This window comes from Ammospiza caudacuta, chromosome 10, assembly GCF_027887145.1.
Source record: "Ammospiza caudacuta isolate bAmmCau1 chromosome 10, bAmmCau1.pri, whole genome shotgun sequence".
NCBI classification, from domain to species: domain Eukaryota; kingdom Metazoa; phylum Chordata; class Aves; order Passeriformes; family Passerellidae; genus Ammospiza; species Ammospiza caudacuta.
The window spans coordinates 6,729,263-6,799,502 of NC_080602.1; the positions used below are offsets into that span (position 1 = coordinate 6,729,263).

Here is a 70,240-nt window from a genome sequence, read left to right on the forward strand (position 1 = left end):
ATTAATTTTAGACAAACATGGTTCTGTGATAGATACAAACAGAATTAAGTTCTTGTATCAGGATGTCCATCCTGGAGTGGGGGCAAAACAGCTCAAACAATTCCTGATTTGCAAAGCTGTCAGTGGTGGATAGAGAGGGGAGGTCAGGCTGCTCTTGGTGTTAAAGAAATGCTGAAACCAACCTGACTCATTTCATCTCCTCATGCCCTGCCTGATCTCCCCTCTTTCCCCTCCCACTCATTGGCTTTTGTCTCCCACCAGGCTCCCCGGTGAAGAGCCTGGCTCTGTGTTCTCCATCCCCTCCTCGCTGGCACTGCCAGGCTGGCATGAGGAGCCCCTCAGCCTTCCCTGCTCCAGGCTGGACAAGCCCAACTCCCTCAGCCTCTGCTCACAGCCCAAGGGCTCCAGCCCCACCTTGGAGGCCCTTCCCAGACCCTGCTCCAACTGCCAGACATCTTTTCTGCCCTGGGGAACCCAAACCTGGCCACAGTGACCTGGATAATCCCCGTCCTTGATGTCCTGGTCACACAGCCCTGGCCCCTTTTCCCCTGTCAGGCTCTGGGGTGGATCCTGTGGAACATCCTTTGGTGGAGGCTGTGGCTCCAGGTGGGCCGGGGGGATCCTGGGGGACAGGGACCACGCTGGGCATGGACAGCATTGGACTTGTTGGGAGAAACTGTGAGGGGGAGCTGGGGCAGAGTGACCAACCCAGTGACCTGACACAGCCCTGCTGGGTTGTCACACAGCCCCTCTGTGATGTCACAGCCCATTCTCTAATGTCACACAGCTGGTCTCTGATGTCACAGCCAACTCTGTGATGTCAGAATCTGCTCTGTGATTTCAGACCCCTGCCCTGTGATGTCACAGCTGGCTCTGTGATGTCACATAGGATGCCTGTGATGTCATCGCTTCTCAATGACCTCACATAACCCACTCTGTGATGTCACAGCCCACTCTGTGACCTCATATTAGCAGATGATAAATTGTCTCCACCAGCTGAGCTGACACCTGGAGTTTGTTCTCCAAAGCCCCAGGCCTGTGGAAACCACACAATGCCCATTGTGTGAGAAGGGGAACTAGAAGTTCAGCAGCCTCAGTGTCCTGCCAGCTCAGCCAGGCCCATGGGAACATTGGGGTCCACAAGCACCAGGGACTACCAGAGAGACCCCCAGGACAGAAGAACACATGGGTTAAGGGGAGGGAAAATATGTTAATGATTTTGGGTAAATAATTACCACATGTGTTAAAAAAAATAGAAAATTACCATATTTGCAGATGACACCAAGCTGGGTGTGAATGTTGATCTGCTGCAGGGTACGAGAGCTCTGCAGAGGGCCCTGGACAGGCTGGATCCAGGGCCCAAATCCAACAAGGTGAGGTTTAACAAGTCCAAGTGCCGGTCCTGCACTTTGGCCACAACAACCCCTGCAGCGCTACAGGCTGGGGACAGAGTGTCTGGAGAGCAGCCAGGCAGAAAGGGACCTGCAGGGACTGATGGACAGCAGGCTGGACATGAGCCAGCAGAGTGCCAAGGTGGCCAAGATGGCCAGTGGCTCCTGGCCTGGATCAGGAATGGTGTGGCCAGCAGGAGCAGGGCAGGGATTCTTCCCCTGTGCTCAGCACTGCTTGGGCAGCGCCTCGAGTGCTGTGTCCAAGTCTGGGCCCCTCAATTTAGGAAGGACATGGAGGGGCTGGAGTGTGTCCAGAGAAGGGCAGCAAGGCTGGTGATGGAGCTGGAACACAAGAGCTGTAAATAGCAGCTGAGGGAGCTGGGGTTGTTTATCCTGGAGAAGAGGAGGCCCACGGGAGACAAGGTAGTGTCAGGGCACAGGTTGGACTTTATGATCTCCATGGTCTCTTCCACCCTTGCTGATTCTGGGATTCTCTGAAGCCACCCTTGGAGCAGTTGCAGGAGGAGCCCTGGGCCTCCTCTTCAGAAGCTCCAGCAGCCCAGGTCCCTCAGCTTCTCCTGCCAGCCCCAAAGCCCGTCCTGTCAGTCCTGCAGAGCCTCTGCAGCTCCTCCTCACTGCCCAGAACAGGGAGCCCCAGAGCCAGACACAGCAGCCCAGATGTGCCCCCCTGGCCTGGGGTGCCTCTGGCAAGGGAACAGCACCAGGCGCTGCAGGAGCCTGCAGACAATTCCTGCAGCACTTGCAGGATGATCCTGCTGCCCAAGGGACGTTCCCATGGGGCCAAGTCAGGAACTGCAATGGGGAGTGGGGCCAGAGAGGAAAGGGCAAGCAGGGATGGGCTGTTTGCAGGGGAGGGAACAGGGGTGGGCAATGGGAAGACATTTGTATCAGGAAGAGGAAAGAAAGCAAAGGTGAAGCCAAGGAAATGCTCAGGGCAGTTTGGGGGTGGCTGCCAGGCAGCCCTGGCTCTGAGCAACAGCGTCTGCAGTGGGACAGGAAACTCCCAGCTGATGGGAACAAACTTTCTGGCTAAATGCAGAGGCCAGGACAAAGCTGAGTGGTTTCCCTGCTGTCCCCCAGCCCTTGCTGGCCCCAGGGGCTGATGGCATTTGTGCTCCCTCAGGTTCATGTCCCCACAGCAACAGCATGGGGGTGCTCCCCCTGCTGTGTGCAATGCAAACAGGGGCTGCTGAGCCAGTGCTGCCGTGTCTGTGCGTGCAAGGATGGGGCACCTGTGTGAGCTGGGGGAGAGGCCAGGGCTGCAGAGGGGGGATGTTGTTGGCAGCTACATCAGGACGCTCTGGGACGCTGCCCTGGGCTGTCCAGCACCTTGGGGATGGATCAGCCCCTGCTCTGCTGCTCCTTCCCGTCTGCCCCAGGGCCCTTGCAGAGCCCCAGCTGTTGCTGCCCTCAGCTGCCATGGCAACCCTGGGACAAAGCGGTGCCAGGGCTGTTCCAGGTACAATTGCAGTGACACTCGTTGGTGCCACCAGGTGCCATGGCAATGGCCACAGGGACCCGTTCCATGGTTTGGTGCAATGGCAACCAATGCCCGGACCCGTTGTGATGGTTGGTGGCCATGGAAAGCTGCCCTGGTCCCTTGCTCAGGGCTGGTGTCAGTGCCCAGAGCCAGAGGGGATCCCTTGCTGGGGGCTGTGCCATGGCCACCTGCCCTGTGCCGCGCTGGCCGCTCTGGCACCAGGAACCAGCAGCCACCGGCACTGCCAGGGCCAAAGGCCAGGTCAGCCAGACAGAAAGGGGCAGGGCTGGGCACTGTTTCCATGGCAACCGGCACTGGGGGGACACCTGGGTCACCTGGCCTGGCAGTTGCCATGGAAACCCCCGGCAGGGACTGAGGGCACAGCCCCTGGCACTGAGACACTGCTGGGCCGGGTGCTGAGCACAGCGCTGAGCACGCAGAGATGGTTTTGTTCTTGCTGAGCTGCAGCACAGCCAAGGCCTGTCCTGCCCCTCGTCCAGCCACGCTGGGGAGGGGCTGGGGCTGCGGGGGAGCTGGGCAGGGACACAGCCAGGACAGGGGACCCAAACTGAGCCCGGGCATACCCCAGACCAGAGCACATCATGCTCAGGGTATGAAGGGGGGAACAGGGAGGAAGGGGGGAATTTTGGAGGGAGGGCTTTTGCCTTCTCAGGGAACACTTAGGCAAGAGAGGGCCCTGTTTCACCAGTGGGCAGGGTCACTACCAAAGACACAGACAACAACTTAAGGAATTGTGTCATTTATATCATACACAGCTGCAAAGATTTACAAAACGATAAGCTCAGCAAAGCACATCATCATTAGGAAAGAATTACAAAAGAAGCTCAGCAATCCATCATAACTCATTATTACATTTTGATGACCAATCCCTTGGTGAAACACTAGAGGTGTTTTTGGCAGGCAAAGATTCTGGCTGACTATCAAGGTACACCTTACAGACATCAGTAGTACTTTAGTGACACCATTCTTCATTCTTTTTTCTCAATCTCATTCCAATTAGGAACAAGAATTCTGTTGTGCCTGGAGCTGGCACCTTTTTAATTCCAGAATAATGCCCCCAGGCCCTTTGCTGTTCAGCTTTCCCATGCTGTCTGTGGCTAACAAGGCTTGGGGGGCCCTTTCCCCTCTGGCTGGAAGGGGCCGGGTCCCAGTCCCTGAGGGGCACCCAGGCTCCTGGATGGAATTGCTGTGCAAGTCCCTCAGTGTCACAGCAGCTTTCCCGTGGAGCCGGGTGGATCAGAGCATTTTCCAAAGGGGCCCTTGGGGCAAACAGGGAGATCTGGTCTGGCAGGATGTGTAAAACCATATCCTGGCAGATCTACTTGTTCTCACACAGAATCCTTGGCTGCAGGGACACATTCCCATTGTTCCTGCCCAGGGTTCAGGACGCAGAGTTGTCTTTCCCAGGAGCTGCTCCTTCAGCTGCCTCGGGAGGGCCTTTTGGCCTCGGGACCCACACTCTGGCTCCATTATTAGGGCTGCTGCCTCCAAACCCTTTATCTGCACAAATGGTGGTGACTGGAGGTGGATCTCCTGTTTTCACAATCGTTCTTAAAATTGCAAAATCAGTAATTGTGCTACCCTGTCATGGGGTTGAACAATCCAATCTTGTTTGTTATTGTTTACAGAATTACTGTAATTTCTCCTTGATATTCTGCATCATTTCCTCCTGCCATGACAGGAACACTTTGCAAGGCCAAGCTCCAAGGGAGCAGTTACCAAATCAAAGTGTCCTGAAGGAATCTGAATTCCTGTTTCAGGATTGATAGCTCTCATTGGCTTTGAATTTTTCCTAATGAATTCCAATGCATGAAGGCCCAGCTCTGCAGCCTCTGGGCTGGCCCTGCCAGGGGCCATCACAGCCAGAACAATTTCCCAGGCACCCCAAGTCTCACTGCCCATGGCTGGATTTGCAAACTGGGGGCAGCCGTGCACAGCCAGGGGGTTTCCATTTCCCCAGTGGGCCATTGTGAAGGACATGGAGCACATCTGGGAGATGGGTTCTCCATGGGCAAAGGTTCCCATCTCCTCATTTTTCCAACTGCTCTTTTAACAACCCCTTCACCCATGCAACCAATCCTGCAGCTTGTGCATAATCTGGTACATGAAAAACCCTGCAGGCAAAATCACTGTATTTTTCACAGGAACAGACAAAGCACTCTGCATCACAGTATCAGCAAACCCTGCAAAAATAGCCAATTTCCTCCCTTCCTCCTTTTTTCATTGTATACAATCTCCCAAAGTTGACCACTGACATTAGGGTCCTGGCCAATCCTGTTCTGTAGAGTATTTAGTGTTACATCCCTGAGCAGCCAAAGATACCAAATTAGTATTGTCAGCACTATTTCACATTATTATATAATTTTATACATAGATAGTGATATAGAAATATAGATAGATACAGACATAAATAAATATATATAAATAGATATATTGAAGTCTTATTATACTATAAATACATATATAATTATTATGTATATAGATATTTCACTTGCACAAATGCATCTGAGCTCAAGACTAAAACCTTCTTCTCTTGCTCCATGTGGGAGCATTCCAACCATAATTGTTCCTTCTGAAGGTGCTGTTTCCTATGTACTCTTTCCTTTTCCATATGCAATTATTGGATGCATTTGAAGCCATCCAGGGGTGCAGCTTCTTTTACCCGACTGCCCCACTACTCCCACAGGGCTCCAACCTCAGCCCACTCCAGAGCCAGGGAACTCCAGGGAAGGGCTTCCCAGCTGGGTATTTCTGATGGGACTGATTCCTCACATTGACACTGAACAAGTGACATTTTGTTGGCATCTGGCCAGACTGTGCCAGTTTTGTTTTACCAGTGGCCAAAGTCAGCACCAAAGACACAGACTCCAGCTGAAGGAATCAGTGTCATTTCCTGCAGCTCAGAGCAGCAAAGAATCACAAAAGGAGCAGCTCAGCAATGCACCCAACCATCCCCACCAAAGATTGCCTGCAGTGATTAACAAAGATCCAGCAGCATTTACCCTCAGCCTTTACCATCCCCCAGACCCACACAGCAGCTGGGGAAGCTGTCACAGCCAAGGGCTGCAGAGCCACTCCTGGGCACTGGGAATTCCTGCAGGTGCCTCCAGCCCCAGGTGAGGCTCCAACCCCGCTGGGAGAGGGCCCAGCTCTGACAGTGCTGAATGAACAAACTGACAGCACTGCTAGTGTGGCAACATCTGCTTTCATCCTCCTCTTGGGTCCCTCCCAAAGCCTGGCCAGGGCTCAAGGAGGAACCAAGGGAGCTGACTTTGACCATACAGCCCCAAACAAGGCCAGATGTCAGATTTCATGGCCTTGTCTGGCTTCTAAATACACAAAGGTCAATACATGTTTCACTAGTGAGTGGCTACATCTATCACAGGGCTAATGACCATGCATATTTCATCAGGGAGCAGATACAAAGAGAACCTTTGCTTGGAAGGTTCATCCAGAGGCCACCTTTGGCTCAGGGCCTGCTGTCCAGGCCTCACTCAGGGCTGGTGTCCAGGCCTTGGCACTTCAGGGACGTGGTTTAGTGCTGGGCTTGGCACTGCTGGGTGACCGGCTGCACTGGGTGAGCTCAGAGGGCTTTTCCAACAGAAAGGATTCTGTGATTCCATGATTCTATCCACTGCATTCAGCTGGGGCTATTTTAGCAGCATTCCTTTGCTCCAAAAGTTCCCTCTTGCCCAGCTCCTGTGGCCTGAGGCTTCAGCTCCTTCAGCTCCTGGTGCTGAGCTGCTCATGCTGAACGAGACGGCTCAGAGAGAAGAACACAGTCCATGCAATTCCTTCTGGGACACGGAGAGGGGAGGCTGTGCAAACAGGAGCATTGTTTGCTGTGGCCTCCTCTCTGCCCTTCACACCTTTCAGTGCTTTGAACCAGCCAAGAGCTTTCTCCAAGAGTGCAATGGAGCAGCTGTTCCTGCTCCCAGGCCTGGCTCTCTCCAGTCTCTGCCCTTGCCTGCTTCTGTCCCTCTTGCTGTGCCCTCTGTTCCCCCAGGGCTCGCTGGCTGCTGCCCAGGACTGTGGCACTGGCACAGATCCAGTGCTCCAGAGCCTCCTTTCTGTGCCCTTGCAGCTGCCTGGGCACAGCAGCCTTTTCCATCTGGAAGCTCCCCATGCACAGGGAGTGCCCAGCTCCGTTCCTTGCACAGCCTCCAGGAGCCCAGGGCTGCCATCTCCAGTCCCTGCTGGCACTGGGGGCTCCCAGGTGCCTCAGGCTGCTGTGACACCGCTGCACACGGGAGGGAAGAGGGGCAGGGGCTGTGCTCAAAGTCAGCTCCATGTGCTGCTGCTGCTGCTGCTGTGGGGTCATTTGTGCAGCCCTGTCTGCCCAGAGTCAGGGATCAGATGCTGCCAGTCTCTTCCAGCCCTGGCTGCTCAGAGTTTGGGCCTTGGAGCCCCAGGTGGCCAAAGGCAGCTGCTGCTGGTCCCTCTGTGTGCTCGAGTTCAGCAGTGCTGCTCCATCAGTCTGTGCCCAGCAACGGGGAAAAGCCTCAGCCCTGCAGGGCCAGGAGCTGCTGGGCTCTGCCTGAGCAGCTCAGCCAGCAGGAAGGGAGCTGCTCCACATGGGAACCAGGAGCAAAGGACATTCCTTTTGTAGGACATGTTTTCGATTTAGAGGGAAAAAAAAGGAAAAAGGAAAAAAATAGGTAAATTGTAAAAGATAAGAATAAAATCCAAGTGTTAGTGAAAAAACATAACACAATGTTAGTGAAAAAACCAAAACATAAATGCAAAGATACATTCTTTGCATTAAGAGGTAAATGATCTTTTTCAGAAGAGAACTCAGTTCTTTACATTGTAAATGTGCTGATGGCATGGATCCATCTTACTGACCTCAGCAGCCTCTTAAAAGATTTTGGGCTTTTTTCCCAACACTGGTATTTGAAATTGTGCTCGAAGCAAGAGGAAATTGCTTTGTGCCCTTCCAGCTCCAAGCAGGACTGGGAATGGAAACTCTGTCAAAGCCCAAATCCTTTAGAAGATGACCTTCCTTCTCACCCTGCGAATGAGCTGCACATTCCCTTTGAAACTGCCAGGAGTTTCTTAGAGTCACAAAGTCCCACTTACGGCTTTTTGCTCTGGTTTGGAAGTGCAGAAGGGCAATTCTCCATCCACCAGCTCCAGACTGCACTGCCTCAGGAGCACGGCCCACTCGCCAGCTTTGGCCCACTCGTGACACTGCTAGAGGAGGAAGAAAGTGCAATTGCACAATTCCAGCCAATAAAGAAGGAAGAATGGGACAGACAAAACACCCTGTGCAGATCCAGGCGTTCAGCTGGGACTGTGGAGAGTTTGGGTCCTTGCCAATTGGATGTGTGTCCCCAGCTGCAATCTCTGGGCCTGCAGCAGAGTCTCACTCACCTGCCAAAGCAGAAAGCTCAGGCGCTGTGCTCACAACGGGCTCGTCTGAAGCAGAGCTGTCAGAGCAATGTGAGGGCAGAGCCAGCCCAGCTGGGCCCAGGGCTGAGCCCAGCTGAGCCCTGGCAGAGCCCAGAGCAGCCTCAGCACCCGCAGAGCCCAGCTGCAAGGAGAGAAAGCAGAAACCGCCCGTCAGCTGAGGGCTCCTGTGCCCTTGTGCCAAGGCCTGCGGTGCCCAGGCCATGCTGGCTGTGCCCAGAGCTGTGCCCAGAGCTGCCCATCCCTGCTGCCTTTGGCACAGAGCAGGAGGGCAGCACATGTGCCCAGCCTGCAGCCAGCCAGGGCACATCCAGCCCTCAGCAGCTGCCCAGAGCAGGATGCTCCTGTGCTCGCTGCCAGCTCCCAAAAGCTCTGATACCACCCTGCCAAGCACACAGGGACCCACCTCACGCCAGCCACGGCTGCAAGAAAAGCTGCTCCCAAACGATGTCCTCAGCCTTCTTCAAGGGCACGGCCCATCCACGCCACAGCTGCTCCCAAGCACTTCCCCATCCACACTGGACCACCTCGAATGCTTCCTCTGGAATAACAAAAAACACATTATTGAAAAGAGTTTAGAGACAAAAAGGGAAAAAAAGAAAAACGGTAAAAACTCTTATCTCTGTCAGGCCCTTGAGGAAGGCCCAACCCCTACATGGTAGGGAAAAACCCAGCCATGGCTGTGAGAAACCCACACTTTCTCTCTTCCCCCCTGCACTGCCCCCCCAAAATCACGGTGACCCCAAAGCAAACAAGGGCAGTGGAGCAGCCCAGCCCTTCCTTGCCTGCACAGCAAAGCAGCTGTGCACAGGTTCTGGAGTCCCACCTCTGCTCCCACCATGGGCTTTGTTTGTGTCGGGCTCGCTGCCCCAGCCCCAGCCCGGGGCACGGTGGGTGCTGGGGCTGTTGGCAGGGCCAGGAGCCCACTCCCATTTCGTACCCACCCCAGCCCATCCTCCCAGCCCTGCCAAAAGCAGCTGGGCAGCCACTGAAGAATGAGTTGCATCTGCCCCAGCAAAGGGGGAGCCTTTGGTTCCCCGCCATGCTGGGCAATGCCCAAATCTGGCAGAATTTCCCTGGGTGGGGACTCACCTGCAAATTCCCTGTGGAGTTTGGCTTTGAAGAAGGTGCCAGAATCAAAGTCCATCACCTTCAGCCTCCCGTGGCCAGGCTGAGAAGAGCTTGTCATTACTGATGTCACCCTCGCTGTCTCCAGCAGCAGCAGCAGCAGCATCATCCCCACCCGGTACAGCTTCTCCAGGGGCTCCTTCTCCTTCCCTGGGGGCAGACCAGGCTCTCAGGGCTCTGCCCAGGGCCCCAGCTGTCAGGGAACCAGGACAAGCAAAACCAGCTGGGATGGCGGCCACCAGTGCTGGGCAGAGCAGCTCAGCTCCAGCACAAGGGCTGCGTGTTCCCATCCCATGACCCCGGTGCTGTGACACTGGCAGCACAAAAAACTCTGGGTTCCTTTGCTTCTGACTGCCAAGGCACATGTGGAGTAGGAACTTACCAGGGCTCTGGATCAAAGTGTGCCTGTGGCTCTCTCCCTTCTTCTATGGCAGAGGAATATCCCACATCCAAGGATCACAGAACAGGTCTTCCAGTGTGGGTCTGTCCAAGGAGTTCACGGATAAACACCACCTGATCAGGTCTTTGCACTCTGGGGAGAAAAAGCAGAAACTGAAGGTCAGCCAGAGAAGGCTCCTGTCTGCTTTGCCCCACTATTCCCATGCCCAGGCCATGCTGGATGTGCTCAGAGCTGGGCCTAAACTTTCCCATCAATTCCCTGTTTTGGAGGAGAGCAGGACATGTGCCACCTCCTCAGCAGCTGCCAGAGCGGGATGCCCACGAGCCTGCTGCTGGCTCCCAGCACTGGCATTCCCCCCGTGCCCAGACAAGAGGATCCACCTTGAGAGAGCCGTTGTGGCAGCGGGAGCTGGCCCCAGCTGAGGTTCTGGCCCCTCCTGAAAGGGTGCTCCCCGCAGACCATCTGGTGCAGCAGGATGCCCAGGGACCAGACCGTTGCTGCCTCGCCATGGTACCAGCCAAAGTCGTTCCATTCCGGGGGGCTGTACGACAGTGTTCCTATGGAATACAGATGGAGTTCATCAGGGGGATGCTGCTTCTCCCAGAGCCTGGCCCCAGCATCCCTGCACCTGCGGGGGCTGCATCAGGGGCACACAGGGTGACCACTGCCCTCTCGCCAGCACCTGGGACTTGTGCACAAAGTTAGGGTTGGAAAAGAAGCCTCTGGTGCTGGAAGAGGGCAGCCCTGGCTAGGCTCAACCATGACATGCAAAGGAAAAACCCACTCCATGCTGGGGAAAAAACCTGCCCATATCCTCCCTGCCTGCATTGCCCCAAAAATATTATGAAGCCAAGGCAAACAGGGCGAGTGGAGCAGTCCAAGCCCTTCCTCTCATCTGCACACCAAAGTGGCTGGGGCACAGGTTCCGCCCTCCCTCTCTGCTACCCCCACCCACGGGGGGTTTGGTCGGGCTGGCTGCCCCAGCCAAGCCCCAGTCCTGGGCAGAGTGGCTGGCAAAGGCTGCCTGCAGGGCTGGAAGATGGCTGCCCACCCAGCCCTGCTCTAAAGTAACTCAGCTGAAGATTCAGTGCCCTGACTGGCAGCAAAAGGGAGAATCCCCGCTGCCACAGCCAGCTTGGGCTGGGAGATGTTGGGCCATGAGATGTCAGCAGCGGGAGCACAGCCCTGTGTAGGCTCACCTGCAAAGTGAGTGTAGACTGTGTCCTGCAGGTAGGTGCCACAGCCAAAGTCAATCAGTTTGGCCTGCCCGGTGTCCAGGTCAACCAGGATGTTCTCTGGCTTGATGTCCCTGTGCAGGACCCCGCAGCTGGTGCAGTGCCGCACGGCCTCCAGCACCTGGCGGAACAGCTCCCGCGCCTCCTCCTCGGGCAGGAACCGCCGTGCCCGAATGAAACGCTGCAGGTCCTGACACTGCTCTGGCCGCTCCAGCACCATCACGATGCAGTTGGGGAGCTCGAGCCACTCCAGCAGCTGGACCACACCGGGGAAGCCAGTAGACACCTTGGTCAGCAGCACAACCTCCAGGGGTGCGCTGGTGCCGTCGGGCTGCGGAAGGAGCACGACGCCGTCAGTGGGGCCGATGCCGTGCCGGGTCTGGGGAAGCCCTCAGCCAGCCCGGGATGCTCTGCGCCCTGCGCTGGCCCCACGCCCGCTCTCCCTCGGGGCGTCCTGGCGGCTCCCACCGTGCCGGGCCCCGGCTCATCCCCGGCCGGCAGCCCCGGCTGCTGGCCCCGCTCACTCACCAGCTCGCCCCAGTGCCGGACGCGGTTCCGTGGCACCCTTTTGATGGCCACCTGCAAGCCAAGGGCAGCAGCGGGGTGAGCTCGCTGCCCGTACTGCGAGCCCCATCCTCCGCCCTCCGCCCTCCTCCTCCTGCATCCCCTCCTCCTCCTGCGCCCGCCGCCGGCCCCGCCGCTCACCGGGGCGCCGTCCGAGAGCCGCGTGGCCGCGAAGACTCTGCCGAAGCCGCCGCGCCCCAGCAGCGATCCCAGCCGGTACCGCTCCTGCAGGGCCTCCTGCGCCGTCCCTGCGGGCGGGACGCGGCTGTCAGCGCTCGGCCCGGGTCCAGCAACGGCCCCCGAGCGCCCCTCACCCGCCCCGGGCCGGCCATGCCCGGGCGTTCGCTCCCGGGAACGCGGCACGGGAGGCTCGGGGCCGGCGGCCGCGCTGCCGAGCGGCGGAGCTCGGGCCGGGGAAGCCGCAGTGGAGGCGGCGGGAGCGGCCGCGCCGCGTGTGTGCTCCGCGGGCCCCGGGAGAAGCCGGGGCCGGGGCCGGCGCCGGGGCTGTGGCCGGGGGCGGGGCCGAGGCCGGGTCCGGGGCCGGGCTCGGGCCAGGCGGAGCCGAAGGGCGGCGATGCCGCCCCAGCCCCAGGCACTGATGCCCGCCCAGCAGCGCCACCGCCAGTACACCCAGAGCCGGGCGGAGGCGAGACCGCGGCGGGACGGCCGGGGCCGGGCACGGGGCAGCCCCGCCCGGGGCCGGGGGCGGGCCGGGGGCATGGCCCTGCCCTGCAGGGGGGAGGGAGGAGGGGAGAGGAGAGGGACGCCGGACAAGGGACCCCGAGAGAAGGGTGCCCGACAGCGGGAAAGGGAGAGAAAGAGAAAGAAGAAGAGAAAGAAAAAGAGAAATAGAAAGAGTGCTTAAAACTATCTGTTTGCTGCTGCTGCTGTCGCCGCTGCTGCTGCCGCCGCTGCCGCCGCTGCAACTGAAGCACCGGGGCCGTTCGTCCCCGTGTCCGTTCCCCGCTCGCCCCACGAGCCCCACGTTCGAGCCCCGCGCGCCCCGGGGACAGCCCCTCCGTCTGCCCAAACACGGGAACTTTGCAGCCTTGAGCCCAAATGCAGAGCCCTGACTCCTGCACACTGGCACAGTGATCCCCTCGCTCGCTGCTGTGCATTGTCCTTGCTGAGGGGCAAACACTGTCGGGCCACCTTCCCTTGGGGTAGGATTCCCACCTGAGCCCAGCACTGCATTTACATCTCCAGTGTTGCTTTGCAGTAAAAACAGGGGAAGGAAAACTGTGTGTGGCTCATGGTATTTTAGTGTCTAAAAATCACTACGTCATCGATCTTAGAGATGAGATGCATCTGGAATTACTGGGATGCAACATGAAAAAGGGGAGCATAGAAATAGATAAGGGAAAACATCTTAGATTGTTTCTTTCATTTTCATTTTACTTCTGGAAAGCTGTTTCAGTTTTCCAGGAATCCCCTCCTGTCTGCTCTCCCCAAGAACCTCTCATGGAGAACGAGGTCAAGTTTCTGTTGCAAGATTTTCCATCAGGGAATTATGCCACATGTGAAGTTTTCATTGTGACTGTTCTGGTTTAGGGCAAATTTTGGGAGGAAATCTCCAAAAGGGGTCCATCTAGAAAGCAAGTTCAAGCGTCCCCTCCCCGACTAGTTCAGGAAAAGACTTCCCTTGAGAAAAGTTAAAAACCCCAGTTTGTTTAACAAGTAAAGTATTCACAAGCATGAAAAATGAATAATATTAAATAAAACCTCGGACAGTGCTGAAGAGATGGCAAATTCAGAAGGTCCTTTTTGTGGGTTGTAGTTGGCTCCCTCGGTCTCTTCTAAGTCCCTCTGGTGCTGGAATGCAGCGTCCCAGAGCTCGGGGGGCCACAGGTGTGAGCTGCTGCTGTCGGTGTTTGTCTGGGTTTTCAGTCCAGAGCAGGTGTAAACAGTTCCAAGAAAAAAGAAAGTCACAGTCCAAGGAACTTCCCTGCCCCAGCTAGCTAAAAAACAATTGCTAGACATGGGCTGTGAAGGCATCAGGAAGTTTCCAAGTCTGAGCATTGGTGGTCTCAGCTAACACCAGAGCTGGATGGTGCTGGAGCCAGAACCTGCAGATTTCCAAATTTTGGCTTTCTGTGCCAGCAAATCGCTGGACTTGGGCTGTGCCAGCACTAGGAAGTTTTCAGATCTGGGCACTGGCGTTGCCAGCAAACACCAGATCTAGGTGATGTCGTTGCCAGTGATAGAAATCTGCTGGATTTGTGCTCTGCTGGCACTGAGAAATTTCCAAATCTGGGTTCTGGTTACATGAAACACAAGATGTGGGTGGTGCCAGAGCCAGTAAGAGGAAGCTGCCACAGGTTTTGGATTTCTGTGCCAGCAAATTGCTGCACTTGGGCTGTGCCAGAATAGGGAAATTTCCAGATCTGGGCACTGGCAGTGGCAGCAAACAGCCCATTTCAGGCTCCAGGCTCCAGGCAGGACTGTATCTGGATGCCTTCCTCTTTGTCTTCCTTCTTTCCTTCCTTCTTTCTTGGGATCCTGCGGCCAGCAAACTCCAGATTGTGCAGTGCTGGCAAGGGGAAATTGACAGGTTTTAGCTTACTTTGCCAACAAATTCTGGACATGGGTGGTGCCAGAAGAGGGAAATTGCCAGATGTGGGCACTGGCAGTGCCAGTGCACACCAGATCTGGGTAGGGAATGTGCCAGCACCAGGAAATTGCCAAATGCTAACTTTCAGTGCCAGCATATTGCTGGAATTATGCTGTGCAGGAACCTGAAAAATTCTGGATCTGGGCACTTGTGGTGTCAGCAAACACAAGACTGGGTTGCTGTAGGTACCAGGTATTTGCAAGGTTTTGGCTTTCTTTGCCAGAAATCACTAGACTTGGGCTGTGCTGGCACCGGGCAATTCCCGCATCTGGGCACTGGTGGTGCCAGCAAACACCGGATCTTGGCATTGCCAATGACAGTAGCAGGGAATTGCCACATTTTGGCTTTCTTGACCAGAAAATTGCTGGACTTGGCTCTGCCAGAACAGGGAAATATCCAGATGTGAGCACTGGCAGTGGCAGCAAACACCAGGTCTGGGCACCTGTATTGGCATCAGGAAATTGCCGGATTTTGGCTTTCTGTGCCAGCAAATTGCTGGACTTGGGCTGTGCCAGGACAGGGAAATTTCAAGATCGGGGCGCTTGTGCAGCAAACACCAGATCTGGGTGGTGCTGGTGGCAGCACCGGGAAGCTGCTGGGTTCTGGCTTTCTTTGCCAGAAAATTGCTGCATTTAGGTTTTGCTGGCACTGAGAAATTTCCAGATGCTAATTTTCTATGCCAGCAAACTGCTGGAATTAGGCTGTGCAAGCATCTGAAACATTCCTGATCTGGGTACTGGTGGTGTCAGCAAACCCGACATCGGGTTGCTGTAGGTACCAGGTCTTTGCTTGGTTTTGGATTTCTTTGCCAGCAAGTTGCTGGACTTGGGCTGTACCAGAATAGGGAAATATCAAGATCTGGGAACTGGCAGTGCCAGCAAACACCACATTTCAGGAAGGACTGGATCTGGACCCGTTCCCTCCCTGCCTCCCTCCTTTAGCAAGGTGCCAGAGGGGCTGGACAGCAGCCAGGCAGAAAGGGACCTGCAGGGACTGATGGACAGCAGGCTGGACAGGAGCCAGCAGTGTGCCCAGGTGGCCAAGGAGGCCAATGGCTCCTGGCCTGGATCAGGAATGGTGTGGCCAGCAGGAGCAGGGCAGGGATTCTTCCCCTGTGCTCAGCACTGCTTGGGCAGCACCTTGAGTGCTGTGTCCACTTCTGGGCCCCCAATTTAGGACATGGAGGGGCTGGAGCGTGTCCAGAGAAGGGTAGCAAGGCTGGGGAGGGGTGTGGAGCACAAGTCCTGTGAGGAGCAGCTGAGGGAGCTGGGGTTGTTTATCCTGGAGAAGAGGAGGCTCAGGGGAGACAAGGCGGTTTCAGGGCACAGGCTGGACTTGATGATCTCCAAGATCTTTTCCAACCTTGCTAATTCTGGGATTCTCTGGAACTACCCTTGGACCAGTTGCAGGAGGAGCCCTGGGCCTCCTCTTCAGAAGCTCCAGCAGCCCAGGACCCTCAGCTTCTCCTGCCAGCCCCAAAGCCCATCCTGTCAGTCCTGCAGAGCCTCTGCAGCTCCTCCTCACTGCCCAGAACAGGGAGCCCCAGAGCCAGACACAGCAGCCCAGATGTGCCCCCCTGGCCTGGGGTGCCGCTGGCAAGGGAGCAGCACCAGGCACTGCAGGAGCCTGCAGACAATTGATCTGAAGGCCAAAGCTCCTTAGCTCCTTCTGAAAGAGCAGGAACAGTTCCTCATTCCAGAGTGGTGGAATGCTGGGCACCGCAGCTCCGGGTGAGGACTGGACACAAGTTTGCTCCCACTGAGTGCTGGGATGGGTTCTGCAGGAGCTCTGGGCTCCTGTGCTTGCCAGGCACAATGAGGAGAGAAGGAGCCAAGTGCACTGATGTGGGAAATGGATTTGTAGAAAGTTTTTAGAGCCTAATAGAAGGCCCACAAAGTATGAATCTGTATATAAATCTTGAGACAAGAAATGCTAACTTAAAAATTTCCATGGAATAGGACAGATATTGTTGAGAGAGAAATGCAGCTGGAAAAAAGTTTCAAAAGATGGCCTTGCAAATAAGATTTTGGAAAAACAGAGCTATGAAAGATGCATTGTAGTGGGACCCACAAAGAGTAGTTTTAAATAATTGGCTTTAAGGCATCTACAACATGGCATGGCAAAAGGCTGATAGACCAAGAAACGCTTATAATGTATTATAATTAGGAAGTAATTGGCTTCTGATTGTGATGGCGCGTATTATAACATCTGTATTGTCTCACCCTTCTCATGAGACTGAAAATGGAATAGAAGTTTTTAAAACACCTCTCAGTTGCCCCATCTCTAGGTCAAGAAAAGAGTATTATCCAACACACTGACACACCTTTTCCTCAAGCATAGCCCAGCCTGGACCAAACACACTGAAAGGTTTCCCCTGTGGCCCATGTCTCGAAACATCAGGTCTGCTGTTTGACAACTCAGGTTGGTTTGGTGTCAAGGAGTTCCCTCAGAAATACTGGGTTTGTCTTCCTCTGTGCCTTCCCCTCAGCAGCCTTGGGGATGCTCCTGTGTGAAGCCATCTGTCTCACACAGTTTGAGACAACTTCAAACAGGATACTGTGCAATAAGTCGTCTCCTCTAAAGTGTTCCTGCAATCCCTTTCCAGCAATGGGAAATTATTACTGATAGATGAAAGTGGAAAACCCCCAACAGTTTATTATCAAACAGAATCCCCCATGACACGCGTTCCAAGAAGGCGCCGGGGTCTCTCTCGGAAGAACAGGAGCTGTCACGGAGCAGTTCCAGCAGCTGATGGAAGCTCGGGGACTCATCCGGTGTCGGCTTTCTCCCACGGCAGAGCTCCATGGAGCGGGCAGGGCAGTGAAGCAGCTGGGCTGGAGCCCCTCGCTGCCTTGTCTCCCCGGCGTGGCTCAGCCCACAGACTCTCGGGCTGGGAGCGGGGCCGCTCCGCTCCTGCCGGCACCGTGTCCCTGGGCTTGGACAAACAGTTTCCTGCCAGGAGAGCCCTGCACACTGCTCCACAGATCTTTCATAAAGGCCCAAACCAACTCCAAACACTCTGTCTGCAGCAGCTTTGCACAAAGGGCTGCAGCAATCCGGGACAGCTGCAAGTGAGTGTCGGAAGGCTCTTGTCTTGTTCCTGACAGCAGAATTCTTGATGATCTGATGCAGTTTTATTCAGATGTAACATGAGAGCGGAGGTTTTTTGTTAAAATATTTCATGATGAGTAACAAGCCTTGGGTGCATGAGGTACAGGACTGACATGCCAAAGCATGAGCGTATCCTCCAAAGCGGCCAGTCTAATTGTCCATTTTATTACTCTTGTAATTACTTCACACTAATGAGGAAAACCAAGCTCTGCTTGGAGGCAAAACAGGCATGGGATACACTATGGTCCCTCGCAGGCTCAGCAGGGCTGGCAGTGACAAAGCAGGCCGTCTGCTTCATTGTGAACCACTACAGAGCTACATCCCAATCTGGTTTATGTAGCGTGGTATTATTAAGAGCTCCTTTTCTGCATGAGACACAAAAAGGAGATTCCAAATGATCTTCATGCAAGCATGCAGTAAAGAACTGCTTCTGCTATCCTAACAAAGCGTTTGCTTTGGCAATTACACTCTTCCCATTCATCTTTTGATGCAGACACGTCAGGTTTTCTCTCACACCCCTGCAAGGCTGGCAGTCTCTGTTTCCCATTTCCTGTTCTTCTCTAGAGATGGTGCAGTGGCTGCTTTGAAACAAAAAGCCCTGAGATCTGGACAGCTTGAAGGAGCATGAAATGCTAATTAAGTGCTCATATTGGTAACACCCAGGTCTGCACTGCCCAGTGCTCTGGAGCAGCAGCAGCAGGACCATGCATCATTCCTGTTGGTTGATGTTCATGTTTCTGGTGTGCAAGAGCAATGACTTTGAGGAGGGACAAAAATGCCCCTCTTCAAACAGTGGGTGTGCAAGGAGATGTGAAGTTTCACAGCCTTTTCTAGGATATTTCAGAAAGATCTAAGAGAATATTGTGGCATGGGGTAGGTCCCTAATTTTGTCTCCAGAGAAGTCCCCAAAGGGCACATTGACTCTGCTGCTGATGGCAACCCCATAAGCTCATGGACCAGTTTTCCCTGCAACGTTCCACCCTGCCTGGGCTTTGCTAGGCCGGGACTAGACCCAGAGCTAAGCAAACACAGGCAGCCAGGTGACATTGTGTAACATCAGAAGCTGGCAACCATGAGGACTTTCCTGTCAAAAGGTTACAGCTTGCACTGGGCCCAGAAGTGTTTTACCCTAATGCAAAGCAAATTGAAATGTGAAGTTTAAAAGCTTCAAATGACTATGAAAGGAAACTTCAGAATAATTTCTGGAAGGGCAGCATTGTCAATGATCATGCTGCCCACCAAGAGCTGGAGCTGAATCCAGAATTGCTTCTTCCAGCTGTGCAGGAATTCATTCCACTGGCAAGCACTGATCCACGGGAACAAATGATCCCCTAGCTCTGGGCTGAATGGCAGCCAGGCTGCAGTGCAGATTTGAGGAGCCCTTGTCACTTGTTATTGGCCTCCCAGGGCACTCATCCTTCTGCAAACAAGGTGCAAACAACACAGCTGCACTGCTGTCCCGGATAAATATACATATGGGTGACTTTGCCAAAGCAGTGCATCATTTCCCAGTGAAATACATGACCTCTTCTTACCTATGGAATTGTGATTGAAGACACCTGTGAGCCAGATCTGTGGGAGATTGCAAAGGAGAAAAGCTTTGGGATTTGGGCACACTTCTCTTGGTTTCTTTGCTCAGGCCTTTGGTGAGCACAGAACACACCTAGGTAGAAAACCTTTGATTATACAGGATCTTTTGGATCCATTGTCCCTCAAACAGGTCAACAGGTGACTGTTGTAATGCTAAGTAACAAAGAGCAGCACAAATGACACAAAGATAACATGGCCAAAGTGGAAGAGGAGAGGCCCAATGAGGAAAGGATGTGGTGAGACACTGGCACATCGAGTGAGCTGCACTCCCATAATCTCTACGCCAGCAGGTCCTGGTCTCACATTCTCCTCTTGGTTTTTTCGATTTTGTTTATTTATTTACTTTTTTTTCATCATCAAAATGAAATATATAGAATTAAAGACATGTCATCAAAACTTAAAGACAGAATCAAAACACATTAATTCAAAACTACATCTAAAGATCAGAACATATGTACATCTATAACTATGAAGCCTAACGCATCAATCCTTTTCTTCAAGCACTCTCCATACAGGCGGCAGCTTCTTCCTGAGCTTGGAGGATAGAGAGCTCTTCTGGATGAGAGACAAGGACTTTGTGGGTGAGAGAACATCGGAAGTGTCCCGAGACAACTTCTCGGTAAGACTGTAACCAGCCAGATCTGCAAAATGGAGACACAAAGTTTAACAGAGGCCACAATGCAAACCTAAAGCATCTGAAGCTCTGTATTTCATGGGACACATTTCCTGGAGATGTGTAAACAGCTGCACAGGGAAACATGCTCCTGCTGGCAGACACTGAGGCAGGCCAGGGCAAACCCTGAGCCACTTGCCCAGAGCTGGCACAGGCACAGCCTGGCCTCTGGGCTGCCCCGGGACAGCAGGGAGCCCAGAGCCCTGTGCTCCCCAGGAATGGCTCAGCTGCACAGGCACCCTCCTGCTCCTCTGCCTGCCCCACAGCTCAGCAGCCCCACAGCTCCAGGGGCACTGGCAGCAGCACAGCTCATTGCAGGGGCACATGCAGGGCACAGCTGTTCCCTGGCAATGTGCACAGCCTCTCTGGGCTGCCACAAGACCCTTCCTGCCAGCAGAGATTGGCCCAGCTCCCCCCTCACCTCTGTGTGAGGCTGAGCCATGATTGCCTTCACCTTGTCCTCCATCTGGAGCTGCTTCAGGCCCCCATGCCATGACTAGGAAGGGCAATGGAGAGAGTGGGGCAGATGCACACCCTTCCTTAGGATTTCGTCATTTTTGGCACAGCTCAAAAGGCAAATCCAGAGGTTTCCAACTCAGCGCTTCCTCAGCCTTCTGGAGAACATCTCGCCTTCACCAGCCCAGCATTTTGGAGAGGTTTTCCCGCACATGTGGAGGCTTGCTGGCAGCACATTCCTTCAGCTGGGTGCCCATCACCTTGCAGAGGGCAGAGGCCAGCTTGGTGGCCACGGTGCGGACGCTGGCGCTCCGCACAGGCAGCGCCTTGTTCTCCAGGCAGGACCAGAGCACGGGCAGGGCGTCGCGCTGGGCGACTTCAGGGCTCCTGGCATGAACCCCCTGCACAAGCACTGCCGGGACAGAGACACAGCTCCTTACCCACCAGCCTCCCTGCAACAAGGATCTGCCTCTGCTTCTGCTTCTTGCCAGCCTCTCTGGCCAAGAGCAGCAAAACAGCACCCAGAGCCCCTTGGTCCAGAAACGGGCAAAGCAGCTGAGCATCCTGGAAACAGAACCACCAACCCCTCAGCACTAACTGCTCCAACCAGAGCCCTGTCCCTGTGGCAGACTTCCTACCTTTACTAAATTATTTCACAATCTCTGCATAAACAATGAATGAAATGTCCAATTGCCTTTGATTTCCATTAAGAAGTTGTCTAAACCCACACTGAAGATTTGGAAATGCACCATAGAGAGGAAATGGAGAGATTTCTAATAAAAGTAATTATTCCATTTTTGTAACTTTGATGCCAAGTGCCAAATGTCTAATCTGGCTCTTCCCTGTGCTCAGTGGCACACAGCAAAGGGCAGGGTTAGAACACACCTCAAAACTCCAGCCCACCAGAGATGGCTGCTGCCTGACAGCTGGATGAGAAACATCAGTGGCCAGCTGGGGTCTTTGGCAGAATTCTTTTGGGGCTTCCAGCAAAGACCTGGTTCAAACCTCAGGGTGTCTTAGATAGTTACTCAGACCCCATTGCCTTGGCATTTGGGCATCTCCACATTTTAATGCCACTTCCCCTCTCAATCTTAATGGCATTTTTTCTTATGATGTCCACTTGAATAAGGGCATAGAGAAAGAAAAATGCTACACAGGGGACTCAAATATAACCAAAATACGAGTGTTTTCTCATATTGTCTCTCAAATATCTCTGCCCATTTTCTGAACTGAACTATATCAAACACAGACCAAAAGTTACTACCAACAGGCTTCTTGCATGGCAGATTTGGCTGAGAGATCAAAACCTGAAATGCTTTGGAGACCATTCTTGTTTTCTGATCAGACAAAATGTTATCTACCAGCCATTTAATATTCTGTGGTGGAAGAGACTTCATTTTCTCTATGCTGTTAATCCACCAGCAGTCAGCAACAATGAAAGAGCTCCTGCAAGTACCCAAAACCAATTCTGCTTAGCAGGAAAGGGTTATGGAACCCATTTTAAAATGGGAATTCATTTGAGTTTAAATGCAATTAAAGACATTGGTGACTACTGAACAGGAGGAGCACCTGTCTGTTCCTACTATATTGCAGAGAGGGCATCTGCTCTTTCTAAAGTACTCCAAATTTATGGTTAAATCATTTTTTTAAAAAAGATGACCTCTCTTTCAAAGAACAGCTAAACTAAATTCCCTGTTGCTGGAGATGTACTTTATTCAAATGCTCTTTAAAGGGCCTTTGACATTCCCAATCACTGAACATGCCCTTTTGAGATTCCTAATGAAGACACAAAGTGTATTAAACCTTGCATTCAAAGATGTTGGCATAATTAGCAGTGGATTTAGCCCCAGATAAAGCAAGGCTATCAATCGTCTTCTCTGCTATATATTGAGATTATCCTTTTTCCATTCCTTGGCTCTGGCTGACACAGCAAGCTCCTCTGAGGAATCAATTATCAGCTGCATTTGTAGCATTTTGGACAGCGCTGACCCAGGCAGACACTGTTTGCACACCCTGAAAGGCTCAGTCCAAGGCCACTCTGACAGCACAGGCAGGAGCCTCAGCACTCTGCTTCTGTCCCTGTGCCCCAGAGGCTGCCTTGCACTAAACCCCTGCCTCTGGTACCTCTGTTGAGTTCTGGCCTAAGCTGTGACCCCCAGGCCCTGCACGGTTCAGCCTCAAAACTTTCCAAGAGAAAAACAAGAATTCTGTGAGGACAAAACAAACTGATGCCCTGAAACAGCATTGGCCACCATTTCCCCTCAAAGATCACAGATGCCCCTGAGCTCCCCAGAGAGGAGCCAGCTGGGGCATTTTTAGCCCTCCCTTTGCTGGAGGTGGTTCTGAGCTGCCCCAGTGAGAGCTCAGCCCCAGGCCGAGCGCCGCCCCCATCTCAGGTGCTGCCCAGCTCTGCAGCAGCCAGGGAAAACCTGCCAAACCCACCTGCCTTGGCCATGGGGCAGCAGGGACACGCTCAGCACCTCCTGGTTTGGAGGAGCTGCTCTGCTGTCTGCTCACAGGCATTCCCTGTAAATGCTCCCTGGGAAGAGCTCTGGGCTCAGAAGGGGAGGCCAAGCCTGTGATACGCTCGGTGACATCCAGCAGGGCTTGGCCACTCAGGTGATTCCATTGGTAGCTGAACTCTTTCAGCAGGGACACTTTATCTACAAGGGAAACACACGTTTCTGCTCACTTTTCTTAGGTCATAGGAGAAAGGGCAGGGCCAACCCCATTTTATAAAATAAAGTACATTTCTGTGGATTTTTGAATCCTTTTCTTCTTTCCTTCCAGCCTACTTGGCAGGGTTTTAAATTCCAAAATAAAAGCTCTCCTTTTGTCGGTTTCTCGGCAGTTTTATGGCCTGGAAAGGCTCGGGGATGGTCTTGGGCAGCCCGCGCTCCAAAGGATGAAAAGTGGCTTCAGGTTTTTTCTCGGTCTTCAGTGTTTATTAGTTGTTTATCTAAAAGATTTTCTCTCGGCCCGACAGAGGTCTGCACAGCAAGTCAGCCATGAGCACACTGAGAGCCCCCTATCTTTATACTCAAAATTATGTATACAATATTTATCAATTTTCCCCAATACCTTCTACCCTTATTAACCGGTGCACTTTTAGTAATAACCAATCCCAAAGTGCCAACATCACCACAGAAGATGGAGGCTAAGAAGAAGAAGAAGAAGAACAGGACACGCCCCAATTCCTCCATCTTACTTCTTTAGACCCCCTGTACAGAAATCCTAAACCCTGTGTTTCACACTCTAATTAACTTATCCCTTCACCATTTACCCCAGTGAAATCCTCCCATCCTCATACAGGTGTCGTCTCCCGTGTAGGATCAAAGTCCAGCCTCCAGACACTTCTGGCAACATTCCAGGACTCCCGAGCCCCCCAAGGGTGGTCTCGGTCACTCTGCACATGAGTCCTGAGGTGCTGAGATCCCACATCCTTTCACATTTGTAAATCCAAAGTTGTTTGCTGTAGCTGGAGCTGTGTTAAAACATTTCACATCAGGGACCTCAGGAGTTCAGTCACATGGAAGCAGTGAAAAGGGTTTGCATCCCAGAGCACAAAGGAAGAGCCCCATACTTGGGACACAGAAAGGCACTGAGTCAAGACAGTTCCTGAGTTCACAGAGCAGCTGGGGAGGAGAAAGTGGAAGCTCCCCTTGAAGACCTGCCTCTTCAACACTCCTTTTTGCAGGCATATTTCCCCACTGCAGCATTCTCAGAGCTGACATAAATCTGTGTGGCAAAGGAATTTAGAGCAGCCCTTGCCTATGTAGTTAATTGCTGTGGCCATCTTGCCCCACGCAAAATAACATGTGGAACAAGGCATCCTTGACAGCTGGGTTTATACCTGTTTGATATAAAGAAATGAACTTGGGGAATCACAAGTTCCCCTTTGAACATAGAAGACAAAGAAGAAAAGTGGGAAATAGGCAGCTAATGCCTCTAATGTAGAGCCTCCCAGGTGGCTGCCCTGCAGAAGCTCTGATGGGTCAGTGTCCCTTCATGCCAACACCAAAGCTGTTCATTTGGGAAGTCAGACGGGGCCCAAGCAAACTCCAAACTCCCTTTGCCTCTGAACTGTAGCAGAGCTGCAGCCCAGGACTTGCTCTTCAGACAAGCAGCACAGAGCCAAGGGCTCCTGGGACTGTTGGGAATTGCTGATCCCATTCCAGCCTGTTGGGGATGGTGCATAAGGACTGCACCTGCACAGCCTCTGGTGGGTGTCAGCTGCAGTGTTCCCCAGACAAGAGCAGCTGTCAAGGCACTCAGTGCTCTCTTGTGCAGGAGAGACAGAGACGAAGCTGAGGAGAGTCCCTGCCAGGGCTCAGCCTTACCCAAATGAGCAATGGATTCTCCCAGTGCTTTCACAGCTGCCCCACGAACCCTGGGATCCTTTGAGTTCAGGTTCTTTGTTATTCCTTCCACCAAACCAATGATCACCGGGTTCAAGGCATCTTTCAGGGCCCCTGTGATTTCAGCCAGCACGTCCAGTGCCCTCTGCTTCACTTTCTTGTGGCTGTCAGATATTCTCAGGACAAAACAATCAAAAATCTGTGAAGAGAACAAGCAATGTGAAAGCTGGATTCAAATGCCCCTGTTTGAAGAGTAGCTGTAGCAGTCAGCAATGTCAAAGATGAAAGTGATCCTTTCTGTCAGGTCAGCACTCGCTTGCACAATTTCGCTGTTTTCCTGTGGGCCACTCACTGGAATGGTGGCGCAGCCTCATGCTGGTTGAAAGATTTTCTTCTGTTTTTAGGAGGTTTGGCTGGGGACTGAATGGTTGCTATGGTATTTCTCTCCATCTATAAATCATTAAATCAATTCCATTTATTAATGCTAAAGAGTACCTTTGCTTTGAATGGAAGCAGATGTTTACAATGCCTGGTTTTCTATACAGTTGCCTCAAGTACTGAGGGCAATTATGATTTTGCCAAAACTATGGCTGGAGGAGATCTAAGTTTTCTTTGTTTGTCTTAGAGCCAGTGTCTGGAGAAGAGCAGGGCCCTGATCAACTCTTCCAGGATCCAGACAATTTCTCTAAGTAACAGGTGGACTTCTGAAATGTAATGTGCTGTACAGCTCTCATTAGAGCAGGTTCAGTCCCTTGACAGCCACATTATCAGGCACCTTTCCCTGGAGAAAGGGAAAAAGCAGCTACTGGGAGGAGAAGGCAGAGATGAGTCCTTAGCTGTTTTCCTCCTTTTCCAAAGAGAAAAAAAGACTCCCAAGAAGGGTGAGCACTGTCTTTACCAAGAGGAATAGGAACAAGGATGGAAATGAGTAGCCAGAGCTGTGCCTGTGTAAGACAAGATGGAGTATATAGAAGTATCCTTAAATAAAACAACTGGGTTTAAACCAACCCAGCCTGATACTTCTCTTCCCTGTGCAAACCCATTTTTGGTCTGGAGAACAATTGCCATGCTTTCAGGGGCTGGATTCCCTTCACTTCACCCAGCTGGGAGTAGGAGAGAGCAGCAGTTACACCAGCAGAAAATTCTGCCATCATCTGATGAACAGCATCAATAGGCACCTGCCAGACAAATACAGCTGGACTGAAATAACTTGTCCTGAAGCCTGGACCTGAATTACATTTGTCTGGGTGAGAGGGACCAGCGTGTCCCAAACAGCCAGGACAGAGTGCCAAGACACACTGAATTAACTTTGCTGCTACAGGCTTTGGAAAGGAACTAAAGGAAAGGAGCAGCGAAGATACCCCACATACTTGGGCAATGTTAGTGGAGATGAGCTGGGGGCTGGTTGTGCACAGGTCTAGGAGGAGTTCCACTCCTTCCATCCGTGCCTGAAAACCCTTGGCTTCCAGGAGATGGTGAAGCTTCTGGAGCAGCTCCGTTTCTTCCACAGCTGGAGGTGATGTGACCTGGGCTTTTGCACGGGGTAGGAGGTGTCCATCAGAGGGAGATTTCACCTGGAAAATAAAACCAAATGAGGATGTGGTGGTGATAATTATCATAGCATCCCCATAGTGGAAATAATTAGCATTGACTCCATCATTCCAGAAGGCTGATCAATCACTCTATTATACTATACTATACTATACTATACTATACTATACTGAAACTCATTGCCCTCACAGACAGTCTGATACAGACAGACTAGATTGGGCAATTGAATCCAAAACACCATCACCAGTGGCCAATTAAGAAATTACCCTTTGGTAAACAAATCTCCATAACACATTCCACGTGTTCACAACAACAGGTGCAGCAAGTGAGGATAAGAATTGTTTCTCATTCTTTTCTCTGATCTTCTCACAGCCTTCCCCAGAAAAATGCCTGGCAAAGTTGTGCCTGCTGCTCTCTATGGAGACAGCTGCAGCCACAGACAATACCTGCAGTTAATTGTGAGCAAAACATCTTGAGCAGCTTTCCTAATTATGTGATTTCAAGCTGCAAAGTCATGGGGCTCTGAAGAACAACATGGACCTCATGACAATCATTACAGGAGACAATCTGCAAGTGACATTCTCACCAGTGCTCACTCAGGAAAGCCAAGGATGAGATGCATCTGATCTATCTTCAGATGGCTGCCAGGGCACACAGGTCACTTTGCTTTGTGGAGAAAGAGAGACACTACTGCCAAGTTTAAATGCCTCCTCATATGGGACGTGTGTGTCTTAGAATAAGGGAACTCATCACTCTGGAGAATTGTCTCTGCAACCAGGCATGACAATCTGGAAAAGTAGCTCAGATGCATTCTGAACAGATAAACAGGGCCATATTTGAAAGATTCAGAAAATCAGTAAGAGAGATAAAAACAGAAGCCAGACATCCCAGAACTACACTCACATTTCATTTGCTTCCCTGGAGACCAGATGCACAGCTTAACAACCCCACCAGGAACAATTCTCCTGATCAACCTGTCTCTTCCATGACCACAGGAGGATGCCAGCTGTGCTACTGAGGCATGTGGTCACTTTCCTGCCACTGCTGAGCAGGACAGAGCTAAATAAATCCCCTCTGCTATCAGAGCAGAACAGGTACAAGCAGCTCTGCAGCTGCCATGAAGAGACAGCAAGGAGCAAATTCCTGTCTTAAATGCTGATTGCAGCACAGGGGGAAATAAACCAAACATGCTGTCCATCAAGCAGATTACGTGAAGGACAGGAATTTCAAAGCAAAAAGTGCACATTGAGACACCTGTTGACTGAAGTTGTTCAGGAATTGCCTTGCTCCTTACTACTCAAACTTGGCACTGTTTGAGGGTAAGGAAACCACGATTCCGCCAGGCCAAACCACATGGATGAGAACTGCATCTTTGTGGAAGGGCATCTTGCTTCCAGACTGAGATTTCTCATCAAAACACCCATCTGAAAAAGACTCCACTCAGGTGAAAAAAAGCCCTGTTTGAATTTACTTGTCCCAAGTCATGCAGCAGAAACTTGGCTCTCTCCCAGCCTCCACAACACTGCCCTTGCCACTGCACTGGATCGTCTGAGCTGCCACCAATGGGTGTCTGTTTGTCTCTCCATTTTTGTGGAAACCCCTCCAGAGAAGTTGTGTTCAGCACAATGCACCAGTAGACATTTTTTATCCTAGAGCATTTGTAGGGAAAGGAAACAATCTGTGGCATTGGTCATTTCTGCCAGACAGTTTTTCCTGAGGAAGAGGCATGCAAAGCTTGCCATGTGCTTTGTCACATCTGACAAAAGTGCTCAGTACCGTTTGCCAGCAGACAATGTGGCCTGGGGCTCCTCTGAGCCATCGTTCCTCTCCTTCACCGGCTCCTTGACAGATGGGCCTTCAGCCTTCTGGTTTTCCAACCCCTACAAAGACACAGAGAAACCCCATCAATCTTTAGAGTATAAAACAGGAAATTCCCTGTTGAAAACACAAGTTAAAACCAGGATCACTGCTACCAAGGCTTAGGGAAACATTTCCTAACTTACAGATGAAAACAGACCAGAGATTCAGTGATGCCAACTCTTTGTTTTGAATAGCCCAAGGCAGGTTATGGGTGCTACCAGACTCAGCAGCAGTCTAAAATCCCAAATTCCTTAGTCTTGAGCATTAATGGGAATAATGCAAACTGGCCGGCAATTAGTGTTTGTGAAGGAATCAACAGAATAAATTGGACTCTTTGAGGGTTGGCCCAGTGTGTTGGAAGTTGATTTGGTTCAACACTCACTCTCCCTGTGCCTGCACAAAGCCAGGCTCCCTTCTATAATGTCGATAGAAAAAATAAAATTGCCTCCCTCAAACAAACAACGGATTTTTCACTGGATGCTGCTGAATTCACCAAGCTTCTTCCAGCCCCACATGGCTGGACAGCAGGGCAGTATTCCCAAAAGACAGACAGTCATTGTAGTAACTAGGATTGGCTTGGACATCTTTTGTAAATTTGGGAATTTTCTTGGCACTACTACTTCCAGTGTCCTTTGCAAAGACTCTGTTATCTTCAGAAGCACAATTCTCACTTAATTGCTTTACAGGGGGCAGGGTAGGGAGAGCATGTTGGGTGCTTACGCTTAAATGTAAATCCATTTTCTCCTCTTTCCCTTTCCTCTTTGTGACCAGTATTGAAAATATTCAAAACCCCACTTTTCCCTAGTAATATCAGTTCCTTTGTGGTCTGCAGATGAACAGGCTGAGGATTAACAGCTCATTCCCAGGAGCAAAATGATTCAGCAGAAGAGGGATGAGCTAAAGACGGATTGGGTATGTTTGATCTCATATTAGCAGTGGCAATACTTGCACAAAGGAGACATTTCTCCTGCCAAGCACTTATTTTCTTCCTAATTCTTGTCAGAATATCTTCCAGGTCACGGGGGGAAAGAGATTGTTCCAAAACTGTTTTACATTGTTGATGATTGAGCAACATCTTCACCATCTCCTGTCCATAATGCCTAAGGAAGGAAGGAATGAAGGAAGGAAACAAAACAAAAGTGAACAAACACAGGAAGAGCGTTACCAGAAGAGACTGATACCTTAAACTCATCAGGTGCAATCCCTGCACAAGAAGGCATTGCCTACTCAGCAAAGAGGGAGATTTACCTCACTTGACACTGCACAGTGCTGTCAGCTGAACACAAGAGGCAAGAGGAGAATGTGGGGCCACAGAAAAATACCATTTCACTCTGAAACTGGGGGTGTGCTTCTGTGGCATCAAAGGATCCCAGGGAACAAGCAAAAGACATCTGCTTTGTTGTCAGAGCCTAATAGCAGTGTCTTGCTGCCATTGCACAATAATTTGCCTTTCTTTACCTGGCAGGGAAGCCAGGACAAAACACCTCATGCATCCTGTTGATTATTCTATACTATGGGTATGAACAGGGGCAGCTAGTTGCTCTGGTGTTCTTGGCAGCTATTCATGGGAATTTCATCACCAAAGGAAGGGGATTTTGGTGATTTGGGTGGATTTGCCAGTAGGAAACCACAGTTTTCTTCAAGAAGAAGTTTGGAACTCACTGAGCCACAGATAACAGCATTCTAGAAATCTGCAGAACAGGTTTAGAAAGACTGAATATTTTGGCTAAAGACCCCTGAAATATTTCTGGAAAGTCTGAAGTTAATGAGAAATGGATGTTGGGATCCTTCAGTGATGAACATTAGCCAACACTTTGGCTTTGTGTTGTGCACCTAAGGCCAAACAAAAGTGTTGGACTGGCTGATCTGAGCTCCTTTGATCTCAGTAAAGAATCCTTCAAGCCACAGGAAAAAGGTGGCAATGCTCCTTTTTGCTGGCCAACCTCAGGTTTCCCAGCACAGCCATTTGCCCAGGCAGCCCAGAGCAGTGGTCACAGTGCCAAGGCTGACAGAGCTCAAGAAGAGTTTGGACAATGCTCTCAAGCACATGGAGTGACTCTTGGGGTCACTGCACATGGCCAGGAGATGGGCTCGATGACCCTGATGGGCCCTTCCAACTCAGCATATTCCATGGTTCTGTGACCCTTATTCACACCGTGAGGTAACTTCATATTCCCTTTAGTTTCCACTCTTGTGTGGTTTCACCTTTACAGCCAGACACAAAGCGGTTTTCCTGTTTTGGGAGGTGGAATGAAGATCATTACTTGTGTCCTTGTGGCAGTCCTGAGCAAGCTTCCCTGCCACGTGTGGCAGCCTCTCAGCCCTGGGGGTGCCTGCGAGCTGGGTGACTCCAATTCTCTCCACCAGGGACAGGAGGAGTTGGGCCGCACACTCGCGCACCGGGGCGGGGCGGCTGCTGGGGAGGAGAGAGCAAACCCTGGGCACAGGGACAAGGAGCAGCGGCAGCGCCGGCCTTGGCCAGAGCTGCTCCCTGCCCTTGCTGGGGGAAGGAGCCTGGGCTCTCCCTGCACCTTCAGACACCTGCACAAGGCTCTGTCCTCAGCTAAACACAAAGGTAGCATTGCACACTAGGCCTGCCTGCACGGAAGAGGGAGGAATTCAGTCTCCCTGCACTGTCTGATACTCAGTTTCTTTCACAGTATTTGCTCGGAGAAAGATTAAAGAAATAGATGACATATGAATAATTTAGAAATTAAGGACAATTGATGCTGACCCATCAGAGGACACCCAGTACACAGAGCTACAGCAGGACTGAGGCTCTTTCCACCCATTTATCCCCAAATCTGCAGACCTTTGGAAAACAACAAATGCAGGGAAAACACGTGGTGGGCTGTGAAGTTGCAGAATATCCAGCAATGCAGCCTGTTTCTGCTGTGGGGCTTGGCAATGGATCCATCTGAATGTTTTACCCTATTGCTAAGCTGAGGAAAGGGGGGCAGGCAGTTTAGCCAGGCTGCCCTGTTCTAGAGAGTGTCTCTTGGGAACTATCAGGCCCAGCACCAACATTTAAGGCAGCATTTGCTCCAACTGTCCCATGGCTGTCAGCCTGTGGAGGTGCCTGTAAAGTGATTCATCTTCTCAAGGCTAACATGAAACATCAGTTTGCATAGAAAGTAGAGCTCTAAGCCAGGACAGTCATACAAGACTCCTTTGGCAGGAGCTGCACCTGCTGTGCAGGCTGTGCCACACCCAGCAGATTGTCCCCCATGTGCTCCACGCCCCAGCAAGGACCCTCCTCATTTCCCAAGTTAGTGGCATCATGAGGAGACGTGGTTTTCCCAGGGCCTCTGTGGTTAGCACTGTGAAATACCAAACACTGCTCACAGCTACAATTGCAATTGCCCCTCTGCCCACAAAAGCACAAGGCTCTATCCTTGGCCTTTGCAGGCACTTTTCCTTCCCCATCAGTCACCACATCTAGGAAAATCTGACAGACTGGGAGAACTCCAGGAAGCAGCAGGAAGCTGAGTCAGAGGAGCTTTAGTTTGGGTATCAGGAAAAAGGGTTTTTCACCCAGAGGGTGGTTGGGCACTGGAACAGGCTCCCCAGGGCAGTGGTCACAGCACCAAGCCTGACAGGGCTGAAGGAGCATTTGGACAGCAATCTCAGGAACTTGGTGTGACCCTTGGGCTGCTCTGGGCAAGGCCAGGAGCTGGACTCCATGGTCCTGATGGGCCCCTTCCAGCTCCCCATATTCTACACTTCTGTGATTCTGAGAACTGATGGGCTGCAGGAGGGCAGAAATAGGTGACAAGAGGACAGAAGTGAGGTTGGTTGGAGAATCAAGTCACTGAGTTCATAGAAGATGCAGGATACAGGACCCTTCCCTCCAACCATTCCCATTCTCTTCTCCCTCCCACACACACAAAGGTGAAGAATATCACTAAAAGAAGAAGAACCTACTTGAGTCCCATGTCCATGAGAGCAGTCATTGCTCGTGCAGGAGTCACATTCTCCACCAGGATCCCCAGGGTCTGACTGGCTGCTTTCTGAACAAATTCTGGGGAGTTGGACACCATCTGGAGAAGGACCCGAGCACCCTCATCCACCTCAGAGTCCATGTCCTTCTTCAAGGTCACAGAGAGCTCTCCCAGAGTGACAATGGCAGAGCAGGACACCTTGGAACGGAGGTTGGTCACCTGGGGAAGCCATGAGGGGAAACATAAGAATTACGTTGGAAAGAAAACCAGTTGCCTTCAGGAGAAGTCCCAGGAAATGACAACACATCCCACTGGGTCCAGGGGAACGTACAAGTACAGGAAGAGCTGGAGAGCACAAGCACAGAAAGGCACTTACTCTGGCACCAATTTCTGGCCTCAGACCTGCTCACTTCAGGGCTAAAATAAAAATTTCATTCAGTGTTCTACTTAACCCTTCTAAAATGTCCACAGCTTTGATTTTAGGCCCTTTTACTAGAAAATTAAAGCAAGGGCTGCTTTCAAATCATCAAAGCACAAGTCATAAAGATAAAAGAGTCAGGTGCTCCTGTTCAAAAAAGCAACACCAGCAGTTGAAGCACTCAGCCAGGAAACAGAAAACACAGGCTCAGTTCTACAGAATAATTTGCATTGTTGAATTACAGCTTGGGCAGAAACTGGGACTCTGGGAAATAACATCATTAGCGTCTCAGTTTCTGCATTTGCACTCAAGGATGAGTGTCAGATACCCGACCTGCCAGTAAATACAGCTGCATGTGCCCACAGATCCTACAGACAGCTGACAGAAATTAGAAATCTCAGGTCTAAAACCAGAAATGAAGGCAGACCCTGAGCACACATGGAGATGAACAAGCACATACCTACTCTACACACCGTGTATGAAGTATGGGGGACAATTCAGAACAACGTTCTCACCTCGCTGGTAACTGCCAAGCAAACCTCACGGAGGCTTCAAAGCAGGACCTCTGAATGGGACCCAGCCAGGTGTTGGATGGTGAAGAGTCCCTTCTCGTTCAGCTCCCTGCAAGGCAGAAGATTGATTTTTCTCTCCACCAAGGCAGCACCCTCTGAAATGAGCAGCACTGGGACAGGTACATAGAGGTGTCAGGGATGGGCAGGGGCCTTTGGAGCCTGCAGTTGCTCCTCAGCTTGGCCCCTCTCCTGCAGAGGCTGGTCCAGGCCAACACTTGGGTGGTGCTCCGGGGCCTGGAGCCAGGGGTGAGGTACCACATCTGTACCAGCTGTGCAGCAAGCCCGACGGTACCTCCATGGACGGCGTCTGGGGGCCCTGGTCGCAGGCTCTGGCTGCAGAGACCCCCCACTCCTCCGGTGAGCAGCCATCCCCTCTGCAGGGTGCTGGCAGCAGCAGCAGGGAGGCACCCACGCCTGGGGCTGCAGGGCTGGGGGTCCTGTTGTAGCAAGGTGTGACTCCCAAGTTTTGGGGGGCCAAGGGGAAGCAGCCCCCTCCCTGTCCTGGCTCTCCCTGCCCAGGAGACATCGGGCTGTGCTGCAGAACCCCTGACCTGCGGCACGTGCGCTGCGAGCGGGGCTGGGACCCTGCAGAGCCCCACAGCTCCCACCAGCTCCTCTACCGGCCACCTCCGAGCGGGGCTGGCACAAGGTAAGGGGCATGGCAGGCAGGTGGCACCCATGCAGGCACATCCCAGAGACCACTGGTCCTGCTGCGTCCCAATATCCCACACTGGGCCCCTTGCCCATGCCCTGCTCTGTCCTGCCCTTCCACCACCAATCTCATACCCCCTCACCACATTGCACCTCCAACTACAAGCAGCAGTAGCTTTCCTGGGGAAGAGCAGGAGGACTGCTGGCTGTGGGTATGCTTTGGTGAGACTGACTGGCTCCCCACTCCTCCCACAGGGAAGATGCATGGCAACAGTGCGAGGAGGTAAGCAGGGGGGCACAGGGCACCTATGCCTGCACCTTCCAGCCCAAGGCTGGCAGTGCCATCTCTGTCCTGGTGAATGTCACCAGGACCCACATGCTGCCCACACTCAGCTACTTCAAGGAGCCCTTTTGGCTGCACCAGGCTGGTGAGTCCCAGTGCCACCGCAGCCCCTGCTTGGCTCACAGGGGACACAGTGTCCCATGTCCCATTTCACAGGAGCGACAAATGCCTATCCCCAACACCAGCAGTGCTCACAGATGCCCCACAGCTTGTGCAGGCAACAGCGTCGCAGGGCCGGCTGAGCCTGCAGTGGCTGCCGCCCCTGGAGCTGCCTGCAGAGCAGCTGGACTACCAGGTCCGCTATGCCATGGAGAACAGCCATGACTGGAAGGCAAGGCCTGCCCAGGGTACCCCGAGCAGCGCTGACCCCTCCGCTGCTGACACACGGCAGGCGCGGGGTCGGGCCAAGCGGGACCCGCCCCTTGGTGCCAGCCCACAGCAGCCCTGCCTCCAGCTCGGCTCTGCCCCGCAGGTCCTGCAGGTTCCGCGAGCAGCGAGGAAAGAGGTCCTGGACCTGCGGCCAGGCTCCCGCTACCCCGCGCAGGTGCGGGCCCAGCCCAGCGGGCCGTGGTACCGGGGCAGCTGGAGCGCCGGGCCCAAACCCGTTGTGGTTGATGCCGTGGCCGATGCGGGTAAGGGGCAGGGCTGGAGGCTGCGGCCGCAGGAGCCACACGGCTGACGGCAAGAGGCGGACAGTGCTGGAAATGGGGAGGGGGGCACGGGGCAGGGGGCTGCGAGGGGCTCAGAGATGGTGTCTCTGGGAAAGGCTACAGTTCCGGCATTCCTCCTCCGATGCAGGCTGGCTCATCCCCAGTGTTACGGTGGTGCCGCTGCTCTTCTCAGCAGCGCTCCTGGGGCTGCGCTGCACCTTCCCCTCCCTCTACAGGTAAGGGCTGTGCCGGGGGCAGGCGGGGGGGTCCAGCACCAAGCCTGGGCACCTTGCATGGGGCATTAGGGCACCTCAAGTCTGAGGGTCAATTCGATGCCCCTTCCTGCGTAGCCAGCAACATGAAGCAGAAACTCTGGCCGCCCGTTCCTGAGCTGCACCGTGCTCTGGGCAGCTTCCTCCAGGAAAGCAGCAAGCACGGCCAGGCCAGTGGGTGGGCAGGGTGACTCAGCTGCTCCCGGGGGCAGCTCGAAGGGCAGCCCCTACCCCGTCCACTCCATGTCGCCCCAGGCCATGCCTTCGAAAAGCAGCCGCCGGAGGAGACCGTCCTGCCCTGCCTGCTGGAGGTGCTGCCCGGCCCGCGGCGTGAGGCGGGCCCGCCGCCGGAGCACGCTGGGGGCTGCCTGTCCAGCACCGACATCGCCAACCAGTCCTACCTGCTCATGAGCGGCTGGGAGCCGCGGGCAGCCACGACCGCCCCCACCCCGCCATAAACTCCTGTTCCCCCCGAGCCCCCGCCTGGTTCCTCCTGCGCCGCCGCGCCCCCGGCCCGGATCGCCTCACCTTAGCAAGAACGCCCCGCCCTGGTCCCGCCCGGTCCCGTCCCCGGTCCCGTCCCCGGTCCCGCCCCCTCACTTCACGCGCGGAGCGCTCCGCCCCGTCCCGCGGCTCAGCCAATCGCGTTGCGTCGCGCGGCCGTCGCCGGACAGTGCGCGGCCGGTGGGTGTGAAGCGGCCAAGCGCGGCCCCGTCCGCCCGCCGTTTGAAATGCTGCGGGGCGGCCGAGCGGCGGCGGCGCCGCTGAGGTGAGCGTGCCACAGGGCCGGAGAGGCGGCCTGGAGGCGCAGTCCCGAGCGGGGAGGCTGTGGTGAGGCGGGCAGGGGAAGGGAGAATGTTGCTTATCGGAGGGAGCCCCAAAGAGCGGCTGGAAGAGGTGCCGGCTGATCAAGGAGCCCCGAGGAGCGGAGGGAGGGCGTATCGGCTGACGGAGTGTCCCGAGGAGCAGCTGGGGAGAGTGGGGATGTGCTTTGGCGGGGAGGAGCGGCCGGAGCGCTTGCACGGTCCGGTGGGGGGAGGCCGGCGGGGCTGTCGGAGTAGGCTCAGCCCGGCCGGTGGGCACGGCTAACCCCGCCCGCCCGCAGGACCACGGCGCAGTTCCTGTTGGAGGCGGACCTGCACGGGCTGCTGAAGCTGGACACGCTGATCCCGAACGCGCCGCCTGCGCGATGGCAGCGCAAGGCCAAGGAGAGCGGCCCCGGGCCCAGCCCTGTCGGCGTGTCGCCCGTGAAGCCGGCCAGTCGCTCCCACAGCTCCAGCAAGACGCCGTCCACGACAGCCGGTGAGCGCCGGCCACCGGCGACAGAGGTTGAGTGTGGGAGCCTGGCCCAGGCTGCTTGTCCGTAGCCACGGGGCTCTGGGCTCCCTGCCACGCTGCCCTACCGGCTGCTGCTCAGGCAGGAGGAGGTGGGCTGTGCTCCTGACAGCCACCCACCTCCTTGCCAGCATGAGGGGCAGAGCTCTGAGCACTGGGGCTGGCCAGCTGCTGTTCGCCCAGCTGAGCCTTGCTGGCACAGCTGTATGCTAGGACGAGTGTGGGCAGGACTGTCAGCTGACAGCTTTACATCCTGTGAGCGTTTTTGTATCTTCCCCTTATCTCTGGACTCTGGAATTGTTGCACTAGACCCAAGGAGTTGCACCACACTGTCCCTAACCAACTTGGTGGCAGGGAGGAAAATATAAGTTAGTTGTGACTGTGTGGCATGAGACCTCAGAGTCCTACTTGTCTGGTGGGTGTGATGTGGAAGAGTGTTGGGTTTGCTCCCGTGAAAGCTCTAATACAGGCTGTTAAATAGCTGTGAGACAATATTTTCATATGTGAATGCAGGTAAATCTGGATCCAAAATTCAAAGCTACCCCACAAAGGCCGGGGGGGATCGCTACATTCCCAAACGCAGCATTATGCAGATGGAGATGGCAAATTTCCTCCTAAGCAAAGAGAATGACCCTGCTGAGGATTCCCCTACCAAGAAGGTGAGCATGTTGCTAAGTTACAATTACTTCAACAACCCGCTTCTCCTTCCTGCCCCTTTACAGAGCAGTGAACAATAGGTTCTATCAAGGGGGCACACGGGACTGACAAGTCCCAGCCATCACTACTTGCAGCTCTGGGCTTCAGGAGCCTAGGATGGGAGTGAAGCTGTAGAGACTGCCATGCACTCTAAGCCTATGCTGCTTCTGGTAGCAAAATTTAGCTTTTGACTAATGAGGCTTTAAAATGTAGCAGGCAACACAAACACAAAGCTGTGAGCCTATGCAAAGTGAAACTGCTGGTGGTAGCTATTCTAGGACAATGTCTCCACAGGGAACACTTCTGGAATGTTTTACACTGTCTTCTGAAATCTGTTTGTGAAGCATCTGGTCGCTTTGTGGCTGTGGCTTTTCGCACTGGCAATGACACTGAATTTGCCATTGTGTGAAAATGTGAGCAGGACGATGTATGAAAGTGTGAGGAAAAACTGCTTTGACCTGCCTCTGTGTGACTGACCCTTGCAGCACAGGCAAACATCTTCAGATTCTAAGAGAAGGGGACTTAGGTGTCTGTTTAAATTGCAGTGTGGGAATTGTTTTAAATGCATTGCACTGAGGGTGATTTGTCTCTGTAGGAGCAACAGAAAGCCTGGGCAGTGAATCTGAATGGTTTTGATGTAGAAGAGGCAAAAATCCTCCACCTCAGAGGAAAACCACAGAATGCTCCAGAAGGTATGGTACAGGCTCTGTGTGAGCTGAATCAGCAGGAGAGATCAGGTCAGGGGAACAGCAACACAGAGGCTCTGTGTGTGGTCACAGGAGAAATCAACTGGTTTCTGAGAGCTGTACAGGCTGGAGTCTCCTTTCTTAAGGTTCCTGACATGGAGGGAGGGCATAACAGTTAGAGTGAATTTATTTAGGAGAGTTGCTATGACTGCCAGTTGGTCACCTGTTACAGGGCTTGCAAGGGTCTTCAGGGTGGAGAGAGAGACGAGAATCTTGACCTTATGTTCAGAAGGTTTGATTTATTATTTTATGATATATATTACATTATTACTAAAAGAAATAGAAGGAAAGTTCCCAGAAGCTAGCTAAGCTAAGAATAGAAAAAGAATGAATAAACAAAGGGCTGTGTCTCAGCAGAGAGCGAGACCTAGCTCTGCCTTGAGTGGTCAGTAAATCCAAACATCCACCCGAGACCAATCACACATCCACCTGTTGCATTCCCCAGCAGCAGATAACCATTGTTTACCTTTGGTTGCTGAGGCCACACCTCCTCAGAAGGGGGAAAAATCCTAAAGAAAGGATTTTTATGAAAAGATGTGGGTGACATTTCACCTATACTGCAGGTTCCAAACCTTCCTGAAGTCTGTAAGAGCATCAAACCCTCTGCTGTGCACTTTCTAGCTTAAACTGCAACTAAATATAATGGGATTCAAAAACCCAAGTGTTTGTCAAATTTGTTTCCATGAATGAGGAAATTGTAGCTCACCCCTGTTCAGCAGTTCATACTGCCCATGATTTTAGTGCACTGCAGGCTTGTGAGTATTTCTCTTAGGACTTTATTTTCACTCCAAGGGATTCCTAGTTGGGTGAGCAGCACTCAGCTGGGAGGAAACTAACTCAGGTTAACAAACCTGTTCCCCTGCACACAGGCTGTCAGAATAACCTGAAAGTGCTCTACAGTCAAAAAATGGCACCTGGATCCAGCAGGAGGAATAGCAGAAATATTCCCTCAAAGCCAGAACGGGTCATGGATGCACCAGAGATGTTCAACGACTACTGTAAGTAGGCTGCAGGGTTGAGTGCTGGGCATCCAGAACATTCTGCACTGGATTGCTGTTCCTAGGACAGTGTAACTGGGCTGTCTGTATTATTTGGTGTACCCAGGCTAGCACAGCCCCCTTCTGGAGTGTCCCTGTGTGGCCTTAGCGGGACAGTGGTCTAGGGCACAGTGTAGATGCCTTGGAGCAGGGTACCTGGCCCCAGCAGCTGGGCATAGTGACACTCAGAAGGCTGCCCCTCACCTGCACGTGTGTGTGTGCACATGTGCACCCACACCTGCTGCAGCAGCACGGGTGAAGGGCAGGGCTCTCTAGCCATCATGGTGTGACCTGCATTGCTCTTTCAAATTGTAGAACTGAATCTCATAGACTGGAGCTCCCAGAACTTCCTGGCAGTGGCTCTGGACAACACTGCTACACAGCGCTCTCATACCAGGACCTCAGTGCTGCCTCACCTGAGGATTCAGAGCTGCCTCCCGGCCTTTCCAGGCTAAATGCAGGTGCTCAGGACTCTGAGGTTTCCTAGCTTCTTGGGAGAAGGTGTTTGCTTCATCTGGACTTCTTGGGGTTTCATTGGAGGTGCCAGGCACAGGCAAATTTCATCTCCACTGTGAGCTCTTCATTCTGCTTGTTCCCATGAAGCTCAAATGCCACCCTGAGCTCATCATTCCTCTGGTTCCCATAGACCATCACAGCCCTTCCATGGCCTCTCCAGAGAGGAGCAGCTGCACATCTTCAGAGCTGCAGTTGCCGGCCTGCATCCCATCAGGGAGGGAAAGAGTTTCTACCCTTGCTTTCCAAGCAGGTCCTGGTTAATGACCCTTTAAAGTGTTTTCCTGCAGTGCTCTATCATGGGTAGATCTCAAGTGAGAATCAGGTAGAAAGGGTCAAGTCGCCTAGGAAGGGGGACCTTGAAAACAGAAAGATTCTCTGCCTGCTTTTCCTGTCCTTGCTGCAGATTTGGATGGTGTTCTGGGCATTTTGCAGACAGCCTCTCTGTAGGGGTACAAGGGCAAGGTGGAAGATATTGCCTAACAAGTGGTCAGTGTTAGGTGCACTCTCCTCTTTCTTTGAATGAAGCCAAACTAGGACTCTGATAGGATATTGCAGATGTTTAAGACTCTGCCCTGCAAATCAAGCCGTGCCATTTGGCGCTGGCAGGGGCTATGTAGAAATCACGAGCGGGCCGGGGCTGCTGAGGAACGCGCCTCGAGCTGTTTGTTTTCCAGCATCAGTCTCATTACATGGTTATGACAATGGGAAGATGCCAGCAGCTCACATCCCAGGCAGCAGACAAAGAACTTAATGTTAAAACTTACTTTAAAAGTTTTTTGACCAATTACACAAAGTAAAAGCATATTGACAGTAGTTCTATCCAATCACTATAAGCACGGGTACCTTTGGTTAAAACAGTGCTTGTGTATTTCGAAGACAATACCTACTAGTAAGCCTTAAAACACAATGCACTGAGCTCCATTATTAAGCTTCAACATTCCCAATATCTTGCTAGATAAACTTTTCTGTAGCTTGGAGATTTATTCTAGACCAGCGTTAATACACAGACCATTGTTCTATTTGTCCTTGCTCTTCTGCAGTTTAAATAATTTTTCTGCTGACCTATCTCACGGCTGCTGCTTGGCTCTAATCACAGTTCTGCTGTATCTGAGACCTGCCTTTTGCAGCTTTCCCAAAACTCTCTAATTTTGTGGATTCCCTCAGAGGACTCAGTGTCAGAGCCTCTGGAGAAGCGTGGAGGGCAGGGCTCAGGCAGGCTGTGCCAGCGCAGGATTTGAACTCAAGGCACCAGGAAGCACCAAGGCTGCAGACAGGAACTCAACCCTTCTCATCTCCCTCCCTGCCAGAGGCAGGCTCAGAGCAGCCATCTCACACCTCTCTAAACCAGTGGGGGCTCTGTCCTTACCAGGCTCCTCGGGCTCCTGGGGATTGTTCCCACGGCTCTCGGTGCCAGGCAAAGCTCCCTCTGCTGCAGCTCTGTCCACAGGCTCCCCTCCTGAGGACTCAGGGGCAACATTAATATTCCCCTTGAAAGAGAAACAGAAAGGAAGAAACCCTTCCCACCACTTACACAAAACACCTGGTCCAACAACTGCATGGCTCACACGCTTCATCCCTTGTTCCTAACAAGAACTCTGGGCCCCAAAGCCCTTCAACAGTCAGAAAAAATTGACTTCTCAAACACAGTCCAAAAGCTGTCAAAGCTGACAGTGACAGTGTTGAACATGGGGGTGACACTGAACACATGGAATGGCTGCTAAGGAAATCAATTGCTGCTCTGTTCTGTAAGGTTGCATGTCTGACAGCACTAACATCAGTCCTCATGTCACTAATTGCAATGGAAGTAGCACTGTCTCCTTTCTTCAGCCAACACCCCAATCGGTGTAATGGTTTCAATGCCTCACCCAAGGCAAGTTGATGTAGAAATAAATTCAATGTACCTCATTTTGCAGGGCCCTAGGGTCTGAAATTGCTATTACATTTTTCTTGATAATGATGGGCAAATCTTTTTTCTCTGTGTTTTCTCTTGATGGCTTTTTTAACGATAGGTGCTATCACAGTGAGTTGTCTGATGCTACATGGGCCACCTTTGATTTTTGAGGGAATGTCCTGCCAGGCTCTATCTCCACAAATGAGCCAATATTCTGCTGCTAATTGATGTGGGGCTCATCTAGGTCATCTACCCATCAGCAGTTTCACCCTTAGGGGGCACTGGGGTAGTACAATTGCACCACAAACTGGAGTATCTGTCCTCAGGATGATGGGGAGTAACATTCAACTGTGGATCTCCCTGGTAGTGAAACTCAGCACAAAATTCCATCACCAATGAACCAAGAATTCCAATTCTTGAGGTTCAGAAGGTGCTTTAAGAAGATCAGGGGCCCAGTGATGTCAGCTGGTTATGGGATTGGTCTCGTTGGCAGCCTCACACCAATATTTGTCACGATTGGGTATTGGCTGCTCCTTGGCTGGCACAGGCACACCGACCAGACGGGTTGCAAAGGATTTGTCTGGGCTGAAATGGGTCAAACACACGGTGTCTGAGCCTGCTGACTTGGCTAAAGCAAGGCAAACATTCATTTTTGGTTGATCTACAGGCACGTATGCATGCAAAAGCAAGCAAGCAAAACCAACAAGTGCCAGTATATCATTTGATCAAGCTCCATGTTCCTGTTCAGCTGTTTTTTGGCAAAAGCTTCCCCATCTATTTCAGTTCTCAAGCAAATCTTTTAGTGCTTGTTTAGGGACTGGCCAACTACAGGACACTAAACTGTCCCTCTAACCTTCAATTTTTACAAATTTGGATATCTTAGAATTCTCTGGAACACAATGGACACCACGCTTTTGCTGAAAGAGCTCTATGATACAAACCATTTTCCCAGTCCAAAAATCAACATCAGACTCCAGAATTGTAGCTTTCACAGGTTGAACGGGGAACGCCTGGCATGCACCGTAGCTTCTCGTGCGGCTCACATCTGCGTGCTCATTTCCCTGCTGGTGGAATTGTCGGTGTGCTCTTGTGTGTGAGACAGTTTCACATCCTTCACCAGGACCCACTTAGGTCCAGCACCTGTGCAAATACAAGCATACCCTTTGCCTCAAGTGATTAGTGAAAATGGTCCTTCAGTTTGTCCTAACTCAAGGTTTCTGATCAAAACTGCCGGATTTTCTTTCAATTTTTCCTGTGTGCTGTTTGAAAAGTGCCTAAAAATTGGAGGATTAGTTCCTGCAAATGAGCTATTAAAAACAAAAAGACATATAAAGCTTTGCTCAACCTCATCTGGGGTGTTGCTTGGGCCACTCCCCGTTTTCTTGATGTAGAATGGTTTTAGAGTGTGGTGCGTCCTTTCAACAATTGCCTGACCTGTGTAGGAATAGGGAATTCCAAAATGTGGCGAACACCCCAGTCCATCAAAAATGTGGCCAATTTTTGAGCTGTGTATATGGGACCATTTGTCAGTTTTCATCTTGTGGGGGATCAGTTTGGCGAGCTCTGGGCCCAGTGACACTGACAAGGACAAAAGCAAAAGACGAGAGGCGCTCTCTCTTCCCGGGACCAAAGTCCCACAGCTTTAATGGAGAACAGCTCCAGGAGAGAAAGGGAGTGTCCAGGAAAGGAAAGAGGATGTCCAGGGGAGGCAAGAGAGTGTCCTCCTCGTGGCAGGAGACTGTAAATGCTCGGAGAGGGGGGCAGTAGAAAGGAACTGCCATAGTTCAGCATAATAAATCACCACACTGTAGTCTTCTGCATAAATTGCTGCACTTGTTGCAAACAAAATCCTGAAATCTCCCCACACACAACCGTGCAGTCCCAAATGACCACAATGTGTGAGAAAAATCATTCAACCCCCCTGTATACCCAAGCACCAGGTGTCACAGGGAGCACCAATCCCTGCAACTAGAAAGTCCACACACACAGGCTCACCGGGAAGGGAATATCTCTTTATGAGGGGACAGAGAGCTCACTCTTCTCAACACGACACACACCATACACCACATTGGCATCCACCCACATCATCTTCCTCAAACATTCACACACTGAAAACACAACCACAATTACAACACACAGGAAAAACAGCAGCAGTAAAACAGGATTTGCTCAATTCACCCCCAGAATTGCTAGCAGGTCCTTATTGACACAGCAAATCCTTTCTGCCATCAGCCAGACCCAAGCCCAAACTGCACAGGCGTACGTTGTGCACAGGACATCTCTGTGTGACTTGTGAACAGCCCTTCCCCTGCATACGCCTTAGGGTTACTTTATACAGAGTTAAACGTTCCTTTCTCCACAGTGCCAGCAGTCTTGTCTGTCCCCCACGAGGAGCAGCCGAGAGCGGAGGTGCCTCCAGGAAAGGAATGTCCTGGCAGTGCCCAGAGACGTCCAGAGCCCGGATGTTCTCGCTGGAGCAGGGAAGCGTTCCTGCCGCGGTCAGCAAATGAGGTGTGGAATAGAACTCCCCACAGTTAAAGGTAGGAGGTGGTGTGTTTATTACAGCCAGGCACAGGAGGAGTTGTCTCCTAAAGACATGTGTGAAGAATCACTGGCTCTCTCTCTCATCTCTACTCATCTAAAATATCTGACACATTCATATAAATCCCAAAAAACCTGACACATATTCATTAGATAACACTGCCTACCCTCCTTTGAATTAAAATGTATTATAATTGAGTCCAAAGTTCCTTCGCATTTCTGCAGTCTTTCACTTCAAATGGGTTGGTGGGTTTTAAAGTGGGGAATGGTCTCCTCCATTAGAAAGAGACGTCTTCCTCAATTTGACCTCTTTCCTTATGATCTGTTGGCAGGCTTTCACACCCCTTGGCTATAGTTGTGGTTTCGGGGCCCAGGTGCAGGCTACGCTCCTCTTCTTTGTCACAAAGAAATCCGCATCCCATCCCACTTCTTTAAACATAGTAAAGACAGGCAAGTGATATATTACCCTAGCCTTAACTACCTTATCTGATAAAAATTAACTATCCCTTATTATTTCTACTCTTCTTGCTATACTCTTTCCCCCTAACTAAATCTTGCTAAAATTTTAACTCTTCCAGTTCTTTTAAATCCTGGATTCATGGCCTCATCTCACACACCAGCCATGGGTGAGCCGATGCTGTAACTGGGAAATTCCACTCCTGAGCAGGAGATCCCAGGCCTGGTTCTGAGCTGGAAGGGTGAGAAGGATGAGGTGCACGTGGTTTTGCTCCAGGGGATGTCCTGAAAGTGCACTGCCTACCTGCCTCTGCTGCCAAGCACCACGCTCCACCTCCTTCTCCCACTCAGCAGATTTTTAGGAATCCAGGGCTTGGTATGTATTATTTGCTACTGCAACAAATAGAATGAATTTGCTTTGCAAGCCCAGTTTTGTCCTGGGTTATTTTCTGCATGGGTCTCCTCCTGAACCTGGGGCAATGACCAGTAGGGACCTACAGGACACTCCTATTCTCTTGTCAGTAAATTCAGAGAAGTGATTTAAGTATCAAGAAGTCAATAAGTATCAATCAGTAAATCAAATAATTTGGGGGAATATTTAGCCTGTGAGTTTCAGCAAAGTATTGAATATGTCTTAGATCCATGGATACAAACTAGTAAGTGAGATTGCTGGGTGTGCACGTGTTAGGGAAGTGATTCCCCACACACCCAGTGCTGAGATCAAGGATTGCCTCTCTTCTAACCCTGAGCTGGCAGCAGGAATTGGGCCCTGCTTGGTAACGTTCATTTTGAAGACTTCTGTTGAGCAGGTAAGAATGGTCAAAATGAAATCTTTTCCAGCTGTTTCCCTTTGGTTTACCAGTTTGAGGGTTAAAATTCTGTGCTGCAGGTGTGCTGGGTGTGTGCAGAGCAGTGCAGCCCCAGAAACCCCTTGGCTTGCCCACAGGTTGTCATGCCTTGTTGCCAGGTGTGCCCAGCTGTGGCAGGAGTAGGAGCCCGCAGCGCAGTGGGCACCGTGCCCTGCCCAGCCGGGGCTCTCTGGCACAGAGCAGCAGCAGCGCCAGCACCGTTCAACCCGCTCCTGCCTTGGCTTCCCCTGGCACACAGAAGCCTCTGGAAATCAGCACCGCCAGCGGCGTTCCCAGCTGGGAGCAGCTGCTGCTGGCGGGCAGATGCTGCCAGTTCCACTGCTGCCAAAGGGGAAGAGAGGCAGAGATGTACCCGCACCGGAGCCCTGGTCATGTCCAATAAAGGTGCAAATATGTGGGGAGATTTGTTAGGAAGCATTTCAGCTGTGATGCCAACAGTGGCTTCTCTCCTGGTTCTGTGTGTTCTGGACGAGTAATGCAATGGTTGGGTCTGACAATTAAGAAGCAGATGTTATGTGGATGTTCAAATGAGTAGTGATTATATTGTAATATATCCTCCCATAGTCCTCTTTCCCGTCCCCCTTGTAACAGCCTGGGTAGTCAGGGCATTTGGGGAGGGCTGGCTTGTGACCAGCAGGCAGCGTGTAACAACACCTGACCTCCAGTCAGGATGCAGGAAAGTAATCTCCACCAATGGACAGCAGAGAAAGAGTTGACTGACAAAACTTTTGGAGGGGCTGAGGGTATAAAAGGCAGAGCATCCTTTTTGTAGATGAGCACGTGGCTGCTAATCACAGAGACTCCCAATGATGCGACTTTTCCTTATTCAGTCCTTTGTTAAGGTTTACTAAACCTTTAAATTTTTAAAGTGAGAGTCATTTCTCACACGTGCAATGCTGTGGGCCATTATCTTGGTCTGGTTTCCTTTGCTTGGGTCCCATCTGAGTGCTCAGTTGGGGTACAGGCTGTAGGTGCTTGGGGCAATCCTGGAGTTCCTCTTGGATCCTCTGAACAACAGGGTTTGGCCCATGAGGGGAATTTTTGCTGCTTTGTGACAGATGAGAATTTCCCAGGCTCTTTTGTGTTTTCTGTAGGGAAGGTTGGTTATTGCTTTGCATAAACTCACAGACCAACACAGAGCTGTCCCTTTGTGATGTCAGGGAATGGTTGCCCCATCGTCATAGTGGCATCAGAAGGTTGCATTGGTGCACGGAAGGCCTGAGTGTCAGAGCAGCCCTAGGCCTTGCTCAGATCAGGAGAACTTTCCTGGTCCAAGCATCTGTCAGTAGGCAGCTGCCCACTGACAAGAGGCTTGTTTTTTTAGCGTTTAGAAAAATTGCAGAAATGCCAATAATTAACCATCTGGCCACTGCAGCTTTTGCTGCATATGGCATTACTTATTCCATTTATTATTTCACGAATTTCGCACGTAAGTAGAGGCTTCCCTTCTGCTTATGTTAGGGTGTATCCTAACCTGGCTTTTGCATGTCTTCCTGCTCTTTGTTGGGGGCTGAGTTTCTGATTTTGAAACAGAAAGAGCATTAGGATGCCTCTGCTTTGGTAAAGCTCCTGTCAAGAGGTTCAGCTAAAAGGGGGTGTCTGTAGCCACAGGGGCAGCATTTGCAGGGGAACCTGCAGGGCTTCCGTTCCCTGCACGGGAGAGTCTGTGGCAGCAGAGTCTGTCATTTCCTCAGGTTGCTGGGAGAAGCAAGACACCTTTGAAAATGTAGACTGGCAGATCTTCTTTAAGGCTTTCGAAAGTTGTTGCCAGAATTCAGAGAAAGCTTCTTTCTTTTTAAATTTTGTCATGAAAGAATTTGACTAACTTGACCTTTTACTGAGTGCTAAAATAGTTGTTCCCTTTGAAAGGAAGTGCTGCTGTGCTTTAACCACAATAGAACTGCGGCACCTCTGGGGGATTTTGGGGAAGCTTTTCTGGGCAACTATTTCCTGCAAGTTAATCAGAATTAGTGCATGACACTGAGTGAAAAAAAAAAAGACCTGAAGGAGAAGATTTCAGAAGCTGTCTTATGTGTTTGGTAGAACAGGAGCATTGAATGTTAGAAACACTTTGCATTTGCTTGATCATATTTGTATTCATTTCCTGGCTAAACTGCCTGCAGTGTAGGCACAACCAAGAATATTGTCCTGATCTCTTGCTGGCTGTGTGAATGAGATGTGTCTCCTGGAGGGATGTTGTGAAATGGGAAATCTTCTCTGTTTGGGTTGACTTGTTCTGTGGGATTCAGCAGCCCAGGCAGTTTTCTGACAGCATCTGGTTCATTTTCCCTTCCCACTACAGGTCACCTGAAGCGCGTATTCAGCAGCACTGAAGATCCTGAGGTGAGTGAGAAAGGAACATTTCATGTTCCTGGTGTTTAAGAATTGTAGAGGAAGATGTGAGCTTGGCCAGTAGCAGTAGACTGAAGAGGGCCAGCTAGGAAGGCCGAAAGAAAAACCATATTCATGCCTGAAACAAAAGTAACAAAGGCAGCGATAGATATTTTTAAATTTCCTTCTCAGAGTTTGAAGAACTAAAAACCTAGTTTTGAAAAGAGAACGATGCTTGCAGACAGCAGATAGGGAAAATTTAATTAAGAGCAATTTCCTGTACAGTTGAATTAGATCATTTTAATTTAAACAGAGGGACTTAGAATCCTATTCCTATCAAACTTTATGATATCTACTTGGAACATGAGGTGGTAGAACAGGAAGGCCATCTTGCAATGGTGCCTCTGTATCTGAAGTGCAATGGGCACCTTTGTGGCTGGGGAGCTGCGTGGGCCCAAAGGACGCAGGGCTGGCGGCCGTGAGCAGCTGGAGAGGAGGCAGCGTGGGGCCAGGGGGCCAAGAAGGCCAAGGGCACGGTGGCTGTGCCAGCAGCAGTGGGGCAGCAGGAGCAGGGCAGGGAGCGTGGCCTGTGCTGGGCAGCGCTGCGGCCACAGCTGGAGTGCTGTGTGCAGCTGTGGGCCCTGGGAAGCAGAAAGTCATGGAGGGGCTGCAGCGTGGGCACAGAGGGACAGCGGAGCTGGGCAGGGGGTGCAGCACAAGGCCAGGGAGGAGGGGCTGAGGGAGCTTTAGCCTGGACAATGGGGGCTCATGAGGGACCTTCAGGCAGACTTCCATAGATCCCTGCCTTGGATCCATAGAGCCAATGCTCAGCACGAGGGCTGTCTCCCTGCCAAACATCCCTTCACTGCATCCAAGTGCTTTAGACACTGGTGTGGGTAACACTTTCACATTTTGTTTGTTTATTTGTTTGTTTGCTAGAAGGAGAAGCCTTGTGCAATTTCTCCTTCTCCGGGGAGCTTTTCCTGAATCTCTCCTGGCCTTTTCCAGCCATGGCAGAAACTTTCAGGTTAACGGATCCCGTGTCTTTTGGCTGCCCAGGGAATCAATGTGTGTTGTGTTTGGGAACTGAGTAGGAAATCAATGCCCTTGCATTCCAGCTGGTGCTCAGAGATTAGAGGAGCTGGGAGGGGCTGGGCTGCATTTCTGATTCCAGCCACTTCAGCACCATCAGTGTGGGCGAGTCCAAGCGAAGAACTTGCCCGAGCACAGACGCACAAAGAGAGCCGTTCCCAGTGCAATGCTCTGGGTCTGACTGCATTCCATAAGGACCTACATGCTCCAGATTCCCCAAGAGTGTGGGTTACTGAAGCAACAGGAGAGCAAGTTCAGGATGGCTGCTGGTTGGGGCACTGCTGCCGAGTGCTGATGTGTGTAGCGACAGAAAGGACAGGATTGATTCAGGGTGACCCCCACGTGGCGAAAAATGTGCTTTCACTCTATGATTTACAAGTTTAAACAAATGCTTTATTAAGCTATGTTATATTACACTGGTATTATATTAAAACTATACTAAAGAGATATTATACTAAAAACATACGAAAGAAAAACTCGTGACTGTCTCCACACAGCCTTTTATCTAATTATCTAATCAGTCTAAACAACTATCACTAAAATCCAATTAACAAATCACTTTCAGTAAACAATCACTATAACACATTCTTCATGTACTAAAAAACAAGAACAGCAAGGAGAGATAATAATTGTTTTCTCTCCTTCTATGAGTTTCTCACTACCTTCCCTTAAAAAAAACCTAGGAGAGAGAATTATATCTCTCTCCATTCAAAGAATGTAAATACTAGAGCACAGTAAAGAGAGATGATAAAAGTGAGATCTGTCTATCTATCTATTTTAATCTTCCTGGCTCTGCTCCAAAGCAGTGGAAGATGCAAAGCTCACCTAAAGGCATCCCTTCAGGAGAGAAGTAGAGACAAGTTCCATTGACTGATCCTGAGCAGGCAGAGATGTTTCCCCCTCCAGAGATTGTTGCTTTTTCCCGTCATGTTTTCCTACTCCAGCCTTTTCTGACCTGAAGCCTTCATTTGTCCTTTAAATTTTTGCATGTCTTAAGGGAGTGGAACTATCCCATGCTGTAGCTGGGGTCTGGTGACTCTGGTCATACATGCCATGCCATACATGACACATGGTTTCCTTCACTGGCATCCCCAGGGCTGTGTAAGTGCATTCGTTAATGGGGCCTTATGAGAAACTCTGTTACTGCTGGTCAGAATTCTCCGTTGACAAAAGAGGGAGAAGAAACACCTTGGTCCTCCTCCATATACTGAGGTGGCCATAGAGGTTCTCTGACTTCCATCAGAGATCTTTGCATGCATCCTTATCTCCTGAATGACCCGGTTTTCTAACAAGAGTGTGGATGTCAGGAAGGAGGAATGCTGGTGCAGGCCTGAAGAGAAGGTGAACTCCAGAAGTGTCTCTCACAAGGAGTGAGCTCACCCAGGAAGCCCTGCAGAGCCAGGATGGAGCTGTGGGACAGGGCGGGGAGTCAGTCACTACTGAAAGACAAACAGGACACGGCAGAAGCAGAGGGAGGCCCTCACCAGACCCTTGAGAAATGCCACCCCTTCCCTGTCAGCTGCCTGAGAGGCTGCTGGAGCTTCAGTCCCAGATGGCCCCTGATTGTAGGGCCAGGGTCACTTTGGAATCTGTGCCTCCCCTCGGGCAGAGAACGACCCAGGAGAGCAGCAGCACAGTGCTTTGGGAACGTGTGAGCCCAGCAGTCTGTGAGTCTTGGCCCACAAAGGGCGTATGGGAAGTTGAAACCCATCTTCCCTTGCTTTCTGTGCAGGTGCTTCTAGAGAAAGAGCAGGAGCACACTGCCTCATCTGAGCTGCCATGCCAGACTCAGGGAGAGCTGTTCCCTGCCCGAGGGCAGGAAGAGCAGCTCAGGCAGCAGGTGGAAGAGCCACAGGAGAATGGGCAGGTAAGCCTGACTGGCCAGGGCACAGAGGGAAGGGCAGGAAGAGGGGCATAAACCAGAGCTCTTGGGACTGAGGAGGCCAGGAGTCCCACAGGCAATGGAGGCACAGAGCCTTGCAATCTGCAGAGATCAGCCCTGGGACAGGAGGTTTGCAGGGGAGGCGGATGTGGGGAGGGAAGCAGAAAGAAGGGGCTGAATAAATGTGATTTGGAGGCTGCAAGAGGAAAAAAGCTGAGCCTGATGGCAGCTCTCAGTCCCTTGCTCTGCTTTTGTGTGTACAGAACATCAAGGCAGAGCCACAAGCAGAGCTGCCCGAAGCTCAGGGTGACATCATGGCAGTGAAGAGAAAGAACAAGGAAGACATGGGAAGAATTCAAGAGGAGAATCTCCATCAGCAGAGGGGCGATCAACAAAACCAGGTGAGTGAAAGAGTGGCAGCCACTTCGCTCATGAAATATCCTCTCTTTTGTTTGTTAGAGAACATGAAGGAACAGCTGGATGCAGAGCTTCAGACAGCTCACAGTATGATCAAGGCAAGGCATAGGCAGCTGGAGGAAGAAATGAAAATCATCAGAGAGAAACTTAATCGCTTCCGTCAGTCTCTGCAAAACCAAGTGAGTGAAAGAGGGATGCAGCCACTGCAGTCACCAATCTGGTGGTTTCTGCCCTTCTTGCCTTTCCAGTGCAGAGCAGCAGGGAGTGGGGCCATGCCTCTGAGTGCCATGCTGCTGTAGTGTGTGTATCACAGTCACTCTGAAGGACATTTCCTGGTGTGCTGAATCTCAACTGCTGCCCTGGACAGTGAAACTTGTCCTTTGGCCTTTTGGCCAGCAGTCATCCAAATTGATTCCTGCTGGCCTGTTCCTGCTCTCCTTTTTTCTTGAGGTGTTTTTACAGTGGAACTTGGTGACCCAGATGGAGGATTGAAACAAGCTGTTGTATCCCCTGTCAATCTGTTCTTTGCCTTTCCTCACAGTCGATGACTCCTGGCCGACAGGGACAAGCTGTAGTGTCTGACTGCTTTGTTCTGTTTGACTTGAGGTGCAAGTGTTGACATCTCACCGGGCAGCCTGCGAAGACTTGCAGGGAATGTGTGGCAATGAAGAACCCCAAGTTAGGAGTGAGGCACAGGAACAGTGCCCACCAGAAATGCTCCAGGTCCAGCACATCATGGGCTCTGAACCTGCTGCTGCAGCAGCATCACCTGGAGGAAGCCCTTCTGTGAAACCTGGGAACTCAGGCTCGGGCACATCCCGGGAACAGGAGACTGAGGAGGAGTACCTGGAGCTGCTGGGTACGTCTGGGGTGTTTCTTATCTGAGGGACAGTGTGTTGTGTGCAGGTGTCAGCAGAGCTGTACCAAATGCTCCTCCTGAGCTCGGTGTCACAGGGCCATTTAGGACTCCCCAGAGGCAGTGCTGTGCTCCGAGGCAGCGAGAGAGCTCTGGGTGTTCCTGCTGCCTCTGAGGGCACCTGGGACTGGCTTGGGTTTGCCTGAGCTTCCCTCTCTGCTAAAGGCTGAAGCAGGGATTGTTCTTGGATCAGCAGAAGGCTGTGACCTAGCAAATGATCTAGGCAAGTCCTGTGTGCTAGTGGCCAAACTGAACAGAATTTTTAGCTTCCTAAATTCTCCTTAGACTCCTGACTTCCAACCAGTCATCACAGCAAAAAAACTTCACAGAAATAGACTGACTTTGGACTTTTGTCTTTTTGGTTGGGGATTTTTTTTTTGGGGGGTGGGGTAGGATTGCTTTTCTGTTGTTCATTTTTGGTGGGGGTTTTTTGTTGTGTTTTTCTCCATCCTGAAGGAGCCCTTCTACCCCACGTTTTACTGATGTCATTTTTATGACTGTTCCTGTTACCACTACTACATCTGCAGTTTATTTTCATGAGAATGCTATATTTTTGTCAAGAAGAGAATGCTATCTTTTTGTCAATAAGAACTACTTTGAAAGAACATCAGGTTACAGGACAAATAGAGAGCACAAGGTGTTTTCCATGTGCCCCCAAAGAAAAAACAGAGACTTTGATAACAAACTTTATTTAATCTTCTAGTTTTATGCTTATCAAGATGTGTCCAGGAGACACATCCAAGTGGCGTGATCAGATAAAACTGTACTGCGGGCATTTCTCAGGAGAGAGCCTCCAGCCCAGCCATGGTATATCCCTCATATCCATGGCACTTTTCCATACCTGATTCCCACTCTTTCCCATGACTCTTAGAATCCTACCCATTGGCCCAGGCCCTGCTCAGATCAGTCTCTAGGAAAACACATCAAGCCCTTTGTGATTCTGCAGCACAACCCAATGAATCTGCTTCTTGCCCGTAACAGCTGCCAGTGCTGTGCTCTCAGATAAGAGACCTGGTGGGGCTGAGACCAGAGCCCAGTGCATTCTGTGTCTGCCATCACCTGTTGGGACAAAAAGGGCACTGATCTGTGCCTGGGTGTGGCTGATCTCAAAGCCCATCCTGTTGTGTCCTGAATGGGGGCAACAGCTTGTCCGGGGCTCAGGCTCACTCTGGCTTCTTCCCATCAGTGCCTGTCAGTGCTCATGCTTGGGCTTTGCCAGCCTTGTTGTGGTCAGTGCCCTGTCCCTGAGGGCTGGAGGGACTGCAGAGGCTGGAGCCTTCCTTAGCTGGGAGAGGGGCAGCTTTGAGCTCAGCCTGCTCACAAACAGGTCAGGGTCCTGATGCTGAAAGCCCCGTCAGGATCGGTTACAGCTGGAGCTGCTCTGGTTTACAAATGGGACGGCATTCCTTTGGCAAACTGCTGAAAGGTGGGGAAGATGTCCTCCTCTCCTGGGATTGTTTGTCCCTGTGCTTTGTTTCCTGTCAAGAGAACTCTTCAAAGGACTGTACAAATCAGTCTCTGTGCTGGCCACCTGTGCTGCAGGGCTGTCTGCCTGGTTGTGGTTGTTGTTACCCAGCCGACCACAAAGGGCTCAGAGCTCCAGGCGCTGGGGCTGCCTTTTGTATCTCCTGGAAGCTGGGATCTCTGCTTTAAAGTCAGCATCTTGCATTTTGTTTCCCTCAGGGAGAATGGTGAACACCACTGAAAATCCCCTGATGAAATACACGCATCTGAATTATATTGGCAGCGGGTGAGTCCAACAGCAGTTACTCCTGTACAACCATGGGCCAGGTGTTTTTGGGGTGGAATGTCTATCCAGCGTGAAGTCAGGCCAGCTGCAAAGATGATCACACGGTGGGGATAGATTGTCCCATCTCTCAATGCTGCTCAGAATTTGTGAGTGGGCTCAGAAGGCATTGTCAGAGATGCCTTGCTACCGAGGTCTTGCCTGCATCAAGGAACAGGACCTGGAAGGTCTCCTTGTCTCTCAAGTGTGGGACAGCTCTGTGTTAATTTCTTTAGCATTTTGTGTATGTCTCAAAATCATACTGGCACACTAATGAAAAGAGAAGAAACTTGCTTGCCTGAAAGATCAACCTATGCCCTATCAAAGCTGTGAGATAACAGTTCCCAGGAACAATTCTTTCCCCTGGTTTGAAGAGGGAAACACTCTGTGGTCAGGATAGGAACCACACTGTTTAGACAGTGAAACCCAAGAGGAAAGACTAAACTCCCTTTAGAAATTGAACCCCAGTGCTTCAGGAACAGGCCCAGTGCCCATGCACTTGAGAGGAAAATGCATCATCTGCCTTCTGGCAGAGCCCTCCTGCATCCTGCAGGTTTTGACACTTCCAGCAGAGATCTCCTGTGTGGGCTGGCTTTCACTGCAAGATCTAAACAGCTTCTCCTTTCTCTGCTTCTGTTTTGTTTCTAGGACTTTTGGAGATGTTTACAGAGCACTCGACAGTGCCACAGGAGGAGAGGTAAATGTCAACAGCCCCTGCAGGCTCTGCTGCACTCGAGGGCTTTCCCCTCTGGTGTGAGCTGTGGCTGGAGCTTTGGACACAGCTGTGCTGAAAAGGCACAAGAAGCACAGACTGGTGCCAGCCCACAGAACACATTTGGGACTTTGTCCTCCTCAGCTGCCAGAAGGAAGGCACGGAGGGCAGCGGTTCCTTTCAGAGAAGGACGCGCTCACTCGCTCCCCATTGCTAAAACAAAGGTGGTGCCTGCGAGCACCTCACTGCTCTTTGGGGCTGCAGCTTCAGAGTCCTGAATTCTCATTTCTGGCTGCCAGCAAATCCATCTGAAAGTTACTGGTAGTTCCTTAGCCACCTGCAGTGCTGCACTTGGGAACTGCACGTAGGGAGAGATCTGCAAGGCGTCCCTGAAAGCCCTAAGCCCTGCCCATATCACAAGATGTATCCACAGAGTATTAAGGCATGGATTCCTTCTTCTGAGTCCCAAACAAAGCAGCAGAGAGTGCGGTCAGAGGTTTGTGGGTGATAACTGAGACACCGTTGTTACCAAGTGGTCAAGGCCAAATGTCAGTGGCCCCACATGCCCTGTAACTGGCTCCCAAGGGAGCAGAGAAATGGGCTGTTGGAATGTCAGTTCCTGATTACTGCAGTGCCTAATCACAAGGCAGTTTGGCACAGCTCAGCTGTGTCATTGCAAAATCACTCGCTCCACGTGCCTTGTGGTCTCGTGCCACCAACCTCTCAAGTTACTGATTTTCAATGTCATTTTAGGTGGCAATAAAAAAAATAAATCTTCAAGGAGTGAGGAGGAAGGAGCTAACCTTTAATGAAATAATGATCATGAAGAGGTATAGGAGTCCCAATGTTGTGAATTATTTAGACAGGTGAGAGGTCATGGTCTTATCTCATGGATGTGTGCTTACATAAAGCAAACATGAGAGGTTCAAAACCCACTTTGGTCAGTGGCAGCAAGTAAAGCTGTTAATTTTTATTTATTCATATTTCTCTACTCATCTCCAATGGATGAGAAGAGAGTGCATCTTGTCTGCATGAGTCTTCCCTGGCACAGCTAGTTTGATAATTACTCCAAAATTATTCAAAACCTGGATCAGCTGTATCTTCCTAACTCAATAGCCTCAAAGTTCATTGCCTCCACATTTATTTGGGATTGATTTTTTAAAGTTTCTTAAGTGCAGATGAACCATCCTAAAGTGGATTTCCCTTGGATTGTTGCCCCTCTTTGCCATTGCTATGCATGCCAGGAAGACTAGGTGCTTATTTCCAGAAACACCATGCCTGACATGTTTTTTATCTGGGCTGTTTCTAACTGCACTTTTCATTTGCTGCCCATCTAAGACATCTCCTTTTTCACAGATGTGTCTTTCTCTTTGAGACTGCTCAGATTGCAAATAATGCACAGCCAAGAGGGAATGTCTATTCCTTTGATTCTGTCCTTGTCACAAAGGCATCTGGAAATAAGAAACCTGGAAGCTAAAAATCAACGTAGCCATGCATGTTCATCTCTGCCTGCTTGTTTCCTTCTTTCAGCTACCTTCTGGGCGAGGAACTCTTGCTGGTTATAGAGTACATGGATGGAGGTGTCCTGAGCGACATCGTCAGCCAGACCTGCCTGTCTGAAGATGAGATGGCAGCCATCAGTCGGGAGGTCAGCAATCCCAGCTGTGTTTCCAAGGGCTTGGGCAGGATTGTCTGGGAAACAGGGGCTCAGAACAGGAGAGGTTTCTTGTGCCGAGCTTTGTTTCTGTGTTGCTGGTATGCTATGGGCAAGTAAAAGCATCTCAAGTGAAAGGCCTGCCAGTGCCCCTGCACTCCCTGTACTCAGTGCCAGTACTCTTATCTCCTGCTGTTGTATTCTCGCTCTGTCTCTTGTATTTGTATTTGCTGTTCTCCACCTTGCCTCTCTACATGTTTGCCTGGAGTCTGTCTTCACTGCATTCCTTGCCTGTAAAAGCAAAGGTGCTGGTGGCAGGATTTGAAACAAAGAGCAAAGAAAGAAGAGAGAGACTCGTTTCTCTCAGTGCTCAGCTAAAAAGGATAGGAGTGCAGCCAGAATGCTCTTTGCTTCTGAGCACATGCGCTGCAGCAGGAGTCATCCTGGCTGGTTGGCAGGGGACAGCCTACAACAGCAGGTGCTGTTGCTCTTTCAAAAGCTGACGTGCCTTTCCTCAGAAAGGTCCTGCTCTGCAAGTGTTGGAGCAGCAAGCTCTTCCTCTCAGCGGCCATTACTGTTCTGCCATTACTCCCCATTCCCCTGGAGAGGGAATCTTTTAGATTCTTTGTTTCCTTTCTTGTGTGATGAAATCACATCACTCATTTTTGCCCTTCTGTTTCTGTTTTCTCGCTCAGTGCCTGCAAGGACTGGATTTTCTTCATGCAAACGATGTGATCCATCGAGACGTGAAGAGTGACAACATCCTTCTCAGAACCGACGGTTCTGTCAAACTGGGTCAGTATATTCTTGGTCAGGTGCAGCGTTCCAGGGATGTGGGTGTGGGGCTGCTTGGCGTGACTGCCAGCTCCCCAAAAATGGTGCTGGTGGCAGTGCAGGGACCCCTGCTGCGAGCTGAGGGCACAGTTGCAACGTGCACAGAGGTAGAAGGAGCCACAAGCAGTCAAGAGTGGCCTTGCTCTGTGTGTGTCCCTTCCAGAGGGAGGGAGTTACAAGTCTAAAGTTTCCAAAGAACAAAAGCCACTGCTAGAGGCAGTGTAAAACATGGGGGGATTTTTAAAGTCGCCAATGCCAGGAGATTCAACAGAGCAATTTCAAACTTCTGCTGGGGAATTCTTTTGCTTGCTTTCCTAACTGCACAGAATTCAGATAAAACCAGTATTTTGTTTTCTCCTCAGCTGATTTTGGCCTCGCTACTCAGCTCACCCCTGAGCAGAGCAGACGGTGCTCGGTAACCGGGACTCCTTGGTGGATGGCGCCTGAAGTGGTGACAGGTCAACCATATGGCCCCAAAGTGGACATATGGTCTTTTGGAATTGTGGGAATTGAAATGATAGAACAAGAACCTCCTTACTTGGGCGAAAGTTCTGGCACGGTAAGGAGCAAATACTCACTGATCCCACTGTCTTTCTCACCTGTCCCATGTCCTGTGTGCCACTGGACAAAATCCCATTGCCATCTGCTGGAACTACTTCCACCAAGGTCCCCTCCTACAAATGTCCCTGCAACACATCAGCATCTGCTGTACTTTTGGTTGCATCAGTGGGGGAACTCAAGCCTTACCACATGCAAACAAACTCCAAACAAACTCCATTCTCACTCAACACTTTCCTTTGGGTTAGTGGTTCCAGTTCTTTTGTCTGTGTAGATGGCCTTAATAACAGGAAAAAAGCATCTTAAAAGTGTTGTTATCTTTCCAGAAATGAAGGAAGGATACCCAAACCCAACAAAGTTTCTAAAACCGTGGTCTTTAGAGAGGAACCTAACCCTGTGTGCAGTTTCTTCTCACTGGGAAACATGGGCATGAGGGTGTAATGCACAGAGTCTCTTCTGCTTCTTGTGCAGTGCTGCTGAAACACTCAGTGACCGTGTTTCTCTCCTAGCCCAAGCAACATTCTGCACGTCACCAAGCCAGAGCCTGGTGATGTGGAGAGCCTGCCAAAACCTCCTGTTTGTTTCCTGGCACTTTCTGGCATGGGCCTACCATTAATGCATTGACTTGAGCAGCCAAATGACTGGAGGGTGTCCATAGGGATGGAACCTCTCCTCCTTCTGACCTAGACAATTTTTCTTTTGCTGCAAAAATGGGAAGCTGAAATTTTCAGACTGCTGAGAGACAGAGCTGCAAGTGGCTCCTGTGTGCCCAAGCAGGCATTTTCATCCCAATACATTTGTGCAGGCATCTTAATGTGTCTGTGTTGAAGAGGAGATTGTAAATGTTTGTTTCCCTACCTGGCTATTAACTGATGGATTTTCTTTCTTTTCTTCCAATTCCCATTGTTTTCAAGAACAGCACAAAAAGCTTGATGAGTTTTGTTCTAGGGCACGTGCTCTTAAAGGACCAACAAGCACCACAGAGATGCCTTTCATGTACTAACCCTTCAAATTAGTTAGTATAGCAAAGTCCCTCTTCCAAAAGCCCTCTCAAGCTGGCATGAATCCTCAGAGAAGCAAATGTCCTTTTGCTGATGTAGTTCCCACTAACTAGGTCAGGCATTGAAATCAGCTGCCAAGGCAAGATCTGCAGGATGGTGGAAAAGCTGTGGCTGCGTCGGGGTTTGGGTTTTTGGTTGGTAAAGGAAAGTCATCTCTGGGTCTGTGCCAGGGCAGAAACTGCCACTGAAGAACAGAGGTTAAACAAAGGGATGTGGGAGAGCCTTAGAGATGTGAAAGCAGGAGGTGGAGCCTGGTGTCTCCTTTCTCTCCAGGCTACATACCTGATAGCCACAGTAGGGACTCCACAGCTGCGGCAGCCCAAGCTCCTCTCGGCTTTGCTGCGTGACTTCCTGAGCTGCTGCCTGCAGACAGACGAGGAGCAGCGCTGGTCTGCCAAGGAGCTCCTGCAGGTAAAATGTGAAGGGGCTGCAGGTGAAACAGGCTCTCAGGGATGGGCTCCTCCTCCACTCAAGCCCAAGGCAGCAGATGAGCCCCCTTCCTCCTCACCTCCACTCTTGCTGCTCTTCAAATGAAAATGGTGAGGAATCCTAGACTGAGCTGGGCTGGCAGGGCCCTGTAAATGTCCTCTGGTGCAAGTGTCCTGCAATGAGCAGGGACATCTTTAAAGAGATCAGGTTGCTCAGAGCCCTTTGCCACCGGAGCCGGAATGGTTGCAGGGATGGGGCTCCTACAAGCTCTTGGGGCAAGCTGTGCCAGGGTGGCACCATGCTCCGAGTAAACAAGTTCTTCCTTAGACCTACTCTGATTAGGTGCCCTTAGTGTTTAAAAATATTTGTCCATATCCTATTGTAACTGGCCCTGTTAAAAAAGATGTTCCCCACTTTCTTCAAAGCCACTGTGAAGTCTTGGAAAGTGGCAATAAAGTCTCCCTGGGGCCTGTCCTTCACAAAACTGAATAACTCCAGCTCCCTCTGCATTTCCTGTGAGGAGAGGTGCTCTGTCCTCTGACTGTGTCTGTTGCCCTCTTTTGTGATTTGGTGGAGTGTTCAGTTTTATCTAATGGCAAAAGAATTGAAGCAGAGCAATGCAGGGTACAGAGACATGAAATGGTGGTGGAGGAACCCAAGGAAGCCAGTCCCAGCCTAGGGGTCAGAGATTTGGCTGTGGGCAGGAGGGGCTGTGGGGGGCTCACTGTGAGCCTCTGAGGGGCCCTGGTTTGTGCCCCCCAGCCCACCCTCAGAGGTTTCTGCCACGCAAACAGGGACAGCTGGGAGGGACTTGTCCCAGCCCCATCTGCTGCCTGGCACGCTCAAGCAGACGGGAACTGTGCCAGGGTTACTGCCAGGTTGTGTGGCAGAGAGGGAACTGCAGGGCCCAGTGCCACTGGGCTGGCCCTGCTGGGAAGGAAGGTGCCATCCAGCACACGAGGGGCAGGGCATGGAAAGGCAGACACTGCTTTCTGTCCCTGTGGGAATCAGCACAGTGCCTGTCTTTCAAAGGCAGGGACCTATGTGAGTCATTGGAGTTTCCTGAAAGGAAGAAAACCCAGGGACAGAAAGCGCCATTTCTAGAGCACTGGCAGGGCAAAAATCCCAGCATGATGAAGACATCACAATAAACAGATGAGTGGGATTCTGGGCCAGGTTTGCCTGTGATGGCAAGGTCTTGCACATTGGGGATGGCTGGGGAGCAGATGGTCCCATTGCTCCTCTTTCTGGGTCTTTCCAGCAACTTGATGTATCCTGATTGAGTCCCTGAAACAATGAGCTTGGAAAGTAATGGTTCACTGTTCTTTGTTGTATTTTTTTTTCCGGTGGACAGCATCCATTTGTAACTTCAGCCAAGCCACCATTCATCCTGGCACAAGTCATCAACTCAGTGAAGAAGATGAATAACCCTAACCCTAAACTCTAAACCTAAAACCTAACCCTAACCTTAAATGCTAACCCAAACCCTAACCCTATCCCTATCTCTATCCCTTACCCTTTCCCTTACCCTTTCCCTAACCCCAATCCTAAGCCTAAGCCAAAGCCTAAACCTAAACCCAAACCTGAACCTAAATCTAAATCTAAATCTAAGCCTAAGCCTAAGCCTAAGCCTAAACCTAAGCCTAAACCTAAGCCTAAGCCTAAGCCTAGCCCTAACCCTAGGAGACGAGAACATAGCAATCATGTCAAGATGTTATCTCTGTTACCAATTTAGAGTAGGATTGTAGAGTAGGGTTGCTAAAGAGATTTGAAGCATAGAATTATAGATTAGAGTTGTAATTAATAAAGTTTCTGAAACATCAATTCACTTGGAAGATTCTCCTCCTTCTGACCCCTTCAGAAAATTCAACATTTTTTTCTGAATTACCAATTGTTTTTTATTGGTACTAAGTCACACATATGGCTTTTTTTGTATGGTTTCATAAGTGAGGAGGCCTCTTCTTCATTCATCCTCTCCAGACCGCACTGCCTTTGGAATATGACCCACTGGCTGGTTATGGCGCAGCTGTGGTATTTCTAGTTGAGGCAGAAAGGGCAATGGCATTTGAAGGCAAAACCAAAGGAAGAATGAGGCAGCCCAAACACCCTGTGCAGATGCAGGCCTTCAGCTGTGACTGGAGAGCAATGGGGTTCCTGCCACTTGGATTTGTATCCCTAAATGCAATAATCTCTTTGGCTGGAGGAGAGCCTTGCTCAAGTGAGAAAGCAGAAAGATCAGAGAGGGTGCTCGGGAAGGTCTCCTGTGGCGCAGAGCTGTCAGCGCCTGTGAGGTGAGAGCGGGCCCGGCCTTGCCCGGGCTGGAGCCCCAGCAGAGCCCCGGCAGAGGCCGGAGCAGCCTGAGCCCCGGCAGAGGCAGGCTGGAAGGAGGCCCTTGGAGCTGCAAGAGGCAGCAGCCGGGCCCTGGGTGCCTCTTGCTGGGAGCGGGCGAATCCTCCGCTCTCAGAGCCCAGGTGGCAGCTGGCTGCTGCCGAGGGGAAGCGCAGCCGTGCTGGGCACAGCCCGGCCTGGAGGCCATGGCCGTCTGGAGTGTGCCCAGGAGCAGAGAAATGCCAAGGGCAGCCGCGGGCCGCTGGGCTGGCTGAGGATTCCTCCTCTTCTGCCGGCTGCCCTGCAACTCCTGGCAAAGGCCAGCAGTGTGTGCAGCACTCTGGGCACCGGGGCAGGGAGCCGGGCTGCTCGGCAGGCTGGAGCACAGGGCAGCTCCTTCAGGCCCGGCACTTGTGCCAGGGAAGCGAGGCCAGCATGAGGCAGGGACAGCTTGGCAGGGCCCATCTGCAGGAGCCAGCGCCTCACGCAGCTCTGGGAGGAAGCGCCTGCAACCCTGCAGTTCTGCACTGAGCCAGAGCAAAGGTGTGAGATGCAGCGTGTTTGGCAGAAATATTCAGGCCCACCAGGCCGGCCTGCTTTGTGCTCTGTGGTGCACAGCAAGCGCTGTGCAATGCAGCTCTGAGCTGCTGGGAGAGAGGCAGTCGGGGATGTGCCTGAGGTGAATCAAGGGGTTAGCTGAAAATGTAAGGAGGATAATTGAAAAGTGAGGATGAGTCGAGGGGCCAGCTGGGAATAGAATTGGGATAGTAGAAGATTGCATATTTTAGTTAAGATTTTAAAATGAGGTAAGAAGCTAAGTTAGTAATACAGCTAGCAGAAATCATGTGCCTTAGTTAAAGCGCAGCAAATAGATTAGGAACATAAAGCTAGGAGTGACAGGGATAGAGGAAGCATTTGTGAAGAAGCTGAGACCATAGAAAGACCTTGCCTTAAGAGTAATTGAACCAGGCTGGTTTTGTCCTGCCTGTAGCTCTGAGCAGGGGTCAGCAGAAGGGAACATGCAGCTCTTGGGCTGGAGCTGAGCTGGAGACCCGGTGTGACAAGCACTGGTGGCCACCATCCCCCTGGTTTTGTTTGTATGGTTCATGGATGGCTGGGGCCCTGGGCAGAGCCCTGACAGCCTGGTCTGACCCCAGGGAAGGAGAAGGAGCCCCTGGAGAAGCTGTTCCAAATGGGGCTGGTGCTGGAGACACCAAGGACAACCTCAAAGATGACAATCTCTTCCTTGGCCTGGCCAGCTGAAGATGATGGACTTGGATTCTGGCACCTTCTTCAAAGCCAGGCTCCAGGTCCAATTTGCAGGTGAGTCTATAGGCAGGGGGTTGCTCCCGGATCTGGGCATGGCACAGCTGGGCACCAAAGGTTCCCCCTTTGCTGGGGCAGATACAATGAATTCTTCAGTCAGCTGCCCAGCTGCTTTTTGGCTCTGGGCAGCTGCTGAGGGCTGGATGTGCCGTGGCTGGCTGCAGGCTGGGCACATGTGCTGCCCTCCTGCTCTGCTGCCAAAGGCAGCAGGGATGGGCAGCTCTGGGCACAGCCAGCATGGCCTGGGCACCGCAGGCCTTGGCACAAGGGCACAGGAGCCCTCAGCTGACGGGCGGTTTCTGCTTTCTCTCCTTGCAGCCGGGCTCTGCGGCTGCTGAGGCTGCTCTGGGCTCTGCCAGGGCTCAGCTGGGCTCAGCCCTGGGCCCAGCTGGGCTGGCTCTGCCCTCACATTGCTCTGACAGCTCTGCATCAGACGAGCCCGTTGCGAGCACAGCGCCTGAGCTTTCTGCTTTGGCAGGTGAGTGAGACTCTGCTGCAGGCCCAGAGATTGCAGCTGGGGACACACATCCAACTGGCAAGGACCCAAACTCTCCATAGTAGCAGCTGAACGCCTGGATCTGCACAGGGTGTTTTGTCTGTCCCATTCTTCCTTCTTTATTGGCTGGAATTGTGCAATTGCACTTTCTTCCTCCTCTGGCAGTGCCACGAGTGGGCCAAAGCTGGCGAGTGGGCCGTGCTCCTGAGGCAGTGCAGTCTGGAGCTGGTGGATGGAGAATTGCCCTTCTGCACTTCCACACCAGAGCAAAAAGCTGTCAGAGGGACTTTGTGACTCTAAGAAATCCCTGAAAGTTTCAATGGGAATGTTCCGCTCATTCCCAGGCTGAGAAGGAAGGTCGTCTTGTAAAGGATTTGGGCTTTGAAAGAGTTTCCATTCCCAGTCCTGCTTGGAGCTGGAAGGGCACAAAGCAACTTCCTCTTGCCTCGACCACAATTTAAAATAACAATATTGGAAACAATCCCCAAAAACTTTTTAAAAAGACTGCTGAGGTCAGTAAGATGGATCCATGCCATCAGCACATTTACAAAGTAAATAACTTTTCTTTTCAAAAGATCAGTTGCCTCTTAATTCAAAGTTAGAGATGACTTTTCACTGCACACTTGGGGTTTTTTTTTATCTTTCACATTTTATATAGTTTTTGATTACTTTTTCCTTTTTTTTCCTTTCAATAGAAAACATGTCCTATCAAAGGAACGTCCTTTGCTCCTGGTTCCTGTGTGGATCAGCTCCCTTCCTGCTGGCTGAGCTGCTCAGGCAGAGCCCGGCAGCTCCTGGCCCTGCAGGGCTGAGGCTTTTCCCCGTTGCTGGGCACAGACTGATGGAGCAGCACTGCTGAACACGGGCACACAGAGGCACCAGCAGCAGCTGCCTTTGGCCACCTGGGGCTCCAAGGCCCAAACTCTGAGCAGCCAGGGCTGGAAGAGACTGGCAGGATCTGATCCCTGACTCTGGGCAGACAGGGCTGCACAAATGACCCCACAGCAGCAGCAGCAGCACATGGAGCTGACTTTGAGCACAGCCCCTGCCCCTCTTCCCTCCCGTGTGCAGCGGTGTCACAGCAGCCTGAGGCACCTGGGAGCCCCCAGGGCCAGCAGGGACTGGAGATGGCAGCCCTGGGCTCCTGGAGGCTGTGCAAGGAACGGAGCTGGGCACTCCCTGTGCATGGGGAGCTTCCAGATGGAAAAGGCTGCTGTGCCCAGGCAGCTGCAAGGGCACAGAAAGGAGGCTCTGGAGTACTGGATCTGTGCCAGTGCCACAGTCCTGGGCAGCAGCCAGCGAGCCCTGGGGGAACAGAGGGCACAGCAAGAGGGACAGAAGCAGGCAAGGGCAGAGACTGGAGAGAGCCAGGCCTGGGAGCAGGAGCAGCTGCTCCATTGCACTCTTGGAGAAAGCTCTTGGCTGGTTCAAAGCGCTGAAAGGCGTGAAGGGCAGAGGAGGAGGCCACAGCAAACAATGCTCCTGTTTGCACAGCCTCCCCTCTCCGTGTCCCAGAAGGAATTGCATGGACTGTGTTCTTCTCTCCGAGCCGTCTTGTTCAGCATGAGCAGCTGAGCACCAGGAGCTGAAGGAGCTGAAGCCTCAGGCCACAGGAGCTGGGCAAGAGGGAACTTTTGGAGCAAAGTAATGCTGCTAAAATAGACCCAGCTGAATGCAGTGGATAGAATCATGGAATCACAGAACACAGAATCCTTTCTGTTGGAAAAGCCCTCTGAGCTCAGCCAGTTCAGCCGGGCACCCAGCAGTGCCAAGCCCAGCACTAAACCACGTCCCTGAAGTGCCAAGGCCTGGACACCAGCCCTGAGTGAGGCCTGGACAGCAGGCCCTGAGCCAAAGGTGGCCTCTGGATGAACCTTCCTAGCAAACGTTATCTTTGTATCTGCTCCCTGATGAAATATGCATGGTCATTAGCACTGAGATAGATGTAGCCACTCATTAGTGAAACGTGGGTTGACCTTTGTGTATTTAGAAGCCAGACAAGGCCATGAAATCTGACATCTGGCCTTGTCTGGGGCTGTATGGTCAAAGTCAGCTCCCTTGGTTCCTCCTTGAGCCCTGGCCAGGCTTTGGGAGGGACCCAAGAGGAGGATGAAAGCAGATGTTGCCACACTAGCAGTGCTGTCAGTTTGTTCATTCAGCACTGTCAGAGCTGGGCCCTCTCCCAGCGGGGTTGGAGCCTCACCTGGGGCTGGAGGCACCTGCAGGAATTCCCAGTGCCCAGGAGTGGCTCTGCAGCCCTTGGCTGTGACAGCTTCCCCAGCTGCTGTGTGGGTCTGGGGGATGGTAAAGGCTGAGGGTAAATGCTGCTGGATCTTTGTTAATCATTGCAGGCAATCTTTGGTGGGGATGCTTGGGTGCATTGCTGAGCTGCTCCTTTTGTGATTCTTTGCTGCTCTGAGCTGCAGGAAATGACACTGATTCCTTCAGCTGGAGTCTGTATCTCTGGTGCTGACCCTGCCCACTGGTAAAACAAAACTGGCACAGTCTGGCCAGATGCCAACAAAATGTCATTTGTTCAATGTAAATGTGAGGAATCAGTCCCATCAGAAATTGCCAGCTGGGAAGCCCTTCACTGGAGTTCCCTGGCTCTGGAGTGGGCTGAGGTCAGAGCCCCTTGTGAGCAGTGGGGCAGTCAGGTAAAAGAAGCTGCACCCCTGGATGGCTTCAAATGCATCCAAAAATTGCAAATGGAAAAGGAAAACACCTTGTAGGTTTGGGCAGACAAAGATGAATTTGTTGAGAGTACATAGGAAACAGCACTTTCAGAAGGAACAATGATTATTGGAATGCTCCCACATGGAGCAACAGAAGGTTTTAATCTTGAGCTAATATGCATTTGTACAAGTGAAATATTGATATAATAAATATCTATATACATATTTATAGTATATAAAGACATATATATATATATTAATATATTCACATATATATGTGAGTATATATGTGTATACACATATGTGTAAAAAATATGTATATATTTTTTATATTGTTTAACACATCCTGCCAGACCCTGTTTGCTCTAAGGGCCCCTGTGGAAAATGCTCTGATCCACGGGGCTCCGTGTGAAGGCTGCTGTGACACTGAGGGACTTGCACAGCAATTCCATCCAGGAGCCTGGGTGCCCCTCAGGCACTGGGACCCGGCCCCTTCCAGCCAGAGGGGAAAGGGCCCCCCAAGCCTTGTTAGCCACAGACAGCATGGGAAAGCTGAACAGCAAAGGACCTGGGGGCATTATTCTGGAATTAAAAAGGTGCCAGCTCCATGGACAACAGAATTCTTGTTCCTAACTCGAATGAGATTGAGAAAAAATAATGAAGAACGGTGTCACTAAAGTACTACTGATGTCTGTAAGGTGTACCTTGATAGTCAGCCAGAATCTTTGTCTGCCACAAATACCTCTGGTGTTTCACCAAGGGATTGGTCATCAAAATGTAATGATGGGTTATGATGGATTGTTGAGCTTCTTTTGTAATTCTTTGCTAATGATGATGTGCTTTGCTGAGCTTATCCTTTTGTAAATCTCTGCAGCTGTGCATGATATAAATGACACAATTCCTTAAGTTGTTGTCTGTGTCTTTGGTAGTGACCCTGCCCACTGGTGAAACAGGGCCCCCTTTTGCCTAAGTGTTACCTGGGAAGGCAAAAGCCCTCCCTCCAAAATTCCCCCCTTCCTCCCTGTTCCCCCCTTCATACCCTGAGCATGATGTGCTCTGGTCTGGGGTATGCCCGGGCTCAGTTGGGGTCCCCTGTCCTGGCTGTGTCCCCTGCCCAGCTCCCCCGCAGCCCCAGCCCCTCCCCAGCGTGGCTGGACGAGGGGCAGGACAGGCCTTGGCTGTGCTGCAGCTCAGCAAGAACAAAACCATCTCTGCGTGCTCAGCGCTGTGCTCAGCACCCGGCCCAGCAGTGTCTCAGTGCCAGGGGCTGTGCCCTCAGTCCCTGCCGGGGGTTTCCATGGCAACTGCCAGGCCAGGTGACCCAGGTGTCCCCCCAGTGCCGGTTGCCATGGAAACAGTGCCCAGCCCTGCCCCTTTCTGTCTGGCTGACCTGGCCTTTGGCCCTGGCAGTGCCGGTGGCTGCTGGTTCCTGGTGCCAGAGCGGCCAGCGCGGCACAGGGCAGGTGGCCATGGCACAGCCCCCAGCAAGGGATCCCCTCTGGCTCTGGGCACTGACACCAGCCCTGAGCAAGGGCCCAGGGCAGCTTTCCATGGCCACCAACCATCACAACGGGTCCGGGCATTGGTTGCCATTGCACCAAACCAAGGAACGGGTCCCCGTGGCCGTTGCCATGGCACCTGGTGGCACCAACGAGTGTCACTGCAATTGTACCTGGAACAGCCCTGGCACCGCTTTGTCCCAGGGTTGCCATGGCAGCCAAGGGCAGCAACAGCTCTGCAGGCAAGTGGCCATGGAACCTGGCTGCAGAAATGGCTCCTTGGGCTGGTTTCCAAGGAAACCTGAACTGATGGGGGTTGCCATGGCACCCAAACCCAGCAGTGGGGTCCTTGCAGTGTCCATGGCAACAGTCCCTTGCAATGGCACCACTGCATGTTGGGATGATGATGCACCCTCACAGCTGGCCCAGGGCAGGTCTGGAGTGCTTCTGGTGGCAGCTTGGGCTTGGCACACAGTTGAGGAGGATGTCTGTTTGCAATGGGGAAACTCAGGAGTTTTAGATTGCTTCAAAAACAAATGAAGGAAAATCCCTCTTTGGCTGTGTGCAGCCACTTCTCCAAGCAAAGCAGGTTCCAGGTGAGTGAGGAGAGAGACCATGGGCTTGGGAAATATGAAGCAAGGTTGTCCACACTGGCTCAGAGCTCAAGGCACCACTTCTCTGAGCAGGCCAGGGCTCCTTAGGAGAGTCCCTGGATCAATATCAGCCACTGAATGCTGCAATCACCTCTTGTGTAATAAGAACAGCAATAAAAAGACACCCTTTAAAATAGGACTACATATTTCCTGGAAGCTCTTTGAACTATTTCTCCATAACTGTCAAAGGAAAACCTCCTAATGAACTACACTGGAGCAGAGGGAAATCAAGGCAGAGCCAGGGTTTGTCAGGACTTGCTTGATCCTCATGAGCCTCACTGTGCATTTGGAGTGAGCCCTTGAACCTCAGGGCCTGGGAGGAGATTGCACAAACCTTGCCAGGAGTCAAAGGCAGAGGAAACACCCCAAGTGTCTCCAGGCATTCATGGCTCCCTCTGAGGTCCCTCTCCAACACAGGCTCCTCATGGACTCCTTGGAGGAGAGAATTTGTGGCCAGGATGGCACAAAAACCTCTCAGACAGTGTGGAAAAGAAAATCTAAAGTACCTTCAACACCTTGAGTGTCTCAAAGCATTAATGAGCCCCATTTCGTGTCAGTACAAAGCTCTCCAGGGACTAATTAACGCAGATAATTGGGGCCATGATTGGACAAATATCTCCCAGAGTCTATCCCAAGGGAAACACCAAATACCTTAAAAGAACTGAAGTACCTTGAAGCATTTATGAGCCCCACTGAGTGGTGTTACTGACAAAGCCTCTCTAAGGACTAATTGCAACACATAATTAGAGGCCATGATTGCACAAAGCTCTCAGAGACTCCAAGGCAAAAGCAAAACCCAAAGTCCTTTGAAAAACCTGCAGTCCCTGGAAGCATGAAGGAGCCCCCAGGACCATTCCTGAGCAAGGCTCCCCAGGGACTCCTTCCAGCAGATCCTTGAGGCCATGGGATGTGGGCTAGGGGAGGATGCTGAGGGCAGGACAAGGGGCTGACAGTGCCCAGCCTGGCTGGGGCTGTGCCAGGAGGCCCCCGTGCCTCAGGACAAGGTGTCTCCTCACAGCCCTTGGTGGCACAGACCCTGCTGTGCCCCAGGGCACCAAGACTTGGCTTCTCTTTGTCCCCACCTGTCATCACTGCCTCCAGTTCTCTGCTCTGCCTGGGGCCTGGGGACACTTTCCCTGTGGTGTCCCTGACAGGGATCTCTTCAAAGTACAAGAAACTTCAGTGTTTCAATAGAACTGAGTTCTTAAGGGTTCTTGAGGGTTGTGTGACATCACAAAGCTGGCTTTGACATCACAGAGCTTGCTGTGACATCACAGAGCAGGGTGTGAGGCTATAGAGCAGTGTCTGCTCTCATAGAGGGTGGCTCTGAGGCATCAGAGAGTAGGTTGTGACCTCACCTGGTGGCTGTGTAACATCATAGAGGAGGCTGTGACATCACAGACCAGATTGTGACATCACAGGGTGACTTTGTGACATCAGTCTTCTGCGATGTCACAGCACTGCTGTATGAAATCACAGGGTGACACAGAGTTGGCTCTGTGATATCACAGGGTCAGTGTGACATCACAGGGGCTGTGTGACATCACAGGGGCTGTGTGACATCATGGGGGCAGCATGACATCACAGGGGCTGTGTGACATCTCAGGAGCTGTGTGACATCACAGGGGCAATGTGACATCACAGGTGCAGTGTGAGGTCACTCTGCCCCGGCCCCCCTCACAGTTCCCCCCAGAGCAGTCCAACCCTGCTCGTGCACAGCGGGGTCCCCTGTCCCCCCGGGTCCCCCAGCCCCGCAGCCTCCCCCAGAGGATGTTCCACGGGATCGACCCCAGAGCCTGACACGGGGACGGGGCCCTGGGGGTGGGACAGGGGGACAGGGACTCCCCGGCAGCGTCCCCATGTCCCCCAGGGCCAGAGCCTGGGCCAGGGCTCCTTCACCCTGTTACAAACGAGGCCTTGAGAGCGCTGAAAAACCCCCGGCAAGGGATCAGCCAAAACCAGATTTAATATTAAGGGACAGCAGCACAAAGTTCCTTGGCAAGAGTCACTGTGCTCCTGACTGGACACTTCAGGCACACCAAGGAAACAAAGCAACTACAAAACCAAACAGAATCCAGGCAATAAAACCAGAAATTAACCTGGAACTGTCCCTGTGTGTGCATGTGTGAGTGACACAAGGACAGCAAGGGCAAGGATAAAAGGAACATGGCCTGAAAGCTTAACAGAGCTCAAACTTAACAGGACTTTACTTATACATTAACCTTAACTGATACTTTCAACCTCACAGTTTAGCAAAAGAGCAGAGTATGACAGCATGTAACCTAACTTAAACCTATGACTTCACAATTTAACAGAGGAATAACACTTAACAATATTGAACTTAACATAAAACTTATACTAAAGGTAACTGCTTAGCAAAAGAAAACCTCTCAGCAGCATTTAACTTCACTTCGGCCTTGTGATTTAACCTTCCCTACAGGCCTGACTGACTCAGCTATCCAAGGCACTCAAGCCCCTCAGAGTGCAGCATTTCTGCCACATTTCCCCAGCACAGGCACTCCTGTGTGCACACAGACACAAAGAGTCAGTGCAAGGCACCTGTGAGCAATTCCCCTGAGGGCAGGAAATGCTCACTGTGGGTCCTTTGGCATCTCCCCAGCGGGTGAAGGGTTGAGCCTGGAGGAGTGGGGGGATCGGCCCAGGCTCTGTTGTTGTTCAGGATCCCCGAGTGCAGCAAATGGGAGAGTTCCCGGCTGGGAGAGGCCCCACTCAGAGGGAGTGGCTGGCCCAGGAGAGCTCCAAGGGCTCCTTTTGGAGCGCTGTTTGCAGGGCCCCAA

The 70,240-nt window shown here is 51.7% G+C and overlaps 2 protein-coding genes across 2 annotated transcripts; one reads left to right on the plus strand and one right to left on the minus strand.

The window, feature by feature from the left end:
* Positions 1–9,875: 9,875 nt before the first annotated feature.
* LOC131561686 (serine/threonine-protein kinase pim-1-like) lies at positions 9,876–15,021 on the minus strand. Its single transcript, XM_058811062.1, has 6 exons — positions 14,998–15,021; positions 11,791–12,378; positions 11,614–11,664; positions 11,050–11,416; positions 10,231–10,407; positions 9,876–9,982 (listed from the first exon to the last, which is right to left on the minus strand). Exons 1-6 carry the CDS (start codon positions 15,019–15,021, stop codon positions 9,876–9,878), a joined length of 1,314 nt encoding a protein of 437 aa, XP_058667045.1.
* Positions 15,022–32,662: 17,641 nt separating this feature from the next.
* Positions 32,663–35,164, plus strand: LOC131561687 (thrombopoietin receptor-like). Its single transcript, XM_058811063.1, is given in 10 exon segments — positions 32,663–32,740; positions 32,986–33,051; positions 33,054–33,147; positions 33,310–33,439; positions 33,697–33,869; positions 33,973–34,115; positions 34,257–34,416; positions 34,583–34,670; positions 34,789–34,880; positions 34,962–35,164. Coding segments are annotated over 10 exon segments (1,227 nt in total).
* The last annotated feature ends 35,076 nt before the right edge of the window (positions 35,165–70,240 follow it).

Coding starts and splice junctions, on each gene's coding strand:
- LOC131561686 (XM_058811062.1), bottom strand. CDS start 15,021: ATGTCGGGTTTGCTGACACCACCA. Junction 11,665..11,790: donor GGCTCTCGGACGGCGCCCCG/GTGAGCGGCGGG, acceptor CTTGGCTTGCAG/GTGGCCATCAAAAGGGTGCC. Junction 11,417..11,613: donor TCCGGCACTGGGGCGAGCTG/GTGAGTGAGCGG, acceptor CTCCTTCCGCAG/CCCGACGGCACCAGCGCACC.